The sequence below is a fragment of the Panthera uncia genome, chromosome A2 (assembly GCF_023721935.1).
Source record: "Panthera uncia isolate 11264 chromosome A2, Puncia_PCG_1.0, whole genome shotgun sequence".
NCBI classification, from domain to species: domain Eukaryota; kingdom Metazoa; phylum Chordata; class Mammalia; order Carnivora; family Felidae; genus Panthera; species Panthera uncia.
In genome coordinates, this window is record NC_064816.1 from 20,676,222 (window position 1) to 20,737,222 (window position 61,001).

General features: G+C 50.0%; 2 protein-coding genes and 1 long non-coding RNA gene across 7 annotated transcripts in view; 1 reads left to right on the forward strand and 2 right to left on the reverse strand.

The window, feature by feature from the left end:
- Nucleotides 1-611: 611 nt before the first annotated feature.
- On the reverse strand, nt 612-26,586 carry TKT (transketolase). 2 transcript variants are annotated; one of them, XM_049640706.1, is made up of 15 exons: nt 18,152-18,567; nt 17,575-17,620; nt 16,096-16,213; nt 15,123-15,236; nt 14,269-14,366; nt 10,288-10,479; nt 8,186-8,304; nt 6,532-6,725; nt 5,591-5,755; nt 4,348-4,504; nt 4,087-4,217; nt 3,113-3,196; nt 2,912-3,005; nt 1,585-1,707; nt 612-865 (listed from the first exon to the last, which is right to left on the reverse strand). In XM_049640706.1, exons 1-15 carry the CDS (start codon nt 18,231-18,233, stop codon nt 690-692), a joined length of 1,893 nt encoding a protein of 630 aa, XP_049496663.1. In that variant the 5' UTR covers nt 18,234-18,567; the 3' UTR covers nt 612-689. The 2 variants fall into 2 exon arrangements, with proteins under 2 accessions (XP_049496663.1, XP_049496662.1); XM_049640705.1 differs by lacking the exons at nt 17,575-17,620; nt 18,152-18,567 and adding an exon at nt 26,371-26,586.
- A 20,632-nt stretch (nt 26,587-47,218) lies between these two features.
- Nucleotides 47,219-61,001, forward strand: part of LOC125929478 (uncharacterized) — a 19,295-nt gene continuing 5,512 nt past the window's right edge. The window contains exon 1 of the long non-coding RNA XR_007459872.1: nt 47,219-47,486. This is a non-coding gene — a long non-coding RNA (uncharacterized LOC125929478). The remainder of the gene's footprint in view (nt 47,487-61,001) is intronic.
- DCP1A (decapping mRNA 1A) overlaps nt 48,721-61,001 on the reverse strand; it is a 56,502-nt gene continuing 44,221 nt past the window's right edge. For all 4 annotated transcript variants that reach the window (XM_049640707.1, XM_049640710.1, XM_049640708.1 and 1 more), the window contains exons 7-10: nt 56,622-57,371; nt 54,619-54,684; nt 52,996-53,214; nt 48,721-52,685 (exon numbers count right to left, since the gene is read on the reverse strand). In XM_049640707.1, coding sequence (XP_049496664.1) covers nt 52,605-52,685; nt 52,996-53,214; nt 54,619-54,684; nt 56,622-57,371 — 1,116 coding nt within the window. In that variant the 3' untranslated portion in view covers nt 48,721-52,604. The remainder of the gene's footprint in view (nt 52,686-52,995; nt 53,215-54,618; nt 54,685-56,621; nt 57,372-61,001) is intronic.

Sequence of the window (61,001 nt, forward strand, 5' to 3'; positions counted from 1 at the left end):
TGGACCTGCTGTCACATGGAATCCCAGGCTCCAGAGGCAAGGCCTGGGAACCTGCATCTTCATAAACTCTGCACACGGGATTGAGAACTTCTGGTCTGTGGTGCCGGGTCGCAGCTGGGCCTCCTCGTTTGCCTCACCACCTGCCACTCTGATGCCAACCTGAGGGGGTCACCTTCCCCAGGAGAGGGGCTGCTCTGTTTCTCTCTGCTTCTCTGAGGCTACTAGTTAAGAGGACCTGAGGAGCTGGGACAATAAACAAATGCGCCTCCCTACCCAGGGAGACCTCTGACCACAGGGCTGTGAGGAAGGTGAGGCGGCCCTGAGGGGCCCTCCAGACTAGGAGGAGGCTCCCTCACCTCCACGGGCCCGCTGGCTGAGGGTGAGGTGAGATTGCGTTGTGGCCTCTGGGCTGGAAGGCAGGCTGCAGTTTAACGTTGTCTGGCAGTGTCTGGGGGCAGGAGCAGTTCTGGCGGTTGAGGGCAGATGCTGGGCCCAGGGGAGGTGACTGACCAAGACCCAGATGCCTTCCCTCGCCCTCTACCAGCACTGGCTGCATTCACGTCAAATAAACACTTCAGGGATAATTCATTTTTTCTCAAAACATAAATTTATTATCCTCTCACTACATCTTTGAGCACCTTTGCCAGAATCTCGGGAATGTGTAGAACCCTTTGCACACTTTACCCTTACTAGGCCTTGGTGACAAGGTCCCTCACAGCTTGTGCAATGGCATCCCTGTCGATGCCAAACATCTTCAGCAGCTCAGCTGGCTTCCCACTTCTTGGTACCTCGCCAACGGCGAGGCGGGAGACAGTGATGCCAGGCTCACCCACTAAGGCGGAGGACACTGCCTCACCTATGCCACCTGGGTAAAGGAAAGGAGGTGAGTCAGGTGATGTGGGCCTCAGGGTGAGCAGTGGGCACCTCCTCCCCGGCCCTCTGCTAATCTGAGTTTATTCCTTTACCCAAGGATGACAGAGACCGCACACATACACCTTCCTCTGGGCCTGCGGCCAGAGCAGACATCACCAATCACTCACGATACTTATGTTTTGTCATAGGCCCAAATGCAGCCTCTGTATCATTTTTAACACCATCCTCTGGGCAGCGGTTATAAACGAATGAGCATCTGGACTTGACCCCAGAAACTAGGCCCATCTCTTCCCCTGGCGTGAAGCCTGTCCTGGAGGACACATGGAGTGTGCTAGTGAGGGGCTGCTGTGCACAGGACCGTACAAGACAGAGATTCTGTGTTGCTTTCCCAGTGCGATCCTGTACAACAGCCTTAACGCCCAACTATGTCAGGGACACAGGCCACCTTTTCTACTCTTAGAGGCAAGGTCAAGATCCTCACGGGCTCCCTGGGAGGCAGGGGCTCCAAGGAGCCATGCCAGCAGCTGCGTTTGCTGGGTCCCTGGCCAAGCCTGGGGCCCGTTAAGAGGCCAGGTACTAGCTGCTCCGCAGGACGGCTCTGGGTTTCCTGGGGCGGGGGATGGAGAGACGTCCAGCCCTCTGACTGTGGTCCTGTGGCCCTGGCCCTCCCCTGACCCGTCTGCTCCTGCCTCTCTAGCTCGGGCTCGTCACCTTCGTAGTAATGGTCCTCCACGGTGAGGATCCTCCCCTTGGTAGCTCGGGCGCTGCTGAGAATGAGATTCCTGTCCAGGGGCTTGATGGTGAAGGGGTCCAACACACGAATGTTGATCTTCTCTGTGAGGGGAGAAAACACAAGGGCGCGGTTTGAGCAGAATGTGCTGGATGCTGTGGGTGTGTCCTCTGATAGGTGGGGGCAGGCAGAGGTGTCTGAAGAGTCGCTGCACAGTTACAGGCCTGCATCCTCCGTCCCTCTGTTCCCTCCACCTGGCTAGTGTTTGCCAACCCTCAGTGGCTTGCCCTCTATCTCTGCTGATCTGTGATGCCCACATCCTCTGGCATCCCGCACTCCCTGGTTTAGGAGCATCTGGTCTCGGGGAACAGAAGCGCCCCTCTCTTCCCTCGTATCCTGGGTCAGGAGATCTCAGCCTTTGCACCACCAAAGAGTGCGGAGTGGCACGGCAGGGACCTGCACAGTTTTGCTTCATCCTCCCAGGTGCCTTTGAAGATACAGGGAAAGCCAGAGGACAGCTCCAGGTGTCTGAGGCGAGACAGGGCCAGGGCTCACGGGGTGCAGTGGCTGCAGGCCCAGGTGCCAGGTCAGGCGGGGACCCAGCAGAATGGCCTCAGAAGGACAAGTCTGACTGTTCCGTGCCTGCTTCAAGTCTTCCCCCTGGGTCTCCATCCCTGACAGGGCTGGGCTGCCCCTGGCTTCTCTCCAGCAACTTGGAGCTCTGTACACACTGTTCCTTCTGCCTGGGCCTCTCTGCTTATCAGTTCCTACCCACATCTGAGGTCATTTTCCTAAGGACACCCATGTCTGCCTTCTCCTTCCTGCTCAGCACAGCTACGACGAGGCGTCTGTTGCGATTCTGCAGTGTGGGTGGGGGCTAATTCCCCTACTGTATCAGTAGCTAACATCTGTGAGCCTGCAGTGATAACAATGCTAGGTCACATTTATTAAATCCTCAGGACAGCCCCACCGGGAGGGAAACAGTATCTCTATTTTATGGGTGGGAAAACTGAGGCATGGTGATGCTTAATAACCAGTGCCCCCACTAAGTGGCGATTCAGGCCTATTGGCAGGCTCTAGACCTCTGCTCTGACCACCGTGCTGAGGCACCTCAAGTCCTGCCCCGTGGCCCTGGGCCTATGGCCACTGCAGCCCCAGCGTTTAGCATCATGCTGGCCACATAGTCACAAGTGCTCAAAAGGTGGCTTTTATCACTACCATTTAATTCGAGGAGACTCATTCTCACCCCCAAGACCTAGTACACCATCAGCACCCGATCTGGGACCTGCTGGGTCCCTCCCTGCTCACCTTTCTTCAGTAGGTCGGCAGCAGCCAAGGCCTCGTGCAGGGTCACCCCGGCCCCAATCACAGTCACCTGGTCATCCTTGCTCTTCAGGACCACCTGGGGAGGACATGGATGCCAATGAGGCTCAGGGATTGGTGGCCTGGGATGAGCCCTGGCTTCGGGCATGCTTTGGGGATCTCACCAGGGCCATGTATGGCACTGACCTTGGCTTGTTTGATTTGGAAATCCTCATTGCTGTTATAGATGATGGCGTTTTCTGGGCGACTGGTCCGGATGAAGCAGATACCCTGGAACAGAGCAGAATGACAAAGGATTATAGGAGGCGGCGCGGCCAACCTCAGGGAGTGGATTCCTTCTAGAAAGGCCAGCCTTCCTCATTTGCAAATCTCCACCATGCTGTCCCCCCATGGGTGTGTGACAAGCCACCTCATGCTGGCTGCCCCTCCAGTAGGAAAAGGGACTGTCATTCCTCAACAGGGTGGACCTCTCCAGACACTCCTCCTGAGCGAGAGCAGCCCAGCAGCTTGGCCAGCCCCAGGCCCCAGACAGAAAATGGCTGTTCTTTCAGGTAGGCTGATCTCTAAGTCGGGCTTTCCCCCAGAAGGCATCTGGCAAAGGAAGGGGACCCATGGGGGCACCCCAGTCTACGGCATTGTGGCTCTTGGTCGAAACCATATTACTCAGCCCATTCTTTCGGTGTTGGAGAGCCCAGCTTGGCGGAGCAGACAGGCGTCAACGGCCCGATGGTGCAGGAGCTGCAGATTCTCAGTGGGGAGAGTACAGGGCTGGGTTAGCAATGTCTGCTATGTGGCAGGAAGGGGCATGTGTATTTTGTTTTTCCTGATCTAACCTCTACAAACTACAAACACCAGTGGCAAGCTCAGGAGACACCACTGTGGGGCAGTCAATGACCAGACCAGCTCTTGGCTGGCATGCTGACACCAACCCGCCCATACTGGTCAAGAATAGCCACGTGACCGACCAGGCCCTGTGGGTGGCTCAGTCGGTTAAGTGTCTGACTTTGGCTCAGGTCGTGATCTCGTGGTTCGGTTTGTGGGTTTAAGCCCTGCATCAGGCTCTCTGCTGTCAGCATGGAGCCCGCTTCAGATCCTCTGTCCCACTTGCTCTCAAAAATAAACATTAAAAAAAAAAAAAAAAGAATAGCCATGTGACCAACCTTTGTATTGGCTGCTAATTCCACTGCCTTTTCCGTAGACACACCATCACTTGGGTAAAAGACGGTTGCAGTGGGGATTGACCGAAACATGGCCAGATCTTCCAGAGCCATCTGAGAGGGCCCGTCTTCCCCTGGGGTGTGGGAAAGGATACAACTGAAATAAGCCCCCCACCCATGGAATGGAATCCTGTATCCCCAACCTCCTGATCTGAAAGTCTGGGGAAGTTACAGGTGCAAGCGTCCTGGCCCCGTTCAACTCACCGATGGACACACCACAGTGGGAGCCACAGAAATTGATGTTGCTCTCCGAGATGGCCGCCATGCGAATCTGGTCGAAGGCCCGTGTGAAGAAGGCCCCGAAAGCGCTGCAGAAGGGCACTGTCCGGTTGCGTGTGGCACAGCCCACGGCGACACTCACCTGGGAAGCAGGTAGGGGGGTGGTCAGTGTCGGCCCCAAAGAGGGGGGAGAGGGTGGCCGGAGAGCCCAGAACGTCTCACCCCTCTTGAGGGTCGGAGGATTCAGTCATCCTAGTAAGTAAATTCCCTTCTCCCCATGCAAGAGATCCCTGGGTACCCACGGATTCCACAGTCTGTCTCTGAACATCAAACTCCTTTGACTTGGAATAGCCACGTCAAAAATTCTCTTAAAATTACTTTCCTGGGGATTTTTTTTCTAGCAAATAAGCTAGACCTTGCAGAGGGTAGGCTAATAAACTTGGACACAGATGTTCTTTCCTGGGGTTCTGCAAAACCCCAGGCCCCATCTTCCTGGCCAACCCCCAGCCCTCTACAGACACCAGTCCTCCCCAACCCTCTTTATGCCTGAGGAAGTTCCAGACCCAAATCCCTGCTTAGAAGCACCGAATGCAGGCAGTGGTTCCAAACTGGCTGCCTCCTGATGTGAGTCCTCCTTCCCCAGCCCCTGGGCCCACACCAGCCCACACACCCTGCCAGTTTGGTCTGGACCCTCCAGCTGCCCAGACTAGAAGCCTCAGAGACAGAACTTCAGCGGGAGAAAGAATTTTGGATAGGGTAGGGCCAGACGGCCTTCAGACAGAGGAAGCTCCCAGTCGCTGGGGGCTTGTAGGCCAGGCTGGGCAGTTTGGCCAGAGGACCAGGGCTGTTGGACCCATTATGTTCCAGCCTGTGACTGTGCCTGTCCTACCACCTGGAAGGCCCTTTACCCCAAGAGACAGGCCTCGCACACCTTTCACCAGCACGCGTGGCCTCAACACCGCATTTCCTGCGTGCGATCTCAGCCTCACTCAGCTCCTGTCTGTACCCTCATCCGGGATATGTGCACCCAACGATCACGGGCACATCCCTCTCCCTTGCCACTATAGTACTCGAGGTCAATGCCAGGTCCTGGCGGTTCCTGTGGTCTCCCTGGGATGGCCTCCAGCAGGCACCTAACACTGCCAACATAGCTGCCCCAGGGGAACAGGAGGACCTCAGCCCCAAGGCTGTGGCTGGCCTGTGCCCGCCTGCCTACCCCAGCACCCACCATGTTCTGCTCAGCAATGTAGCACTCAATGAATCGGTCTGGGTGCTCCTTTTTGAAGATCTCTGAGAAGGTGGAATTCTTGGTATCCCCATCCAGGGCGATGATGCGGTCATTGACGCGGCCCAGCTTCGCCAGGGCCTGTCCATAGGCCTTGCGGGTAGCTATCTGTGGGGGATAGAGCATGAGGGCTCTGAGCACCGGGATGGCCTGAAGCCTGGCTTGGCCTCAGCGGAGGGGCTGCAGCTTTTAGGGAGGAAAAGGAGAACAATAGGGGCAGAAAAAGGAGGCCCGGCAACACCCAGTCCCATGGAAATTTAAGTTCTGTAAGGTTGCCAATGAGAACTTCTACAGGTCTTGGAAGTGCCTGCAGCCTCTTGTCCTGAGCCCAGCTGTGAGCCCTCCAAGCTGCAGATGTTCTAACAGATCCCCCCACTCCTGTGACAGAGGTCCATGAATCTACCCCACTCCACACAGGAATACACAGAGGGCCTGGGAGTCATAAAGCCTGGTAATGGTTCACACAGGGGAGGGCCCTGGAGCAGGATAGGCCTGCTGAGGCTCTGCTAGGCCACACACCAGAGGGTGGGGAGTGGGGGTGGGGGGGAAGAGTCCTGAGCTCAGACCTAGGGACTCAGGGTGAAGGGCCAGGGATGGAGAGACACTCAGGTGCTGTGGGCTTTGATCCCAGCACTGCCAGTAGGTTGCTGTGTGACTGGGCAAGTCTCTTGTCCTCTCTGAGCCTGTGCAGGTAAATAGTTCCAGAGCTGGCAGTCCCCACGGAGGAGATGGCAGGACCAACACCTCAGGGTTCCTCCTCACCAGCAAATCCCTCTTCTCTCCCTTTCTGAGCCTCCCAGAGACACATCTCAGCCCCAGGCTCTGGAAACCAGAGAACAACGACCACGCCAGCCAGGCCAGAAAAGCAAGGCCCAACTCTGTACCTTGTCGCCAACTTTGTAGCTGGGTGGGCTGGGCATGCGGATGTTGGTGATGTCCACTAAGGGGGCATCCTCTTGTGGGGGAGTCACAAGGATCTTCTTCGTGCTCTGGATCTGGCTGCAGATTTCCTGGACAATCTGATCGGCCATGTTTTTGGGGAGGGGCTTCCCGTGCCAAGCCTCCTTGTCCTCTATGCCTGTGGGTGCAACAGAGGAGGGCAGAGGGCCCAGTAAGACAGTAGTTCCCGAGGGCCAGGAAACTGCTCCACCAGTTGAGGGCAGGCCAGAAGGCCTCCCTGGAGGGGAAAATACAGGGCAGGAAGGATGCTGCCCCAGTGAGGCAGAGCCCTGTGCTGGGAGCTACGGGGGTCAGGAAAAGAGGGTCGTGGTGACCAGGAGTCCACATGCCTGGTGCCCACCAAGTAGCCGGCAGTTCTCCAGGAGCCCACAGCCAATGGGGGAGGGGAGCATGCATGGGCCGCTGTACTGCCTCCCTACCTGCAGGGAGGGATCTGTTGTAGAAACCTACTCAGTTTGTTGAATGGGTTGGTCAGGAGGAATGCTGCCCATGAGAGAGGCAAAGCTGAGGCCCAGAGCAGAGGGAGCACGGTCAAGGTCACCCAACACACTGGTGTGCAGCAGAATGGCACCCAGGCGCGTTCCTCACCATGCTGCCTTGCTGTGTGAGGACCAGCAAGGCTTAAGAGCCCCCTCCTCTGAGGTCACTGCGGCCCAGGCAGAGCCAAGGACTGACCCTCCCACATAGCATGCAGCACCCCCACAGACCACCGCCTGCCCCAGAAGCTTTGCGGTTTCCAGATCCCACTTGATGGTAACACCTGAGGCATCAGTGCCAGGCAGCAGCACTGGGGTGGGGAGGATACCCAGGGGTCTTCTCCTTGATGTCCACCCTCTACCAGAAGGCTCCAGACCCACGCACCTTCTCCCACACAGCAGTACTTGTCCTCATTTCCTGAGTCCACGTGGGCAGGTGGGCTGCCACAGTGCGTGGCACAGGGAAGCTGGCCCGAGGTCTACAGTTAGGCCCCATGTCCCTGGGCAAGTTCCCTGACCACTTCTAGCCATGTTTTCCCATGTCTACCATGGGCCAGGGCTGCCTCAGCCCAAGGGGTCTGGAGCCCCAGGAGCCTGAGTGCTGGGGAGGAGGCTTACACCTGCATCATGCTCTCAGGCCCAGCCAGGAACATCTTCCAGACCCTTCCAGGCCCTCTGCTCATACAGGACTCTGGACGCACTTTACCCGGTCTTCCCAGGTTCTCTGGGCCCTCTGTGCCAGCCCTTCCACTCAGGGCAGACGGCGAGAGCTGCCAAGGATGCCGTGCAAATGACAACCAGGAAAGGTGTGGGGGACCGTGTCACTCGTGAGTCCTCCTGCAGGCCCTCCTCTCCTCCTGCCCAACTTGGGCTTCAATCCTGGCTCAGCCACGCTGACCACTGAGTCACTTCTCAGAGCACAGCATCGCCTGCCCCCCCTTCCCCAGACAGGTGCATGCGGTATAAGGTGGCAAAGGGTCAGTACTACCCCAGATACAGGACCTCAGAGACCACCCCCACCTGTGGAAAGCCCTACTGCCTCCGCTGGCCACAGGGCCTGGTCCCAGGGGTGGGGTGAGCGAGGCAGGGTGTGCAGACAGACCTGAGATCCCCCGGCCCTTGAAGGTCTTAGCGATGATGGCCGTCGGCTGGTGCTTGGCCTGGCCAAAGGCCTTGCACAGCTCCTCCACGCTGTGTCCATCCACGATGACGGTGTGCCAGCTGGGGACAGAGGAAGGAGAGTGAGCAGTGAGGGACGGGGCCCACCCCCCGAGGGGCTGCCCTCACTCTGCTGCACAGCCATAGGCTGGGAAACACTGAAGAGTGTCAGGGGCGCCTGGGTGGCTCAGTCGATTGGGCATCCAACCCTTGATTTCAGCTCAGGTCATGACCTCGTGGTTAGGGAGTTCGAGCTCCACATCAGGCTCTGCACCAACCTCCAGGGGCCTGCTACCGATTGTCTCCTTTTCTCTCTCTGCCCCTCCTCCACTTGCTCTTTCTCAAAAATAAACATTAAAAAAAGAAAAAAAAAGACTTTGGACTTTCTTTCCCACTTTTGGTTTCATTTTCTCTTTTTCTTTCTCCTTTGTACACATTCTTTTACTTCCTCTTATTTGCCTCTGAATAGATTTTCTTTCTCTTTCCTAAGTATTGCAAAGCTTGGTCCATTTATTTTCTCTTTCATTTCTGATCTACTGGTTTCCCTGAAATCTACTCATTTCCTGAAAGCTGCATTGGGGACAATGCACTGGGTCTGGAATGTGTCTGCTGTTGGCCTTTTATTCAGGGAACACATCTCATCACTCCATAAATGCTGGATGTGGTGCTGGAAACACAAAGTGAGCCAGGCTGACAAAGATAGAAGGGAAGGAGCCTGGACAGGCTGAACTTTCTCTCTTAGGCCCTCCTTTCTGGGACTCCAGTAGCAATCAACAGCAATAAAATTAGTAGCAATAAGATAGCAGCTAACGTGTCCTGAGTGTGCACTCTGTGGGCACTCACCGAGCACCACACATATGAACCCACTGCAGCCTCACCACAATCCCTTGGGCTGGGTACTGTTGTTTCCCCCATTTTTTTTTTTAATGTAAAGATGTTTTTTTTTAGTGTTTATTATTTCTGAGAGATGGGGCAGGGGGGAGGCAGAGAGAGGTGGGGACACAGAATCTGAAACAGCTCCAGGCTCTGAGCTGTCAGCACAGAGCCCGACGCATGGCTCCAACTCACAGATCACGAGATCATGACCTGAGCTGAAGTCAGATGCTTAACCGACTGAGCCACCCAGGCACTCTGTTTCCTCCATTTTATAGACACATGAACTGAGGCACCGAGGATGGAACAAGCCTGCCTGCCCAAGTTCACAATGCAAGTTGTTGACACAACCAGGACTTGTGGACACAGGTTATGGACACAGACCCAGGGACACTGCCAGGGTTATGCTGCAAGTCCCCAGCCAACACAGCCTGGGGAGGCTCTAGAGACACCGGTGGCCCAGTGTCCTCCTCTGTCAGGTCAGTCACCAGAGAGAACAACCTGTGGCTGCTATGTAACCACAGACTGCAATCCCACCTTTGACCTCTGCCAGGTAGACTCCTCTACAAGAGCGGCCCTGAAGGCCCTTGGCCCCTGGAACCGTGCACAGCCCCAGCCCAGGGCCTCCTCAGCAGAGGATGAGTGCGGGGGCCTGGGTTCCCTAGAGCCTCAACCAAGCACAGCTTTTATTTGGGTTAGGGGAGGGACACTGAGGTGAGAGCCCCCCCTTGGCTAACACCCACCCAGATGACCTCCCTGCTTGGGAGTACGTGACCCCAAATTCCCAACCATTCATGGCCCCTTGAGGAAATCTGAAAACCCCATGTTTCCCACTTCACCAGGAGAGGGGGCCTGCTTCTGCCCTTCAGGCTGGCTAGGGCCATGCACAGGTAGTAGCCACCGGACGGATGCTCAAACCCCTCGAGAACTATCATGTCCCACAGCCTCACCAATAAAGGAACTCACTCACACTGGGCCTCAGCCCACAACTCCAGCTGGAGGCCTGGGTTGCTAGTTTAAGTCTGAAATTTTGAGTCGAACGCTGAAAAACAGACACCTTCTTTAGATGGGGCTTGGCTCGCAGCTGACTCAGCCCCTGAACCTGAAAAGCTTCCAGCTGGGATGGCTCCTTTGCCGTGAGCGTGCTCAGGCCACAGCCCTCCCTGTACTTACCCAAAGGCCTCGCAACGCTTCTGGTAGACGTCCACCTGGTGCTGCAGCGGGGTGGGGTCGCTCTGGCCCAGGCGGTTGATGTCAAGAATGGCAATCAGGTTGTCCAGCTTGTAGATGCTGGCGAAGGCCATGGCCTCCCACACAGAGCCCTCCGACAGCTCCCCGTCTCCCATCATGCAGTAGACGCGGTAGCTGCAGAAAGGAAGTGGGTCAGAGGCTAACCCCTCATCCGGGGCCCCGTGCTCCCAGCCCATCCCTCCTGGAGAGCTGTCCCCAGAGAAGGGCACAGCAGCCGCACAAGACATCCGACAGTGCCATCCGTCAGGTCCCTGCTGCCCAGCTGGGGCCACACCCAGGGCTCTGCTGAGTAAATGAACAGTTGGTGGGGTTACTCTCACTGGGGGCACGGGACTTGAGACACCTGCATGGGGTGGGTCTACTTCTCTCCACCTGCCCAGGAACTAGTAATGTTGGGGAGCCCTGGGGACTCGATCCCAGGGGCAGGATGGGGAGGCCGAGACATGGCACCAGGAGCATCCCAGGGCAATTTGTCAGGTGAGAGAAGGGTCACTAACAGGGGCACCTGAGGACCGGGATCACGGTGGGAACAGTGCATCCTAGGATGGGCTCTCCCTGAGGCTCCAAGGCTGCTTCTCACCCCAAGACTCACGCTAGGCCCAGCCCTTTCTCTGTCCTGGGGGCCTTGTCCTGAGTCCACAAGGCAACCATGATGGCTTCAAAGGCAGTGCTACCTGATAAAAAGAGCACTGAACTTGGGGGCAAGTTACCTAGTGAACAGAGCCTTCCTTAGATCCCAGGGAGGGTGGAGCCAAGGGGATGAGGCTAGAGGAAGGGACACCAGTTCAGAGACTCTGAGATGTGGGGGGACGGAGGTGGCTGAGGGGCAGCGGCCACAGGCGTTAGATCCAATGACCTCATCATCCACGGGCCTGTGTGTGGCACCTAGGGGTTCCCTGTACTGAGTAGCCCTGTCCTTGAGGTAAGCGTACTTGCTGTTCCCAAATCACACGGACAAGAAAACAGGCTCAAAAATCGAGGGTCTTGTCTAAAGATCACGCAGCTGGGGACCTTAGCCCACACTGTTCATTCCTTGCTGTCTAGGAACACACACAGAGGAAGCAGTGACAGGACATGGAGATCCTTCCCTTTCCTGGCCTGGGGTCCAGCTGTGTGGCCCCAGGGAGTGAGGCTCAGAGGGGACACAGCTGCCTGCTGCTGCAGCAGGCAAGCCCTGGAGTGGGCCGCAGTTGAACTGTTCTAGCTTCAGGGCCTCCGACTTCCAGGCCAAGGCAGGGGAGCTGGAAAAGAGGCGGGGACAGCCGGGGTGTGCTGTCAGCATGACTCAGCACTTCTGCAGGCCGCCAGGTCAGGGAGGGCTCCAGCATCCTCCCTCTGCCTGTGCCTTCCCTTCTGTGGCCTCCAGCAGGCCAGGCCGCTGGGTCCACACTCGAAGAGGGCCTGTCTGAAGCTGTGTTCTGTCCCCACGCTGGTCTCCTGTCCCCTCTGCAGGCTGCAAGGGGGCCCAGAGATGCTGCAGGGGTTGCATCTGGTACAGAAGCTCCAGAAAGTGAGGAGCCTGATGGAGACTGGTAGGGAACCTGACTTCCCCAGGAGACTGCACGGAAGCACACTGGCTGCCTTCCCAAGGCCAAGCCCACTTCTAGGGAAGTCACACTGGGGCCAAGGGTGGAGCGTAGCCTCAGGCTCAGATCAGGAGGGCGTGCTAAGGTCCTGAGGAGACACTTGGCAGCCCATGAGCAGGAAAGGGGCCCCACGGAAGCTGGGGCTAACCCTGAGGCTCTGTACTGAAGTTGCTAGATTTGGAGAGGGGGCTGCAAATGCCCACGGTCATGAACTACCCTGAAGAGAAGGAACCCTAAAGAGAGGCCTACCTTTGCTGCAGAAGTTATCTGAAGAGCACCTCAAATGTCCAACAGGACTGCCTAACAGGTTTATATCCATAAAAGAGAACACTACGCAATCATTAAAACTAGCTCTCAGGGCGCCTGGGTGGCTCAGTTGGTTAGGCATCCGACTTCGGCTCAGGTCATGATCTCATGGCTTGTGGGTTCGAGCCCCGCGTCAGGCTCTGCGCTGACAGCTCAGAGCCTGGAGCCCACTTTGGATTCTGTGTCTCCTTTCCCTCTGCCTCTTCCCCGCTTGTGTTCTGTCTCTCTGTCTCTCAAAAATAATATAAACATTAAAAAAAAAAAGCAAAAAACTAGCTCTTGACAGTTAAGGGAGAAATATTCACGATGCTTAGATTTTTCTAAAAAGCAGAATGTAAAATTGTATACATACTAAGATTACAAATTTCTAAGTTTCTTCTCTCAATAACATGGAGGAAATATGGTACATTAAATGAGATTCAAATGGGAGGTAGCTGAGACTAGGAAAATGGTTCATTTCTTTTTAATGCTGTTCCATATTTTTCACATGAGCTGTAACTGTACTCGACAACTCAAACAAAATTATTTAAAAGAGAAATGAAAGTGAGCCAACTTGACGTATGTTTCTTGGTTGAATGACAGGAGAGACGTGACCCGAGGCCAGATCTATTCGATCAGGCCGCTACCTCCCGGAGCCGGGTAATTCCCTTGACATCCCCGCCCGCTCCCGACAAGGTACAGTCTAAGGGCCTGAGCCTTAGCCAGCCCTGGCTGCTGAGAACCCAGCTAAACCCCTTCTCCCTACACTGGCTTGTTCCATTATGTTAGGGTCAGGAAATGACCCTTCACAGGGAATTATTTCAAGCATCTGTAGGGAATAATTAACTCACATCTCTGGTTCTGGGCCAAATAAAATACTCTTAAACATACATCCCATTCTTTGTGCCTTTCACCTCATGGTGAATCACTTCTGGTGGAGCTGAGCTTGGCCCCAAGAGGGTCTGAAAGCCCCCAGCCTCAGCTCACCTCCTGGAGAGTGGTCTCAGGAGCCCCTTCCCCTGCACATAGTGTCACATCCTATGAGGCTCTCTGTAGCCCTTCTCTTCACTGGATCCACAGTGACCACCATACCCTCTTGACTGCCCTGGCTGTGGTCCTTGTCCTGCCAGTGGACTGCAGGGCACTGGGGAAGGGACTCCTCCAGGAATCCTACTCACGGGCTCCCAGAATCTGCTTCCCTCGGGCTCCTCAGAGCAGCCTGGGGCCTCTTAATACACTCTGGATGCTGGTCCTGGGTGCAAATCCTGCCGCCACCACTAGGAAAGTATTTTACCTCAGTTTTCCCATCTGTGAGAGGGGTAAGTGTAGTCATGTCACCACCCAGCCCACAGGGGGCTTATCAAGGTGAAACCCTAGAAAGCACTGCACAGGGTCCCAGTCAATAAAGGAATGAAGGAACCATCTGACGCAGCCAACACTTCTCCCCTCCTACCAATAAAGACACCGGTCTGCAGGCCCAATCTGGCCACACTACATAGCCTTGTGACTGAGATCTGGCGCAAGGGGGTTCTCCTCCACACGTCCCTGGGCTGGAGGGGCAAACCTCTCTGCCCACCCTCTGCAGGTCAATCTCCCCAGTGTTTGTTTCTTCTTTGGCTGACAGGTGGGGCTCAGGGATGCCCAGAACCCTGCAGAACACATAATCTCCTTCCCCACGACGAAGGCATGTGGCTCGAGCCTGGGCATGTGGCCAGACACCGGAGGGGTGGGGCCTTCTGAGACTTCAGGGTCCAGATGCTGGTCTTGGGGAATGCCACAGGAATTCACCAGCCCAATGACTCTCGGTGCACTCCTGGCCCTGCCGTCACTAGGAAGGGACACTGGGCATGTCTCTGCTCCTATGAGCCTATTTCCTCATCTAGAAATGGGGCCGGTCATGGTCCCGCATGCATGGTTACTCAGCTTCTAATCCCCACCTCAAGAGGAGGTACCTGGGTGCAACGGTAAGGCGGGCCACTGAGGACCCCTCCCAAAACTACTGAGGGTAGCATTTGGGGAGTGCGAGTGTTACCTGGCTTTGTCGAAGTATTTGCCCGTGTAGGCCATCCCACAAGCGGCCCCAAGGCCCTGGCCCAGGGAGCCAGTGGCCACATCGGTGAAAGCTTGTTTCTGTCATAGCAGAGAGCCACAGTTACTCACAGGGGAAACAGCAGGCAATAGCATTTCCCAACTACCCTCCCAGAACCCAGTCTTGGGCCCGCCCTCCCCCACCGCTGATCCAGGTGCAGGGCAGGCAGCCTCCACCCAGGGTGTGACCTCTCACTCTCCTGTAACGGTAACTGTGCCAGCCCTGCCCACAAGGTTGCTGTGTGACCTCAGGCTCCCACATCACCCACCTTACTACACAGTGTCCGGGAGGAGTCTATGACAAGACTGATGAAACATTTGACCCTTGTGGGTGCCCGGCTCGGTGGGAGGGGCAGGGGTGAGTTTTCATGGTGACCCACAAATTCCGAACATTCGCAGGAGCCAGCACCTCAAAGAGTAAGCTGGGACCCTTCCCTGGGGTGTCACCAGCATCCTGCTGTGACACCCTCACTGACTTCCCGGTGGACCTGTCTGCACAGCCAGGGAAGCCCAGTGGGGCAAGGAGGCTGGATGTGTGGTGCCTGAGGAGAGGTCGTCTCTGCAGCTGATCCCTGGGCTGGGGCCTCAAAACGCCTTGCTTGTCTTTAAGGACCAGCTTGGGGTGAAGACTGTGCCCTGGAAACCCCCACTACATCCTTCCGTCTTCACCTCAACGCCCTCTTCCCCCTTTCCACACCATCGGTTTCTCGGTGAGCACCCTGCCCCCTTTTCCCACAGCCCTTGAAAAATAGGAAGTGGAGACAGAGGCCTGTGCTGCTCGAGGTGGGGGCTGCTTACCGGAACAGGGTGCCCGTCCAAGTCAGAGGTGATCTTCCTCAGGTTCAGCAGCTCCTCCTCAGGCAGGAAGCCGGCCTCAGCCCATACAGCATACAGGATGGGAGCCGCGTGGCCCTGCCAGGGGATCAACGGTGGAGGGGGCATCAGCTGGGGAGCTGAGACTTGGGGGCTGTTCCTGCCACACACTGAAAGCGGGGCCTGGCCGATCCCGCTGGCCCTTCCAGGGCAGTAGCAAGTGAAGGCCACATTCCCCCTTCATCCCACTCCAGCTCAAAGGTCCCACAGCCAAGGCCGAGTGGGCTCCGGGACAGGTGCAGGGGGAGCACAGCTGTGGGGCCGGTCGATGCCAAATCCCCAGCAGACAGCCGGCAGCCCTAATCCCTGGTTTCTGGCATGTGAGCAGACTTGGACAGCCTTCTAAGCTCTCATGCCTGCCCTGGGAGCCCAGAGGCCACAGGGCCAGAGTTGGGTACAGGTGGATTTCAGGGGTCTGTGGAATAGTTTGTGGCTGTGATTCTCATGAGTGAGTGGCAGGACAGGGCGGCTCATCCCAAACCCTGCTGTGGTGCGCCACTCCTCAGGGAGCACACAGTGGCCCTGGAGTGCTGGCCCAGCACAGAAAGATGTGTGCACAAAGCCACAAAGCTGTACCCCAGACATGGACTTGAGTCCTACCTGTTGACACGAAACAGGGGAGAACACCTGGCAGATCATTCTCACGGTCCCCTATCAACAGCTGTTTATTTCTTAACGTGGATTTAGTGTGCCAGCTGGGTCAGCACAGACAAAGACACCAAGAGACAGGCTGGGCTGAGCCGGTGGACGAGGAGCGTGGGTGGAGAGGGTGGGCCAGGGCCAGGCTTACACTAGGGGGTAGGTCCCCTTGGAGATCACTCGCTGCTGGCACCTTCTCACCATTCCAGGGCCCGTGAGACACCTGGCCCAGGAGAAGGCTGGCAGGCTGGGCTCCTACCTTGGAGAGTATAAAGCGGTCGTTGTGAGGGTTCCGGGGGTCCAGGGGCTTGTAGCGCATGGTATGGAAAAAGAGGACAGCCATGATCTCCGCGGCACTGCAGCATGACGTGGGGTGGCTGTGGGCCAGGAGAGAGACAGACGCATGCATCATGGCCCTGGGCCTCTGACCTACAGCACTCACCTCAGGCCCACATATGGGGTCCTGGGGGGTGCATGTGCTAAGGAGTCACAGGCCTGGCTAATCAGAGCCACGTGCTCCTATTCCTGGGAGGGCTGCACGGGGTCTCAAGGATGCTGTATTGGTGGCACGGGGTCTCACCCTCCTGGGGCCCAAGAGTCCAGATCCCCAGAGACACAGCAACTGAATATTTCTGGGGCCAGACTAGAATAAGAAAGAAGGGGCCCTGGAGACTGGGCCCAGAATAGACCCGGTGCAAGGCAGTGTCGAGGCTGGAAAGTAGAGCCTAGTTCTTACCTCACGGCTCCTAACAGCAGTTGGGAGAGCTCAGCAACCGGGAAGCAGTGACCCCTTTATGTCCGACCCGTGAGCTATATCCCGGAGGCACTGCTCAGGACGGTGCCCACTTGTGAGGGATACCCTGCCCTCCCAGGCTGCCAAGCGTGCTGGCTCTCTCAGGCCATGGGCAGGGGGGTGAGGTAGTAAGGCTCATAGAATGAATACAAATCTCCCAGCAGCCTCAGTCCATGGGGTCAGCAGTCGGAAAAGTGGGGCTTCGGGCTCTCCGAGACATCACTGGTTACCTGGAAGCTTTTCAACGGGCATTTTAAAAGCTGGTATAGCCATTAAAAGCCAAGCCTTTGTGCAGAATTTAAAAGGCAAAACATATAATCTCATCTTCCACAAAGGCTAAGATCATGAAAAAATGAAAACCCTTTCTATGACAAGGGTTGCAGGGGGCGCTGACACAAGAGACTGCCCTTCCGGCCCTGGAGTGGTGGGGTCAAGGGGTCTCCCCTTTCTTTAGCCTCTTGCTCTATGAAATACAGTTACTTGAGAGAGCAAATAACAACCTGTGTTAACAACAGAAAATGCAAAGGTTCTACCTTAGCTAAGAGTTGTTCAGGTCTCTTTGGGCCCCACACAATTAACCCAGCACTGGGGCTAGAGACTGGGGGACATGCTGTAATTCCTGGCTGGTCCTGAAGAAGCCTCCCTTGTCCACAGTTTTGTCAATATGTTAGCCTCAGAGCCCAGTGCCTCCCAGCCACCCACTCCATGCAGCTTAGCATAGCCCTCTGATGCTGCTCGGAGGTCCACGTGGAAACATGCCCAATGCCAAACCCAAGGGGGCATGCAACATCTGGAGTTCACGCGCACCTCCCTCCTCCCCTGCCAGTCTGCTCCCCCCACTGGGTTAGGGGGTGAGTCACTCCCAGCGCAGACACATTAGTAGAGAAACCCAGAACTGCCCATGCTGGTTTAGTACCACATTCCCGGCACACAATCATCTTATACTTAGCCATCTCTATGAACTCCTGGTCATGGGGAAAAGACACTAGGCCTGAAAGAGGGAGGTGAGGAGATGTAAATAGGAAACCTTGCTCTGCCGGCAGGAACCCCGCTCCCTCATTCCTGTGCTGACCTTCAGCTGGAGGATATCCCCATCAACACCAGTTAGGCTGATGTCAGGCCTCCCGAGCCTCCCAGGGTGGCCCAGTCTCTGAGGACCCCATGTTTCGGAAGTTATGACCCCATGATGAGAAGTTGGGGAAGGAGGTGGGTGGAGAGTGAGCCAACCTCTCAGAGAAGAAGGAAGGAAGGCAGGTGCAACAGCTCAACCTGCCCCGCCCACCATGTGAACCCAGGTGACATTCCCCACAGGGGCTTCATGCCCAGGCCTGGGCAGAGGAGACGCGGAGGGAGGCAGAAGGTCAGCTGTGAAGACACACCAGAAGCTGAAGAGTGTTGATTTTAACCCTTCCTTGCTAGGTCCATGGTGAGTGAGCCTACAGTGTTATTCCCTCCAAAGCCTGCATCCCAGCCTCACTGCTGGCCTGGTACCCACAGAGTAAAGAAAGAACAAGTGCTTCACCTCCCCAAGGCTCAGGTCCTTCACTTGTAAATGGGGATGCTGTGGTGGGAGGCGGGGTGGGTGCCGGGAGGCCTGGTAACATAATGCATCTGTCACCACTGGCCACACCATCTGCTGGAGGACCTGATGCCAAACCTCTCAGTGCTACTCCAACTCTTCACGTGCTGGCTGGGACCATGACGCCTTGCTGACCATGCGGCAGGCAGGAGGAAAGAAACAAGCCAAAGATTGAGATGTGGCTGTAAACTGTAGAGTGCTGAGCACACAGGAGATGGTTACTTGTAAGCTCAACCTACTACAGGGACTTCAGGGACCAAAGTGTATGGAGTCTGTGGCTTCAGAGCCTGAGTTTTCCCAGCAACCCCCGCCTGCCTGGGGGCAGACTTCTGGGGGTGGAGGCCCCACCCCTGGTGTTGTGACACACGCATGGATACAAACTGGCTAGAGACGGGTGGGGGGCGGGACTGGCTAGAGACAGGTGGGGGGCTGTAGGGTACTCTACATCCTACTCCCTGTGACGCATGGGGACTACAAGTTTGTCCAAAGTAAACAGTCCACTCTCAGTCTCGATTTGTTCAACCTATGAAGGGGGCACTGGCTGCTTAGAGTAAGGCTTGATAAGTGTCTCAATGGTCCCACTTAGCAGAAGACACATTCTTCCAGGTGTTCCCCCTCTTCCCTTTAGCATGCACTCCATATCTTCACCAGTTTCTCTGCAGGAAAAGTGCAGAGAAGGTCCCTCACCCCTCTGACTAGGCTACTCTCCATTATCAATATGGCTTCGAGTCTCCATAAAAATGACACTTCTCCACCCATATTCTCAAGCTGGGCCAAATCACAAGGAGTCACAAGGCTTCTCAGCAAAAGAACAAACCAGGGATGCCAAACAGCCTCACCAAGGGAGACCCCAACGTGTAAAAGTACAAAGGAAGTCATCTACTGTGAAGAGGAAGTAAGTACCCAATGAAGAAAGTAAAAATCACAAGTGTTGAAAACCCATAGTCAAGAAACAACTTAGAAGGTTAGAAAAATGGAGTGAGCTCAGACAGTAGAAAGATAATAAAAAATAGAAATTCATGAAACAGGAAGCAAATATACAATAAGAAAAAAAAAAAATCAAAGCCAAGAGATAGCTCTTAACAAAAGAGTACAAATTTAGAAAACTTCTTATAAGGCAAGATCCAGAAAAAGAGAAGGCCAGTGTCAGAAGCGGAAGGACAGGCATACCAGATGATACAATACTCTAAACAACCTGATGCAAATAAGTTTCAAAACAGGAAAATGTTTAAGAAAAAAATAACTTATCAAAACTGACTCAAGAAGAAATAGAAAACCCAAGTAATCTTTGAATTGTTACAAAGAAACCAATTAGCAGCTGCAGATGCACATTCACTAAGGCCCAGCAACTCCACTAGTAGGAACGTTCCCCCAGCAAAATGTGTCCTCTAGGAAACACAGGAGTTATCCCTGCATCGTTTACAATGGCCACTCCTGGAGGCCACCCATGTGTGCATCAACAAAATAGACTCATCATATTATGCTCAGGTAAGGGAATACATTGCAGCACAGGGACAATGAGCAAATGACACAGACCCAACACCCACATGTGAGCAAAGTGCACTACAGAAAGATCTGCAGACCAGAGAAGACCATCCTACTTACAGAGATATACAAATATTTTAAAACAATAAGGAAAATAATGGGCTGAAAAAGCAAAATTCAGGGTGTAGCTCTTTCTGGAGGAGGAGGGACACCCAGGAATGTTAAAGCACTGTAATGTCCTAGGTTCTTAAGCCTGGTGGTAGGCGCATACAGTGTATTATTTATAACATGTGCATTATTTATATATCTTTAAAAAAAAGTTTATTTATTTGGGGGAGGGGAGGAGCAGAGAGAGAGGAGATAGAATCCCAATGTGGGGTTCCAGGTCATGAACTTTGAGATCATGACCTGAGCTGAAATCAAGAGTCAGACACCCAACTGACTGAGCCACCCAAGTGCCCCAGCATTATTTATATTCTTGTTTAGGCATATATTTATTTAAACAAAAATACTCAGGAGGGAATCCCAGGGTGCAAGGTGGAAGTGAACCTTGAAAGCAGTCCTAACCTCTTTCTGTTCCCAGACGGTCCAAGGTGGCTCCTGCCTGGAAAGACTGCCTCCAGACTTTCCCAGCTTTATCCCATGCCACCTCCTCTGAGAAGCCCTACCTGACCACATTATCTAAAAATACCTCTTCTGGCCGGCTGAGTGGCTCAGTCTGTTAAGCGTCCAACTCTTGATTTTCGGCTCATGATCTCATGGTCAAGAGATCGAGCCCTGCGTTGGGCTCCGTGCTGAGCATGGAGCCTGCTTAAGATTCTTTCTCTCTAAATAAATAAATAAACAAATAAATAAATTAAATAAAAAGACCTCTTCTTCCCCGCATTGACACTTGCCACCACCTGACATCACATGCCTATTTTCTGTCTGTCTATCCTACTGCAACACAAGCTCCGGGCAGGCAGGGACTTTGAGCCTTTTCACTGTCGTATCCTCAGGCCTGAACAGCTACTGGCACACAATGCACAAATGAATAAATGATGTATCCTGGCCCTCAGCCTCTAAGGATGTGACCTCTCTGAGCCTCGGTAAACATGGAGATAGTAACAGAACCTCACGGAATGAGGTAGTGTATGTGTAAAGAGCTGGGCACAGTGCACAGAAAAATGGCAGTTGTTCGATATTTGCACTTAACATATCAGAGATGAAGTTAACCTCTTCCTCATTTTGAGTATGGAACCACTAAGGCTCACAGAAGGGAAGTGCCTTGCCCAAGGTCACAGAGTCTACCAACAGAAGAGCTAGGACAAAAGCAAATGCTATGAGAAAATCAGGGCGCCTGGGTGGCTCAGCTGGTTAAACATCCGATGTCAGCTCAGGTCGTAATTTTGTGGTTTGTGGGTTCGAGCCCCGTATCAGGCTCTGCGCCGACAGCTCAGAGCCTGGAGCCTGCTTCGGATTCTGTGTCTCCCTCTCTCTCTGCTCCTCCCTGACTCATGCTCTGTCTCTCTCTCAATAATAAATAAATGTTAAAAAAAAAAAATTAAATACTAAGAGAAACTGCTAAACAGATAAAATGTGGTATATCCCTGCACAATGGAATATTCAGCAACAAAAATAACTAAGTGCTGCAGCCACATGCTACAATATGCAGGACCTTCCAGACATTATGCTAAGTGAAAAAAACCAGACGCTAAAGATCTCATTATGTATGATTCCACGGATATGAAATGCCCAGAAGAATTAAATTTACAGAAACTAGATTAGTGGTCGCCTGGGAGCTGGGAGTGTGTGCAAATGAGCAAGAGGGGCATTTTAGGAATGATGAAGTGTCCTAAAACTTATGATCAATCACGGTTAATTTACTAAGTTTACTAAAAGCCACGACCTGTACACTTAAAATGTTATGATTTGCATATAATACCCAATAGAGCTGTTGCAGATTGTTTTTAAGTTTATTTATTTATTTTGAGAGAGACAGTGAACAGGGGAGGGGCAGAGAGGCGGTGGGGGTGGGGGCAGAGAGAGTACCAAGCAGGCTCCTCACTGTCAGTGCAGAGCCTGCTGTGGGGCTCGAACTCACCAACCGTGAGACCGTGACCAGAATGGAAGTCAGACACTTAACCAACTGAGCCACCCAGGTGCCCCCAGATTTGTTTTTCAAAGGAGGAAAAGGGGTGGGGAGCCCCCCGTGGAGGAAGTTCTCGAATGTCCGCATTTCTCTGTCCCGTCGTACAGGCCTCAGAGATCCATTCAGGCCACAAGTGCAACTTCTGAACAAGAAGCCCAAACCGTGCAGGCCCAGCCAGCCGGGCCCACCTGCCACTGGAGTCATTCACCTTAGACCCCCACAAACAGCCTGAGCAGACTCTGCCTCACTGGTCAGCGCAAGAGCACAGAGACCTCCGGGCAGGCCCCCACCCTCAGGGCGCTCCAGGCATCCGGGGCAAACAGCTGTGGAAGTTCCAGATGCTGTGACCCAGGCTCTAGTGACCACAGAGCTGCCTAAGGAAGTAAAGCCCAGGGACCAGGGCTGTGACAGGGGCCACAATGCGTTCAGAGCTGACGGGAAACCATGGAACATCTCAGTCAGACCTTAAGCTGGTTCTTGGTTTCAAGAAACACTGACCACCAGCACTGCTGAGTTCCAAGGTCACTCAGGCGAAGAACTGAGTCACTCTAGGCTGGTGTTTTCACACTGAGTTGGGAAATGCTGCTGCTGGGGAAATCTCAACGGGCTGTGTGTGCTCTTGCCTCAGTCAGCATCAGGATAGGGTGGAAATCAGCCCCCAAGGAAAAGGAGGCCCAGGCAGCAGCTTTCTGCCCAGAGAGACAGGGCATACATGGGGCCAGAGACTCAAAGGGGCCTAGGCCATGAAGGGGCCCTCAGAGCACTCAGCCAAAGCATCCTCGAATGCCAAAGCTGGGTATGTCCTTCCTGTCACTTCAAAGTTACAGGGACCACCAGAAAGTGGAGCTCATAACAGCAGATGGCAGGACCCCAGAGCTTGCTCAGTCTGTTCCCCCAGGCTACTCGTGAGGGATCCAGTTTGAAAACCACCTAAGGACTTCTCCTTTCAAGATGGGGAAACTTCCCTGGGATGGGAAGGGCCTTTCTTTCTTTTTTCTTTTTTTTTACATTTTTATTTATTTTTGAGAGACAGAGAGAGACGGAGCACAAGTGGCAGAGGGGCAGAGAGAGACTGAAACACAGAATCTGAAGCAGGCTCCAGGCTCTGAGCCGGACACAGGAGCCAGGCACAGAGCCGGACGTGGGGGTCGAACTCACAAACTGGGAGATCATGACCTGAGCTGAAGTCAGATGCTGCAGATGCTCAGAACAGGGCCTGGGTTAGGTTCCTGTTGTCTTCTGCTCACCAGCCAGGTCTGGCCAGACATTATATTCCCAGGTATCCCTCCCAACACTGTGGGTCAGAACCCAAGAGACTCGCTACAGGCACAAATCATGTCCCCTCTCCCCCAACCCCACACTTCAGGCCTAATTCTAAAGGTGTCCTCCAACAGCACTCAGCACTATTTGGATAATGCTACAGCCCAGAGCCCCGGTCAATGAGAGCTACAAAATCTTCATCACCAGCCTCAGCAGCCAGGCCACTTCTGACAAGGCCACCGGGTTTCACTTTTTTAAGGCCTAGATGAGCTGGCTCCCTGCCACAGTTCCCTCAGCATGTGCAGGGATAGGACCCCGGAGAAGCCTGGCCATTGTTGAAGCTGCCTCCACAAAGAGCCCTCTGTGAGGCTCTGTCCCTCAGCGCCTCTGTGAGGCTCTGTCCCTCAGCGCCTCTGACACAGAGGCCAGTGTCCTTACTCCCTGGGGCCTGGGGAGCTGACATGGGGTCAGCGATGGCAGAGGAATGGGAAAGCTCCTGAGAATCTGGAACCCTCCTGAACCCAGAACGTGTGAGCGCAGCCCCTGTGGGGGGCCATGAAAAGACCTGGCCCAAGCACTATTTCTCCCCCAGGGCGTAAGCTCCCCAGAAAAGGGGTGTCCCTAAGGGATGGTCACTTTGGCTGTGGCTGCTGCCCAGACTGGGCCAGGGCCTCACTCCCTGTGGGGAGTGGGTAGGGCCTCAAGGTGAACATCCAGAGTCCTCTGTTGCCATCTTTTGTGCACACACAGAGCTCAGCACACACCCTCGAACACCCCTCGTGACAGGGGTTGTGTAGCAGTGTTACTTCCTTCTGAAAAAGAAGTTTTCTCTAAGTCTCTCCTGCGTCTTTACACACTCACAAACAACACAGGAATCATGTCTTCTATGCTCTTTTTTTCCTTTTGGCAACTGGACACTTTTTGAGATCAGTGAGTTCCTCCAAAAGGCATTACAATGTAAACTTGAGTGTCTCTCAGGGCCACACACTGTATCTTCTTCCTGTAGGTTTTTAACCACCGTAACAGAGACCCAGGAGAGCCACTGATCCCACCCCCAACAGCTGTAATGTTATCTTATTTCTCTCAAAATGCTTTCAGACTGAGTGACATCTGCCATCACTGCACCTGGTCTTCCCTTTTCCAACTTCCCCCTGGGAGGCCCCTTCCATTATAATGTTACTTCATTTCTCCAAGTGCCTTCAGACTGACTTGACTGATACCTGCCATTACTGCACCTGGCCTTCTCCTTTCCCCAACTTCCGTTCTCCAGCCTGGCACTCCCTGCCAGCCCCATGAGTCTTCCTATCAACCCTAGCCCCTCACTGGGAGCACAGAATAGCTAGCCACCAATGAGCAGCTTGGGCAGCTCACTTAACACCCTAAACTCAGTTTCCTCATCTGTAAAGTGTGCAGGTAACAGCATCTATCTCATACGGTTATTCTCAAAACGCATGAGACAACATTAGCAATAAAGGATGCTTTGTGTCATGCCAGGGATACCCATTTGGGGGCAGGACCCTGCAATTGTCTGCAGGTCATATCTAGCCTCGCAAGATGCTCAGATATGTAACACCACTTAGTCGGGTAACTGCTGTCTCTGCAGCTAGATCCCCAAGAGCCTGGCTAGACAGGTCCTAGCACACAGTAGGGATCAATAAGGCCCTGCAGGGTGAATGACCCCACTGAAATGGTCAAGGGAAGGAGATCTAGTAGTACCCAGCAAGCAACACAAGGTGTGCGGACCTACTGTGTGTCAGGCAGGGGAGGGGCACTGCAAGGTGTCTGGCAGGGGAGAGGCACTGCAAGTAAGGCAAATCCTTGCCTAGGCAAGGGACGTCACACACAATGGGCAAGTCTGACATAAACCCGATAGAAATAACAGCTCTAAAGCATGCATGGGGCGGGGGGGGGGGCGGGGGGAGGGCAGGAGAAGCTGCCCGCCAGGGGAGGTCTAATCCCTTCTGAGAACTGGAGGTCTTGAAGGCATAAAAAGTGAGTGAGTACCCATCCTGAAAGTCAGAAGAGATTTACTTATTAATGTACCCTGTATGACACTGGCCAGAAGCCAGAATTTTGGGGTTGTTCTAAACACACAGCTTGATTGGAGAGATTCCTGGAAAATCACCCCTACCCAACCCTCAAGATCACTTCATCAATCCAGCACAGGGCAGTCTCTGCAGCCTCATGCCAGGCCCCAAGGGAGGTGCTGAAATCCCTGAAACCACCCAGTTTCAGTGGGAGCTACCACTGTTCCCATTTTACAGAGTGAGAAAGCCTGTGGAGTAACTAACTCACTGGCCCACCCTCTCAACGGACCTCACCGACTGCCTCCAGCAGCACAGCGCCCTGTCATTATGTCCCTGCTACCTTCGGAGGCGGCTCCCTGGGGTCAGCAGCAGCCTTTCAGCACCTTCTCAGCCAGAAAGCCTGGCGGGAAAGGATGTTGGGGGATGGGCCTCCCGCCCCTGCCCCTGGCGGCTGGCCATGCCCTGGGACCTTGTCCTCTATCCTCGGTTCTCTCAGCCTTCCAAATCCCCGCTCCCATTCCTCCCGCCTCCAGCCCGCAGGTCACGTCTTAGACCTCCCCTGCACGCCGCGTGCCGAGGTTCTGCATCCACACGGCCACTTCCTCCCCACTCTGCATCTCAGCAGACCCCTGCTCCAGAATCAGACCCAAAAGCAAGGGTGGCAGGAACGTGAAGAGGCGAAGGGGAGAGGTCGTGAGGCGGAGAGAGGGCCCGGCCCCACTCAACCCGCAAAATGAAGGGTTAAAACAGACGCTCTCGCGTAGGGCAGCTTGCATTTCAATTGCAGCCCTCGCCGTGTGTCACCTTGAGCAACTGACTCAAACTCGGAGCCTCGGTTTCCCCATCCGCAAGGTGGAACGTTGGCGGTGCCGCCCACAGAGGGCCGCGCGTGCAGAGCGCATGGCACAGGGCCGGGCTCTCGGCCACAGTGCAACAATAGTGGCCCTCTCGGCTCCGGATTCCCAAGCGCAGTCCGCGCGCCGCGGAGCAGCAAGGGAGCAGGCGCCCGGCGAGGGGCAGGGCGGGCCCGAGACGCAGCGGGAGCCGCGGCCCACCGGATGGAAGCCGGCCAGAGAGCGCGCGCCGCGGCGGGAGGCGCCTCCGGCCCGGGCCCTGCAAGGCGCGCGCCTCTGCTACCTGACCGCGACCCGGCCGCCTCCCTCGAGGAGGCTTAGTGCAGCGCGACACGGAGCTGGCGCGCCCACAGTTACCGCGGCCTTCGGAACGGCGCCCTCCCCCGCCACGCGTCTGGCACTCACCCCGAGCCGGCCGCCGTGGTGGCCTGGATGGAGCTTATGCGCAGACGGTTGGCCGTATCCTTCAGGGCCTGCAGCTTCTGCTGATCAGGTTTATGGTAGCCCTCCATGGCGCGGCCGGGCGGGCAAGCGGATGGGGAGGACGAGGACGCGGTCGCGGAGACGCACGGGTTGCACTACCGCTCCGGCGATGACTGGCAGGGCCTAGGCCTGGCGCCGCGAGGGGCGAGTTAAGATTCCCCGGACCCGCCCACGAGGGCGGGGCGCCGGCATCACCCCAGGCCGCTGCGCCGCGGAGCCCTCCTCGTCCCGCCCCCGCCCCGCCCCCTGGCCGCAAGAGCGGCCAGTGGCCTAGCCTTCCCGCGCCGTTCCGGGAAACCCAGGACCACGCCGTCCTGGGCGCCTAGGGACCCAGCCCCAGTCTATCCACCTGCCTAACCTCCCCCTCCCCCTGTTCGGACCCAGACATTTGCTGGGCAGCTTGGGGCTGCCAGGCTCCTGAAACAGAATTGCCCTGCCAGAATTAACTATACAGACAAGTAATAATAACTCCAGGTTCTAGGCTTAGCTCAATTTGCCTGACTCACATCTTCACTGCAGAATGTTCTGTCTCCTTCCTCCGCACAGCTCTGGTGGAATTGAGAGGGGAGGTTTCATTGGTAACCCATTTTACAGATGAGCAAATTGAGACCAGCCAAGGTCACATGGCTTGTGGGTGCAGAGGTCTTCCCTAGCAGAATGGCTCCATCTACAAGCCCCAGTCCCAAGAGAGTAAGCCCCAGGGCTTTGGGGGCCTATAAGATGGGGATTATGAAAATGAGAATTAGCAGTAGTAGTAATGATAATACCAGCTGACGTTAACTGAGAAATTACAAGTGGCAGGCCTTTCACAAATTATTAGGGCCTAAGGGCTGCAAGATCAAAGGGAGGTATCACCAGGGTATATCATGGTCAGAGGCCTGGCAGGGTCTGAATAAAGAGGACATGACTTTTGGGGTGCCTGGGTGGCTGAGTCAGTTAAGCATCTGACTTTGGCTCAGGTCATTGTCTCGAGGTTCATGAGTTGGAGCCCCGGGTCAGGCTCTGTGCTGACAGCTTAGAGCCTAGAACCTGCTTTGGATTCTCTGTCTCTGTCTCTGTCTTTCTCTGCCCCTCCCCCCACTTGCACTATGTTTCAAAATATATCAATAAACATTAACAATTTTTTTAAAAAGAGGACATGGCTTTGAAACCATTTGAGAGCTCTGTGTCTTCCAACTCTATTTCCTTTAGAGCAGTGGTTTCCTATTCCAAACCTCAATTTCCCCATCTGCCCGGTGGGACTAATCCTTGCCACTCTGCACCCACCCTGGTCTCTGATGATGGCAGGAGACTCAACCAGGCTCTGGAGACCCAGTAGTGATGGAGCCCCCCTCCCCACCATGGGGCTCTAGGGTCCCCTGGGGGCAGCTTCTCATCTTGGGTCCAGGTGAATGTGATCTGTTTCATCCTGGCTTCAATCGTATTTCAGGGGCTCCTGGCTTTCTTTCCCCAGGGTCCACTTCGGGACCAGAATCCTGAGTTGACTGGAGGTGTTTGTCCAAGTGGGTACTCCTGTCCCCAGGTCCTGAGTCATTATTCAGCCACATGCACCTCATAAATCACATGGCAATCGGGAGGGAGACCTTGGGTCCTGCTGGTCATGGCTTTATGCCTGGTGTCAAGCTGCCATTTTGCTCCTCTACTCCCTTCCCATCACCCCCATCCTCTTTCAGCCTCCTGGTTATGCTCCCTGGGGCTGCTAGAGAGAACTTCTGCTGCCTCCCAGCTAAGCTCCCTTTGCTCTCCCTCCACCCGTAGAACACATTTCCTTGTGGTGTGCATGCTCTGCTACTCCCACCTCTCTCCCTTGTCCTCTGATGGTGCCCCACACCCACACCATTCCAGCCACACTACCCTTTTTGCTTTCCTTAAAAAACACTAAGCCCACTCCACCTAGAGGTTTTTGCATGTGTTATTCCCCAAGTCAGTAATGCCATTCCTGAACCCTTCGCGTGGCCTGGATCCAGAGCAGCCCTCCTTCCCATCTGTGGTGTCCCCTGCCACCCCCTGGAGAGCTTTATCCCAGGGACTACGACTGTGTCTCATATACAGTAGGTGCTCAGTAAATGCCTTGGGAATGAAAGTATAACGTTGCATGATTTGTCCAAGGTCACACAGCCAGCAACTGCTAGAGCTGCACCCAGGGACAGAGTGTCCCTGGGAGACATCAGGGCAGGGAATCTGGCTTTTTAGGAGTTGGGACACAAAGGGACACTGCTGGAGGATAGGAGGTGGCACAGCTGTCCTGCTGCCAGCATCAGGTGTCAGCAAAAGGCCACAGCGACCTGAAAGCAGAGTCATGCACAGGAGGCTGAGCCATCCCCAGGACCCACACAGCACTTGGGGAGAAGGGCACACTTAGGGCAACCTGGGCAATGCAAGTCCCCATGTAATTTTTCACAGCTGGCTCCCCAGGGACCTCCAGGATCACTGGAAGGGGCTTGAGAGGGAAACTGGGGTGCTGAGGGGTAACATACAGCCTAGCACTGTTATTGGGGGTAGCTTTTGGTCACCACGACAGTGCTGATGGATTGTAATGGCTGCCTGGAGCTGAATGTTGACCACAGGATTCTGAGCTACATTTCAGAAGGAAATGCCAGGACCCATCAGCAATGCTGAGCAGAGGCGACTGGTATGGGAGACTGGGAGTGGGAGGCATGCTTTTCCCACTTCTGCTGGGTACTGCGGGGAGCCGGGCCTGGCGAGCGGGAGCAGAGATGGCTGGAACCATGGGACTGCCACATGGTCACACACACACACATTCACACACACACGTACACTCACTCATGCCATTTCCCTCTCTTGCCTGCCCTGGAGAGTGCAGGCGGCATCACCACAGCACCTTCGTAGCCCCCTGTAAAGCCTGTGTGCTTTAACTAAGGCACAGGGCAGAGCCAAGGCCCAGCTTCTTCTGCTGCTTGGCCCATGGCATCCAGCCAGCCCTTCCAGCACAAAGGCTCCCACAATGCTCATGCCCTTAGACAGCAAGCTCCGTACCTGGGAGATGATCCTGAGGGAAACCCCGGCTGCAAACAGGTCTGGGCAGCAGAGGACAGGGACTGGCAGAGGCCTGAGTGGTCATTTTACCAGATCAGCATGAAGACCAAACCTCAGAAATGGGTTTACTCATTTACTCAGAGTTTATTGACTTGGGGACCACAATCAGGAGGGCCTGTGGGGGAAATGCAGCTCCTTAATGGCCCCTACGACCAGACTTGGCAGTCCTTTCAGTGGCTACATCATTAGAATTGCCTGAAGCAGTTACTCAGCATGCGGCTCCCTGGGCACCACATCTAACCTTCTGAATCAAGAGTCTCTGAGGTGGGGCCTGCGCTTCTAAGAAGATTCTCAGGCAATTCTGTTTGGGGGTTCTAAGAGCTCTGCAGAGAAAAACATTGAGAAGACTATTAGGACTTGGGTTCTGGAGCTGAACAGACCTGGGGTCAATGCTTTGCTGGGTGCCCTCTAGGGCTGAATATGCTACAGCCGGTTAGGCATTGAAATTTCAGCATCTGGTGGGAAGATGTCGTGATATGTTGGTAACAGGGTGAAAGCAAGATGTATAACAGCAGGTTGAGTGTGATTCTACTTCTGTCAAAGATAAAAAAAAAAAACACAAAACGGGGTGCCTGGGTAGCTCAGTAGGTTGAACATCTGACTTCGGCTCAGGTCATGCTGTCTCAGAGCCCGTTTTGGATCCTCTGTTCCCCCTCTGCCCCTCCCCTGCTTGCACTCTTTCTCTCAAAAAAAAAAAAAAAAAAAGCTAAAAGCATGTGTGTGCATGCTGCCCCTGTATGTGCGTGTTTGTAAGTTTGTGTGGACGAGGAGAGCCGGCAGAGATAGGCAGGTGGACTCTCAGATTTCTCTTTTGTTGGAATTTAGTGCCAGTGAACACGGATGACTTTTCTAGTCCAAAAAAAGCAAAACAAAATTCTGTCTTGAAAAAATGTTGTTGAGGTCAGGAGATGCCTTTTTATGAAGACACTTTTTCTCCTGATTTTCCATGATTATGTAAAGCTGCCCCTGTGTTTCATAAGCCAGGCTGCGGCCCTGGCTGTTTTGGGGTTGGGAGCACACCCCCAGGCGGTGGGTGCTCGTCCTCCCGTCCTTGCTTTGCTATCCACGTGAAGCTTGGGGCAGAGCTGCCCTGATGTGCTCCTGCACATCCACTGAGTAGGCACTGATGAGGCGTGAACAGTCCCAAGCAGCTGCATTCCTGAGTGACAGTGCTGGGCATCGCTTTGGCAGCTCTAGGCCCATGTGTATGCTCCTGCGGCACGCCTGGGCTGGGCACTGGCATTGGGCTTGCATCGGAGCCAGCATCCGAGTCCGGGGCCTCCAGACACTTTCCTGGACTCCTATCCAGGGCTGCGGCCTGCAGGGAACTGGAATAATTCCTATGTGAGTGTGTGTCTAGCCTCATGGCCACCGAGGTCGAGTAGAGGGCCCACCGCGGGCATTCTCTATAGGCTTGTACATTGATTACGTTTTCATAAACCCATCTTTCCTCTCAATGCCCCAAATTTCATTCTGGAGGCATGTTTGGGAAAATGCCTTTTTTGATAATGTTGCCCCCAGGAAGGTGAGATCACATAAGCTTCAACTCATGAAAACTCTGTTTTTTGTTTTTTGTTTTTTTTTAGTTGACTTTTGTTTTTGCTTTTGTTTTTATTTTTAAAAACAGGTTTTTGGGTGCCTGGGTGACTCAGTCGGTTAAGAGTCTGACTTCCACTCAGGTCATGATCTTGCGGTTCATGAGTTCAAGCCCCACGTCAGGCTCTGTGCTGACAGCTCAAAGCCTGGAGCCTGCTTCAGATTCTGTGTCTTCCTCTCTCTCTGCCCCTCCCCTGCTCATGCTCTGTCTGTCTGTCTCTCTCTCAAAAATAAATAAACACTAAACATTTTTTTTAAATAAATAAAAATAAAAGTAAAACATGCTTTGGGCAAAAACCTAGAAGGTATAGGGGCATATGGTTGGCTCAGTTGGTACAGTATGTGACTCTCAGTCTTAAAGTTGTGAGTTCAAGCCCCATCTTGGGCATGGAGTCTACTTAAAATAAATACATAAAATAAATTGATTAATTAGTTTAAAAAAACACCTAGAAGGTACAGAAAAATTTTAAAGTAAAATAAAATCATGCATAATTCCATCCAAAGAAGGTTAAAAGTCGTTTGTTCATTTGACGAATATTGATTCATTAGGATTGTTATAAAGAAAATAAAGCAGGGTCAAAGGTCAAGGTCTTGGAGAAGGGCTGGAGAGGGGGAGCAGGACACATCTGGACCCCAGGTATCAGGTGCGGCTGAAAACTAGAGTCATTGCTCAATATGTGCTTGCTATTACCGGTTCTTTTTAAAAATTATTATTTTTAACACATTGTCAGGATCATATACAATTTGCCATTTTTCTCCTACATTCTCTCATCAGCATTCTAAAATTTTTCCGAGACTTCATTTTTACTAGCTGTGTATCGTCCTGTCATAGAGTGATGTCCTCATTTACTAGCCGCCCCTTAGTGATGGATATTTGGAGTGTGTCCATTTTTCACCATTCTATATTACCCTGCAGTGAACATTTTGGTGCCTATAACCTTTGTCCTCCTGGCAGGTTATCTCCAGAACCCAGAGTTCTAAATAGGAAACTACTGGGTCAGAGGGTGGCAACCCTTCTAGAGCTCTTGATACATATTTGGCAAAGAACTCTCTAGAAAGTGGTTCTGTGACTCAGTCACCTTTGTCTCTCACTGGAGATGTCCCAGCATGCACTCAGGGTAGAAAGTGGAAGAGGGAATCTGAAACCTGCATGGCCTTGGGTGGATCCCTGCCCTTCTGAACGGGACCTCAATTTCTTCATATCTAGGAAATGGGTTCATGTTTGCAACACAGAGGCTGAGTTTCCCCTTTGTGCCAGGCCCAGAGTGCTGGCTCAGAGCCTTCCTGGGCTACTCTCTGCCTGCAGGAAGCCAGTTCAAGTGAGTTTAGCAGGGCTGCAAGGCTGCTGTCTTTTTCACAGGCTTGGGAGCTATTCTTGGCGGTGTTATGCTGGCAGTAAGAGGGGGTGGACCCCAGTGGCCAGCACACCAAGGGAAGATCAATGAGAAGAGAGAATCCTCTTTGATTGAATAGAATTTTGTACATGGCTTTCTCCTGGACATCTGCAGACCCTGGGGCCCTAGGCACATGGGGAGGAGGTGCGGATGGGAAAGGGAACCTGGAGACAGGAGATGACGCACCAGCTCCTTGACTTCCTGGGACCCAGACACACGTGGCTCCTTCCTTTCTCATGTAATGCTTCTTTTTAAAAACTATGGCTTCACTGAGATATAATTAACACATCACAAAATTCATCCTTTTAAAGTGTACAATTCTGTGATTTTTGGAATTGTGCAATCATAGAATTCTAGAATTGTACAATCGTTACCATGATCCAATTTTAGGACATTTTCATCACCCCAAAAAGAAACTCACACCTATTACTGGTTGCTCCTTATTTACCCCTCCCTGCCAGGCCAGGGCTACCTCAAAGCTACTTTCTGTATCCATGAATTTGCCTATTCTAGACGTGTCAGATAAATGGAATCCTACAATACATGTTTTGGGGGACGGACTCCTTTCACTTCATATGTTCAGGGCTCATCCATGTTGTATGTAGCATGAATCAGTGCATTATTCCTTTTTTTTTAATTGAGGAATCATTTTCCATTGTATGGACAGACCACATTTTGTTCATGCATTTATGGGTTGATGGACATTTGGGTTGCTTCCATTTTTTTGCTGTTATGAATAATGCTGCTTTAAATGGTGATGTAAAACTGTGTGGATAGATATTTTCTTTTTTTAAGTTTACTTATTTATTATTTGGAGAGAGAGAAAGAGAGAGGGGAGGGGCAGAGAGAGAGGGAGGGAGACAGAGAATCCCAAGCAGGCTCCACGCTGCCAGGGCAGAGCCCAATGCTGGACTTGAACTCACAAACCTGTGAGATCATGACTTGAGCTGAAACCAAGAGTCAGATGCTTAACCTACTGAGCCACCCAGGCACCCTTGGACATAGGTTTTCAATTCTCTTGGGCATACACCTAGGCGTGGATTATACAGCAATTCTGTGCTTACTTGTGTTACACAAGTAAACTTGAAGAACTAATTGGCTTTATTTGACAAATCACAAATTGGGCAGCATCCCACCTAGCAAGCAGAAAGGAACAGAAAAGGCTTTTACAGGCAGAAGGGGGAAGAGACAGGAAGTCATAAACAAAACAAAGGCTTATTTTAGGCAAGGTCATCCTTCTTGGTGGAAGAGAGTGAAGGGGTCTTTTACACACATCACCTCACTAATGCTTGTCAGGAGTTTCCAGACTGATCTGGTTTAAAATTCCACTCCTGATGGGGCGCCTGGGTGGTTCAGTCGGTTAGGCATCCGACTTCAGCTCAGGTCATGACCTCGCGGTCCGTGAGTTCAAGATCCGTGTCGGGCTCTGTGCTGACAGCTCAGAGCCTGGAGCCTGTTTCAGATTCTGTGTCTCCCTCTCTCTCTGACCCTCCCCTGTTCATGATCTGTCTCTCTCTGTCTCAAAAATAAATAAACATTAAAAAGTAAATAAATAAATAAAATTCCACTCCTGAGAGATGCTGAATCTGCAATTAAGTTAGGTTTGCTTATGTGGGCGTTAGCACATATGACTCCTTTTTGGGTCTATTGTGTCTTTTTTATCTTTTTTTTTTTTTTTTAATAAGTGTTTATTAAGTTTTGAGAGAGAGAGCATGAGTGGGGGAGGGACAGAGAGGGGCGGTGCAGAGAATCCAAAGTTGGCTCTGTGCTGACAGCAACGAGCCCAATGTGGGGCTTGAACTCACAAACTCCCATGAGATCATGACCTGAGCTGAAGTTGGATGCTCAACTCACTGAGCCATCCAGGCACCCCTATTGTGTCTTTTTAAATTTTATTTTATTATTATTTTTTTTAATGCTTATTTATTTTTGACAGAGAGAGAGAGAGCATGTGTGGGGGGAGAGGCAGAGAGAGAGGGAGACATAGAATCCGAAGCAGGTTCCAGGCACTGAGCTGTCAGCACAGAGCCTGACGTGGGGCTCAAACTCACAGACTGCGAGATCATGACCTGAGCTGAAGTCGGATGCTCAACCAACTGAGACACCCAGGTGCCCCATATTGTGTCTTTTTTTAAACAACTGTTTGAAGAACCACCAAAGGTTTTCCAAAACAGTTACATAATTTTTACAATTTTACCAGCAGTGGATGAAGGTTCCAATTTCCTCATATCCTTGTCAACGTTTGTTATCATAGGTCTTTTTTATTTTATTAAAAAAAATTGTTTTTAATGTTTACTTATTTTTGAGAGAGTTCTAGCAGGGGAGGGGGAGAGAGAGGGGGAGACACAGAATCTGAAGCAGGCTGCAGGCTGCAGGCTCCAGGCTCTGAGCTGTCAACACAGAGCCTGAAACAGGGCTCAAACCTATGAACTGAGAGATCATGACCTGAGCGGGAAGTTGGATACCCAACCGACTGAGCCACCCAGGTGCCCCACCCCAGGTCTTTTTTATTTTAACCATCTTGTAGATGCAAAATGGTATCTCATGGTAGTCATTCATTGCTTTAAAAAAACCCACATTATATAAGTAACACATGTTCCTTGTAGAAAATTAGGAAATTTAACAAAAATACTGTGATGGTCCATTTTTAGGTGTCATTTTGGCTAGGTTATAGTCTCCCAGTTGTTCAAACAATAACTAGATATTGCTAGAAAAGTATTTTTAGGTGTGATTGAAGTCTGTGATCAATTGACTTTCAGTAAAGGAGACTGTTCTAGATGTAATCTGGGTCGATCTGATTCATTCAGTTGAAAGGCTAAAGAAAAAAAGTGGGGCACCTGGCTGGCTTAGTTGGTAGAGCATGAGACTCTTGATTTCGGGTTTGTGAGTTCAAGCACCATGCTGGGTGTAGAGATTACTCAAAAACAAAATCTTAAGGGGAACCTGGTACTCAATTGGTTGAGCGTCCAACTCTTGATTTCAGCTCAGGTCATGACCTAACGGTTTCGTGAGTTCGAGCTCCCCATCGGGCTCTGCACTGACAGAGCAGAGCCTGCTTAGGATTCTCTCTCCCTCTCTCTCTGCCCCTCCCCCATGTGCCCTGTCTTTGTCTCTCTCAAAATAATAAACCTTAAAAAAAGAAAAAAAGAGAAAATCTTATTTAAAAAAAGTTACTGTCCTTGAAGCAGCAGTGCCTAAAAGCCCAGCTGCCCTTCCTTAGGCCTGCCCTGCATGTCCACGATTTGCCTGGCCAGTGCCCACGATGGATAAGTCAATCCCTTTCAACAAAGCTCTTAATATAGACCTCCTTTGAGTTCTGTTTCTCTGAACCTCGACTGATACACACACAGAAGGATCCCTTAATCCCCCAAAATCACACCATCCAGAGATCATCACGGTCAACATTTTGTGTATTTCCTTCCAGTCTCCCCCCCCCCACCCCCTTTTTCTACCCAGGTTGCAGGGCGTCTGGCAGTCTCAGTCAGTAGAACATTTGACCATTGATTTTGGGGTCATGACGTCAGGCCCCATGTTGGGCACAGAAATTACTGAATAAAAACAATTTCTTTTTTAATTAAATAAGAGGGTGTCTGGGTGGCTCAGTCAGTTAAGCATCCGACTCTTGATCTCAGCTCAGGTCTTGATCTCAGTATTATGAGTTCAAGCCCCGCATTAGGATCTGCACTAGGCGTGGAGCCTGCTTGGAAAAAATAAAAATAAAAAAATTAAAATTAAAATGAAGAGGCGCTTGGGTGGCTCAGTTGGTTGAGCATCCAACTTCGGCTCGGGTCGTGATCTCATGGTTCATGAGTTTGAGCCCTGCGTCAGGCTCAGTCCTGACAGCTCAGAGCCTGGAACCTGCTTCAGATTCTGTGTCTCCCTCTTTCTCTGCCTCTCCCCCACTCATGCTGTCTCTCAAAAATAATAAACATTAAAACATTTTTTAAAAATTAAAATTTAAATTTAAAAAGGTCTCAAACCCTTTACACGTGTTGCTTTTGCTTTTGTCACTGTGCATCTTAAGTCTTTCCCCACAGAGTCTGCATGCTTTTCTCCCCCAGGATTGTCGCCAGCTCAGAGGAAGTCAGCTGTTGTCCCCTTTGGGTGGATGCTTGCATTGCTCCTGGGTTCACACTATAACAGGAATACTTGTGCTCTCGCTCTAGCCAGCACTGTGCTTCTGGAAGAAGGTTTTTTTTTCTGGCTGCTCCTGCAGACCAGGGCTAACCCGGGGGGTTGACCCTTGGAGTCGCCCCGGAAGGCCTGGGGCTGTAGAGACCTGGCACTGATGGAAGGCGAGCACCAGTGTGGAGCCCAGCCAAGCGCCACCAGGACCGCGTTCCTTGTGCACAAAGGAAAGGTGCCTCGTCATTGTAGTGTGAACAGTGCAGCCTGGGCGCCTCCCTGGGTGGGGAGCAGGGAGCTGCCTCAACAGTCTCCGTCAGCTCCTTCCCATGGGCGCCGTGCCAGGCCCGGCTAGGGCAGCACTGTTGACACTCAGGGCACGTTTAGGGCAGCTGGGCCCTGCCTTGCGTGGTCTGCAGGACTGAGTGGGGAGAACCTCAGTTTCGTCCTTCTCTCCGCTAGCTCCTGAGTAAGCCAGGCTGGTGGAGGTGGCTAGACTGTTCCCGTGGATATCGAAGATGAATGTGTTTGTTTAAGTGTGGAGAGATTAAGTGGATTTTGTCCTGGGTAGGGGGGGTTGTTGAGGAATAGCTGAAGTGAATGGTTACTTAGGGCAGGACTATAGCTCTCCGGAGAAAGGCACGGAGAGGGATTGTTTCCTGTTTTGAGCCACAGCTCCTCCTGGGAAACATGAAGCCGTTAGCGGGGCCTCCCTCAGAGGGCGGAGTGGGAGGATTAGTGAGGAGATAAAGTCCCAAGCCCTCCAAACACAGGGCCTTCTACTATCTCTCCCCACAATTAGCAACGGCACCCAGGCACCCAGTCTGCTGTCCTGTTCTGGTGACTTAGATGAGGCCTCCGGAAAGCATCTGCTCTGTGCCCCTGTGCAAAACAGAAGCACAGCTGCAGCCAGTCACCCAGTCAGGACAGAGAAGAGCTGCTGCCATCACTGGCCTGTGATTCATTCACCATTCATTCCATGTCTGACTCCATGTCTACTCATTCATTCCACGTACCGAGGCCTGTGTGCCGGTGCTGTGCTAGATGCTCGGGGAAGGAAGGTGATCCTGTCTCTGTCCTTGGCTCTGAGGATGTCACAGGTTAGCAGGGGCCATGTGTGCATCTGTCTTGTGATCTGGACAAAGAATTGCCTGCTGAGGCTGCAGATCAAGGAAGGCTCCAAGGAAGAGGTGACCATGGACAGCATGTTTTGAAAGAATAGTATTCCCTGCAAAAAAAAAAAAAAAAAAAAAAAATTCTTACCTGGCCAAGCTGGTATGGGTGAGGGCAATTGAGACAATTGTTAACAAACAAAGTTCAACTAAGTAAATTTGGAGATCTAATTGACTTTATTCAAGGAGTCAGGAATCAGACAGCATCCTATCTAGCAAGTAGAAAGGAGCTCAGAAGAGCTGTACAAAGTGGAAGGCTTTTGCAGGCAGAAGGGGGCAGGGACAAGGAAGTCCCAAACAAAAGAAAGGATTATTTCAGGAAAGGTACTTTCCTTTGCGGGAACCGGAAGGCCAGGGGTCTATCATGAAGGTGACCTCACCAGTGCTGGTCAGGAAATTCCAGGCTGCTTTAAAATTCCACTCCCAGAAAAGGCTGAGTTGAGCAATCAGGTTAGGTACTAAGTTTTGGTTTGCTGACGTGAAGTTTAGTACAAATTACTCCATTTGGGGCCATTTTTTTTTTTTTTAATAACTCCCCCATTTTGATCAGAATCTCAGCCTGAGGGAGATGCGATCTACACTTACGGCATCAGAGCCAGCTACTCTTAGCTACTGCTCTGCCAATTCTTACAGCTTTTCCTGACCCTCTGGGAGACATTCGCAGGTCAGGCAGGGTTTGTTTGTTTTTGCTGAATCTTTGTAGTATTCATAGGCCACAATTCAGGCTCACAATTTTTTAGTCGGTTATTTTGTTTAGTCCTTTCTTGACATTCCAGTTTTAGGGAGGTCATTGCCTTGGTGGTTAGCAGCTGTAAACGTGCATTTAAAGCTTTGGCAAGAATACAATGCGCCAGGGAGATAACTATGACTATTATAAATAGATAAGTCCCAACGTCTAGAGTGTACTTAGGAGCCGAGACTCAAAGCAATCGAAGTAACGTAAGTCAACCCCCCTTGAAGGGTCACTTTTTTTGTTTTTAATGCTTATTTCTTTATTTTGTGAGGGTGGGAGAGAGAGAGAGAGCATGCGCGTGTACACACACACACACACACACACACACACACAGGAGCACACGCACGTGGGGGAGGGGGCAGGGAGAGGGGGAGGCAGAGAATCCCAAGCAGGCTCCGTGCTGCCAGAGCCCAATGTGGGGCTGAGATCATGACCTGAGCTGAAATCAAGGGTAGGATGCTTGACCAACGGAGCCACCCAGGCTCCTTCCAGGAGTCACCTTTTTAAACTGAGCGGTTTGCTAAGTGATCCTATGTAATTGAGTTTCAACTTCCCCAAAAGTGTTAATCCACGTGCCACAGGTGGTGTCAGCCCCAGCGTGGACACCTCCTTGCTCAACTAAAAGATAATCAAGGGCTATCATGTAATCAAGAACAACTTTGGCCAGACAGTCTAAGCATTTCTGTTGGCCAGCAGATTCTGCAGTATTTTCAAGAATGAAGGAGAGGTTCCTGGGGCTCCTGGGTGGCTCAGTCGGTTGGGTGCCTGACTTTGGCTCAGGTCATGATCTCATGGGAATAAATAAACAAACAAACAAAAAAGGAGATGTTCCTGATTTACATTTGAGATGTTCCTCATTTACATTTACTCCTAAGTAGGGAAGCAGGGCCCCTGCCAAAGGAAGCGAAAGCTGAATCATGAATGCCTCCTGGTAATTCCATTTGATTTTCTGGGTCAGGACTGGAAAGGTAACTGCCATGGAGACGTGTGTAATTTTAAGGGTTAGTAGGCAACACAGGCAGTTTTGGTTACCCTTCCTTGTGTCTTTTTTTTTTTTTTTAATATTTATTTATTTTTGAGAGAGAGAGAGAGAGAGAGAGACAGAGCAAGAGCGGGGGAGGGGTAGAGAGAGCCAGAGATCCAGAATTCAAAGCAGACTCCAGGCTCTGAGCTGTCAGCACAGACCCTGACATGAGGCTCAAACCCACCAGCCATGAAATCATGATCTGAGCAGAAGTCCGATGCTCAAACTACTGAGCCACCCAGGAGCTCCCCTTGTGTCCTTATTTTGCGTAGAGCTTGGACACAATGCTCCCCAAGTTTAGGGCTGTTAACCAGACATAGGGAAACAGACCAGGGGGTCTCTAGCATCATGGACAGATCAGAGTTTTTGATGACAAATCCAGCAGTCTGAAAGGTTACCTGCCCTTACCAACAACCTGGAAAGATACAGGTCTGTATAGGACCAGGTGTCTGGTGGGGCCTCCTTCAGCTGTAAGAAGTGTACCCAGGTGAGGGGCACCTGGCTGGCTCAGTTGGTGGTGTGCAACTCTTGATCTCGAGGTTGTGAGTTCCAGCCCCATGTTGTGTGTAGAGATTACTTAAAAAAAAAAAAAAAAAAAAACCTTAAAAAAAAAATGGAAGTGTACCAAGATTCAAGTCCCTGAAGTTTGGCAGCCATCTGGGTGGTGAGGAGGACCTGATGTAATTCCTTCTAAGGAGATCTAAGGGCAGTCTTTGTTTTTAGTGATTCCAAATTGGAAGGATGGGAGAAAATTGGAAATATTAGGTTGCTGAGTTGGAGCCAGATAGAGGAAACTAGAAGAATTCAGGACTCCGTCCAGTTACAGGCATGTCCTAACAACTGTAATCATGCTCTTCGGTTCTCGTGTTATTAACTCTTGTTCTCCTTGGATCCAGGTTGTCTATCCCTTCTGGAAATTCTTACCAGTTCAGTTTTATGATCTTCAAGTTACCAGGAACCTGTACCTTAGAGCATGCTTCATGAGTCTCCCAGAAGATGGGGCACTTTTACAGGCACAAGCATCAGAGTAAAATACCAGCTCTTTGCAAATGACAAAGACTTAGAAATGTCCATTGTTAAAGATCTGATGAGAATTCATTATCATGGAGTTGAAAAGGAAATTTGGTCATTTCTGTGAAACACAATATTTTTAAATAACTGAAATTATGATGATAACATTAATGCCAGTACATATCAGACTTTAGGAATTGCATACAATTTTTGGAACACTGACAACATACACCTACACAAATATGACATTTGACCAGTTAGGAAACCTGGGTAGAAAAAAAGTATTATATTTAGCGCTGATAACTCTAGAAACTTGCCTGTTTCAGGGGTGCCTGGGTGGCTCACTGGGTTGAGCGTCCGACTTTGGCTCAGGTCATGATCTCACTGTTTGTAAGTAAGTTTGAGGCCCGTGTCAGGCTCTGAGCTAATAGCTCAGAGCCTGGAGCCTGCTTAGGATTTTGTGTCTTCTTCTCTCTCTACCCCTCCCCTGCTTTTGCTCTGTCTCTCTCAAAAATAAATACACATTAAAGAATAATTTTAAAAAAATAGACATGCTTGTTTTAATTAAACCAACGAACTTAAACTAGCTTTAATACCAAATAGTTTCCCAGATCATGTGAACCAGAAATTCATTTGGATTAAGTTTCTTATATTTCTCAGAGTTTAACTTATTTCAGCACTTAATTTTCTTTAAGCCAATTAAACTAGAGCTCGTTTACAAATTAATTTTGTCAATACCACCTGGAGGTGTAAAATTCCACACATCTCCCACACATTTATGTGGGACACACATGAACGTGCATGGAGAAGACTACGTGGGACATTTACATCTCAAAGGCACAAGGACTAGGCTTTTGAGATAAATAGGGGAGGTTTGGGATTGGTAAAAAGGATTGGTGGTGGACTCTGAACTGTTTCTGGGGCCACACCTCTGGTCTTGTAACCCTGACTAGATTGGAAACACAAGAGCTGCTGTTTTTATCTCCTCAACGAATTGTGTTACTGTCTAAATGGTATCAAAGGCCTGACACACCCACCCACCTGTGTTGGGATGTCTTTATTCCCCCCGGGGGTACATTTAGCTTAGGGGAAAAGATCTAACTAAAAAAGTTCTTATCGGACTCTGAATATCAGCCCCCAACCTGGATAACCTCTGACCACAGAGCTACTTACACATTTCTTCACATATCTTGTCAGTGTTTAGCTGGGACAAACTGTCACAGGGAGAAACTTAGCATGTCTGACTCCATGTTGCTTCCATTTCCCTTGCTGCTGTGACACAGAGCTTGGAAACTTCTGCTTAGCCCTGCACATAGGCATGTTAGTCATCAAAGAAATTTTGTTTATAGCTGAGATTTGCAAAAAAGTGTTTTCCCCGAAATCAGCCTCATTCAAGGAGATAAGGGAGTACAGAAATGACTATGCAATGTTTAATATCTACAGGAGTGACATGATCGGATTCCTACACACAAAGATCAAATGAACAGGTGCAAAGAAATTACAGGACTTTCCTTGGATGTCTACAGATGCCAGTCACCTTTGACTCCAGCACCTTCCTTCTCCCTCCTTTTGCTAACTTAAAAAGAAGCTCAAAATTCATGCCCAGAGGAAATGGTTCTTTGGGACAGTAGTCTGCCATCTCCTGGTTTTGCTGGCTTTCCCTACCCCAACTGGCTTGTTGTTCATTGAGCGTAACCAGGTTGGACTCAGTTACAAAATGTCAAGTATTTCTGGCAGTATTAAACAACCCCATGGACCTGAGAGGCATCCTTAAAGAGGGTGCAGAAGATATCATCTTCATAAGATCTAGAGTCACCCCCAAAGATCAATAACCAGTGGCCTAGATTTGGAAATGAAGGGACAACATGACCATGGCCCTTAGATTGGCCTTTGACTGAGGAGTGAAAGATGCCTGAGAGGCTCACCTGTAGTGGTTGGTGGTATTATTTCAAAAGATAAATAAACGTTTAATAGTCTCTGGAGTGGAAAGACCATTTGGATGGAGGATTACTAGACTGAGCACTGAGAGGAGGATAGAGGGAAGCAGTAGGAGTTATGTCACCTTGAACCAGCAGCTCCAAACTGTGGGCTAGGGGCTGTGCATGGATGGAGAACTGTGCGTGACGTGAACAGTTCCTATGCGGATCTTTGGACAGAACTAAGGGTTGAGGGTCTTCCATCAGAAACCTGGGAGTTTGGTCTGAAAGGCTAGGGGCTTGGCTCCAGGTGGAACTGTCTGCCAGCTCAAGCTGACCAGCCCTGTATTGGAAAGCCAGTTAGATCAGGTCCTCAATGCAAAGAGGGCAGAGCTCAGGACCAAGAAGAACTTACCCATGGCCCTCGGAAATGGCAAGAAAGAGGATCAAAATGGGGTTCCCATGGGTACCACACCTGTGTTTCTGATCCCCAAATGCTGGTGGAAGTTCACGCCAGAATCCACTGGTGCCACCAACTCTGCTAAAAAACAAAATTCGATGGAGTGCATTTGAGATCTAATGGATTATGACTGGGGCAGCATCTCCTGTAGCATGGAGAAGGAGCAAGGAGGAGCTTACAAAGTAGAAGGCTTTTGTAGGCAGAAGTGGGCAGGGACAAGGAAGTCACAAACAAAACAAAGGATTATTTCAGGCAAGGTTACCTTCCTCTGGGGGAAGGGCCAAAGTCTATCATAATTACTTTACTAGTGTTGATTAGGAAATTCTAGACTGATTGGTTTGAAATTCCACTCCAGGCAAAACCCATCAGTCCTGAAACCAATATTACGCTGTATGCTAACTAACTAGAATTTATTTATTTATTTATTTATTTATTTATTTATTAATATAATTTATTGTCAAATTGGCTTCCATACAACACCCAGTGCTCATCCCAACAAGTGCCCTCTTCAATGCCCATCACCCATTTCCCTCTCTATCCCACCTTCCACCAACCCTCAGTTTGTTCTCAGTATTTAAGAATCTCTTATGGTTTGCTTCCCTCTCTGTAACTATTTTTCTTTTCCCCTACCCTTCCCCCATGGCCTTCTGTTAACTTTCTCAAGATCCACATATGAGTGAAAACATATCTGTCTTCCTCTGACTGACTTACTTTACTTAGCGTAATACCCTCCAGTTCCATCCACATTGCTGAAAATGACCTGATTTTATTCTTTCTCATTGCCACGTAGTATTCCATTGAATATATAAACCACATCTTCTTTATCCATTCATCAGTTGATGAATGGACATTCAGTCTCTTTCCATAATTTGGCTATTACTAACTAGAATTTAAACAAAAATTTGAAACAACAACAACAACAACAACAACAACAACAACAAAATATAATTCCACTCCCAGGGAGTGGTTGAATCTGCAAGTAGGTTAGGAATTAATTTGCTGACTTGGGGCTTAGCACAAGTAGCTCCATTTTGTGCCTTTTTTTTTTTTTTTAAACAGTAAACCCATGGGGCACCTGGGTGGCTCAGTCGGTTAAGCGGGGCCGACTTCGGCTCAGGTCATGATCTCGCGGTCCGTGAGTTCGAGCCCCGCATCGGGCTCTGTGCTGACAGCTCAGAGCCTGGAGCCTGTTTCAGATTCTGTGTCTCCCTCTCTCTGACCCTCCCCCGTTCATGCTCTGTCTCTCTCTGTCTCAAAAATAAATAAACGTTAAAAAAAATTAAAAAACAAAACAAAACAGTAAACCCATTTCAAATTCTAAAACACTGAATTGGAAAGCAGCAATGGCTGTGGAGGGGCAAAGCAGGCTGGGTCTACACCTGCCTCCTGCCCTGGGCCTCAGTTACCCTGCTTAGGCAGTGTCTCGACAGGATGCCTCTGGGCCTGCCCTGTCCCCTTCAGGCCTAGGGCTGAGGAAGACCTATGATAGCCACATGTGTGGAGGTGACTGGGAGTAATCACAACAGGTGAGGCAGTCCTTTAACGGATAAGTGGCCCCTGTCAGGGGGAGCAACACCACTGCCATTTCAAAATGCTCTTTGCAATTGTCTAGGAACCTCCATGGCTTTCTCCACAAACCACAAACCCAGAGGGAGGTGGCATGCCCAGCTGGGTTCAACTCTGGCCTCTGCTGCCCTCTATCTGGGTGAACTTGGGCTGATTCTCTTTGGCAAATGACTCAATCACCAGTTCCCTCATCAGACAAATGAAGTAACGACCTGTGTCTCCCAGGTGGTCCTGAGGGTGAAATTCACTCGATTCCACCAATTGTAACACGCATCCCTACCGTGGGCCGTGGTGTGGGTGCAGAGGGGCTCCAGCAGTCCGGTTCGCAGGGAGTCACGGTGTAACGGGAGCGGCACACGCATGCGTGGGTGTGGGTGCCTCTGCTCGAGCATGCACACCTGGTGTCAAGCACGGTGTCTGGGGCTGAAGGGCCGACGCCCCCACCCGAGAGGGGCAGATGAGGACTAACAAGTAGTGTCTGGTGTGTCGCCTCCTCCCGCCTTTCCCACGGCCTTCCTCTGCCCTCTCCCTGAGACACAGCCTGGGGAGGTGGTGGTTGGTCGAGAGAGCAGCAGCCATGGCACCGGCCCATCATTTCAGGACCCCAGGGCCCTCCAGGAGTCCTAATTAATGACCTCGCTCTCTCCAAGGTCTGAAGAACCGAAAGGGCTCCTCAGTTTCCTTTCTGGGAGAGGCACAGCGAGTCTGGGCACGGAGAGCAGAGAGCCAGGCTGCGGTGACGGAGGGGTGGAGGAGGCTGGCTCCCAGGTGTGCGGGGCCCTGGCCAGGCCCTTTGTGTTTGTGGGAGAGGGGCCATCATTTTTTTTTTTTAATTTTTTAAAAATGTTGATCGTTTGATTTGATTTTTTAAATATTTATTTATTTTTGGGAGAACACAAGCAGGGGAGGGGCAGAGAGAGGGAGACAGAAAATCTGAAGTGGGCTCCATGCTGACAGGCTGACAGCAGTGAGTCCGATGTGGGACTTGAACCCATGAACCGTGAGATCGTGACCTGAACCGAATTCGGATACTCAACCGACTGAGCCATCCAGGTGCCCCAATGCTCATTTACTTTTGAGAGAGAGAGAGAGAGAGAGAGAGAGAGCAAGCGAGACTGCATGAGTGCTGGAGGGGCAGAGAGAGGAGGCGACACAGAATCTGAGGCAGGCTTCAGGCTCTGAGCTGTCAGCACAGAACCTGATGTGGGGCTCAAACTCATGAACTGCAAGATCATGACCTGAGCCAAAGTTGGAGGCTTAACCCATTGAGCTACCGAGGTGCCCAGAGAGCAGCCATCTTTTGAGTGGGCTGGGGACAAGTGTCAGAGTGAAGCAGGGCTTCTCTACAAATTTGGGGAATGTGTGTCGTTGTGCTCAAACATTTACATACTTAATATGGAGCATTTCATTATAATACTTAAAAATTTCTCCTTTAAATTAAAAAAAATTTCAAATGTTTATTTTTGAGAGTGAGAGCGTGCATGTGTGTAAGCAGGGTAGGGGAAGACAGAGAGGGAGAGGGAGAGAAAATCTGCCCAGTCAACACAGAGCCTGAGGTATGGCTTGAACCTGCAAACCATGAGATCATGATCTGGGCCAAGATCAAGAGCTGGACACTTAACCGACTGAGCCACCCAGGCACCCCTAAAATTTCTCCTTTATATCACAATTAGGATATTATTTTATTAAAAAAATATTTATTTATTTTTGAGAGAGAGAGAGTGCATAAGCAGGGGATGGGCGGAGAGAGGGACAGGCAATCCAAAGCAGGCTCTACACTGACAGCAGAGTCCAACGTGGGGCTCGAAATCATGAAAGTGTGAGATCGGGACCTGAGCCAAAGTCAGATGCTCAACTGACGGAGCCACCCAGGTGCCCCAGGATATTATTTTAAAATTGTGTGTGCAGGCATAGGTATATTCTATGTGAATTCCAGGTCAGGATAATAAAGGAGGAATCACAAAATATTTGTTTAAAAAGGGGGCGAGGTGCCTGCTGGGGTAGAGCCCCTGGACGTTCATGTTCAACGGGGGCGACAGCCCACACACCATTACTAGACTCCCCTTCCCCACCCAGAGAGCCTGGTGGAGGGTGGGGGTCCGACCTCAGTCGGGAAAGCTTCTCAGTGCCAGTGGGACAAAGAGGGTGTCCAGCTCTGTTCGGGCAGAGACCCCTGCCCGTGAGAGGCCTGGCAAGGACAATCTCTGGGAGCGGGGACATGTCAGGGAAAGAACAAAGTGGGGCTTGGGTAGCAATGTGTGCAGGGGTTCAGGTTTGCACCTGTTTCAGAAACCAGGGCACCGCTGCCAAATCTTCGAGAGACTTCACAGAAAATGGGGGGCGGGGGTTTGGCTGAGGGAGCCACCCAGGCCTTGCCAGGGCTGAGGCAGCACCAGACTCGTTTTTCTGGAGTGACAGGGACCTGGTAAGAAAACAGTTCCTGTGGACTGTGGCTGTCTTCTGGGCTCCACATTCTGGGGCCCTTTTCAGACTGATGGACTGACATCAGTCTAAGCACAACCAGTGCCTCTGGCCAAAACCCCCCCCCCCAAAAACCAAACACACAAACACGTCATTAGAGACAACTAAGAAACCTAAAACCCATCTGCTACAGCTCTTATTCAGAACCCACTGACCTTAGTTTTTCAAGAAATTCCAATGAGCCTAGTTACCTGGTTTCCTAGGCGCTGACAGATACAAACCAGCAGGTGAGCAGACCACTCTAGCTTTTAACAAACACTGGTAGAGGTGGTAACGAGACCTAAGAAACTACAAAAAGCAATCCAGGATGATTGATCATGGAGACAGCAGAGTCAAGAAAGGAATTCTAGACCAGCTCTCCGGCCTGCTTGGCTTCAGGTCTGTGACCTCATTCTGGCTTAATAAGCGACCTTTGGCACATAACCCCAGCCGCTCTCAGGTTCGACTTCCTCTCCCTAAAATGGTTCACCGTGAAGATCCAAGAAAATAAGGAACAGCAATCCGTAAGTATTGAAGGAGCATGCGGCTGTACATGACTGGGCTGTGTGTGTGTGTGTGTGTGTGTGTGTGTGCGCGCGTGTGTATAAACAGCCATAAAGCACAGGCTAGCTTATCCTCTGCCTTAAGAAAGTAGGCACGAATAACAAACATTTTATGGAGAATTTTGCTTGGAAACTAAATTGTTGACAATTTAAACTAAATTTCGTTTGGATTTTACTAAAATGTTAACAGTTGTTAGGGAGATGGGTGATTAACCAGTTTTTTCCTCTTTAAACTTTTCTCTATTTCCTATAATGATTATATTCTAGTTTCCTCCCTCTTTCTTCCCTTACCATCCTGGATGCCGGGCACATTATAGCTCGATACTCATGAATGGAGTGAATGTGGGAACTGACCCCAGATTGTAGAGTCTCCCACAGAACAGTGTTTTTGTCTGTGATTAGAAGCGTAACCTAGACACACCTGGGTGGCTCAATTGAGTGGTCGACTCCTGATTTCAGCTCAGGTCCTGATCCCAGGGTCATGGGATAGAGCCCTGAGTTGGGCTCCATGCAGAGCGTGTAGCCTGCTTAAGATCCTCTCTCAGTGCGCCTGGGTGGCTCAGTAGGTTAAGTGTTTTAACTCTTGATTTAGGCTCACATCATAATCTCACAGTTCATGAGATCGAGCCCCATGTTGGGCTCTGTACTGATGGCATGGACCTTCCTTGGGATTCTCTCTCTCCCTCTCTCCCTCTCCCTCTGCCCCTCTCCCTGGATTGTGCTTGTTCTCTCTAAAAAAAAAAAAAAAAAAAAGCATACCCTCTATCATGATAAGCACTAGTTGTTGTCATTGAATTCTCCTGAAACCAATATTGCACAGTATGTTAACTAACTAGAGTTTAAATAAAATTTTGAAAAAAGAAAAAGCATACTCTGTATCTGGGGAAACCACAGCAGAGTAAATGAAGTTCTTTAGCTGTCTACTCACAGAAGTTACACACTTAATGTTTAGCTACCAGGGAAGGAGGCCCTCATCCACAGACGCCAGGACTCAGGGTCTTCAGGCCCAGGAGCCCGTGTGGCCTGTGGCCCAGCTGGCCGGGCCCAGGATGGAAACACACAGCCAAAGGCTTTCTCTGGCAGCTTTGCTCTCTCACCTTAACCCATCTCACCAGTGCGAGGCTCTGGCAAACAGTAGCAACTCATTTAGAAGTTCCATTTCTATAAATTAAATAAAAACACAATTAAAATGTAGTAGGTGCTAAAACTTGGTTTTGAACTTTTATTAAAAAAATATATTTGCAAACATATAAAATTTAGGATGAAAAATGCTCATTTGAAAACATGTAATAACTTAATATTTGCAAACATACACAGATGGTATAAAATCCATACCATTAAAAATGTTAATGATGCAGTATTGCGCTCATGGAACAAAATCTTGCTGTAATTCCAGAGCTTCTCACCCCCGCGTCTCAGGGAGTGGAGAATCTGGTACACGGAAAGTCATGAGAGCCACATGGCCAAAGCAGTAATACAGAATAAAAAACCAGTTAGAACACATATTTTAAAAACACATTTCTTAAGGATCACACAGGTAAAAGGGAAACACGCTTCTGCATTTTCCCCAAAGTGAACGATATTGCATCTTAGCATTTTAAATGATGTCAAATACAAAACCGAGTGAAACATTGCACACATCTCTCCTGCTGAATTTGCTGGAAAACAGGCTCCTTGAGGCCCCGGCCCACTCAGGGAAATGTTCTCAGGCACAGCTTTTAAAAAGCCCGTGCAAGGTGCTTTACTTGGTTTAGATCTTAACATTTTATACACCTGAAAACACAGGGCACTCTTGGTTCCAGAAGGTACTCTGAACACAACCGAAGAAAACCAAAGCTAGGTAAGAAAGAAACGTGTGCTCAGCAGCAAATATGCAGCAAGAATGCGGGACACCCGTCCCCGTGAATCCTTGTCCTCACTCACGTGGACCAGACGCCCCGTGCCTGTGCCCCCTCTCATTCCTGTTTCTACCTTTTGCCCAGTTACTGTGTGATGGCTGATTTTGTTTTTTAAGCAGTTAGGCACCTTCAATTTCATGTTGCATTATTAGTAATACAATGGCAGTTATGGCCTCTTCTACCCAAATGAGAAAACTTCAAGCTACATTCTTGGGGGGGTGGGGGGGAAGAATAAAGCTGCATGGTTTAAACATATTTACCTAGTACAGGATTTGATAGGGTTTATAGTTCTTACAAGGAAACACAGGCAGGAAAAGAACAGATGCTTGACATGCAAAATTGGGCCGGACACATTCTAAACAAGGTGTGTGCAGCCTTCAGCAGAGAAGGACCCAAGTCAACTTGGGCTCTTTGCAAGACACCACTCTGTGAAGCCTGCTGAAAAGCCTTGGAAGGTGAGCTGTGGACACTCCCACGTAGACAGTATGAGAGGCGTCTCCTGACACTGACAGTCACTTGGAAACTTAGGATTCAAAGTCCCACCTTAGGAACTCTGGAGAGACGCACGACGAGGAGGGGTTTCTGCCTTAAAGGAACAAGGCTGTCTGGGAGGTGCAGGAGTCCATTCAGGACACCATGTGACTACAACACAAGAGCAGGGCCACCCACTGGCCTGGGGTGGGGGGGGGGTGGCGCACAGATGGACATGGTGGCATAAATGCAGAACTAGCAAGAAGCATCTGTGTTTTGATGTCCATTCTGATTGAACTAAGGTTTGAAGTGAAGGTTCCAGTGAAGTCACCGTAGCAACGTAAACATGCAACCTAAGCCAGCATGAGGTTCTGGATAGTAAGTGTGACCGAGGAGTAAGGCAACTGAGCTGTGACTTCCCGGCCAGGGTCATACAACTGCAACTGTTCAGGCTTGGCCTGACTTTTCTGGGGACTCATTCTGGCCTAAACTTCCTGGTAATCGTGACAGTGAACTTCTGGCTTCTGAATTTTAAGTTAATCATACATGAATCTTAGAGTTGAAACAGGCTTACCCTTTTCAGGTCTCCATGACTTGGGCACTTAAAAGTTTATCTTCCCACTAAAGAAACCTTATCATAGATTCTCTTTTCTGTCTAACATATTCCTTGCTTGGAATTAAAGGGTGAACATTAACAGATCTGACTGCAGACCCTCTTTAAGATAGTCGCTCTTAACTCCCACATAATATTATACATACTCAAGGCATTTCAAGTCAAATGCCTATCACAACAAGAATCCCTTGATTCTTCCACGTGCCAAAGCCCACTGAAGCTACACTGGGGGTGTAGTCAAACCTCTTCTCTGAGAAAACCTGTTTCTGGAGTCACATGGGCTCCCCCAACACCATCTCCTGCTGTAACACTCTGTATCTTACTTCGATGTTCTCCTTCCTGGGTGACGTACGAGCAATCCATTTTTGGTTGCTGAATTTACACACTACTTTTGAAAACAAACTATTCCCAATGGAGTATGAGAATGTATGAGCTTCCCTGACTTTTGAACAATTCACAAATAACCAGGTAGACAGGAAGAGAAGACACTAAGTTGACAAGCAGAAAAGTTGCCCAGGAAGCATGTTTAGACCAACAAAAGCCAATTAAAGTATTCTTTATGCTAAAAAAGAACTAAGACCAAACTAAAACAAGTATGTCATTCACAAGTAGTTTTCTAAAATCTCAGCTAGGAAAAAAAAAAAAATCTATGGATTTATGATTGAGTTACCATTAAAGCTTAAATGATTGTTCCGAGGAACCATCACATCCATCAGCATTATTCATAGCTAATCCTTATGCTAGCTGGTTGAGCCAATTGGGTTTTTACCCCATCATTAAATAGTGCTCAGAAAAGTAAGCAGTGCATCTTAATTGGTTAAATACTACAAAATGATCTGTATCATAGAAACGAAGACACTTTCATTCAAAGAGTATCTTAAAATTACTATTGCTGAAATAAATCAAAATCTACATTAAAATATTACTAATCACCATTACATGCCATAAAAGAATAAATATAAATCATGGCAGGTCAATAGCAGCATAACAAAGCATCTTTACACATCTTCACACTCTGGGCTGCACAAGTACTCACAGCCTAGGAATACATTGGTAAAGTTCTGAATTTCACACTTTGTTTTTACCTCCATATTCTACAATAAAGTAAGGGCAGTGTGAATAAAAGCTCCCTTTTCTGCATAGCTTTAAAACTACTCTCAGTAGACTCGAGGAATGGAACCAGAATGGCTTTGTCAGATTGGTCCACTGGTCCTTTTGTCAAAGTGTTAAGGAAAACAATCAACAATGATTTCTGCATTTAGACAGAAAAGGAAAATAAGGCTACACTTCACACAAAACTTAACACTGTCCAAACCACTCAAGAGTTTAACGTAAAGTGAAGGTTTCTGATCGCGTTCGGTCTTTACCAGCCCCAGCCTTTGCTTCCAAGGTGTGACATGCTACTCCCATATTGTCACAGGGCCTGGCGGGGCCCTCTTCTCATGGTATCACTGCCCTGGGAGCCGCTGCATGGCAGCACGGGGGACACTTAGAAACAAAGCACAACTGAGAAATTTCAGAACTTTTTGAGGCCCAGACGGGGCATTCATATAAAATATACTTCACTTGGAACAAATCAGTCTTAATTCGCCAACTTAAACTCTGATCCTTAAAACTCAAAGCTACTTTGCACAGAGCAGACTTCTGCTCTTTTCAGAACTTGACTATGAGCCTAAGACTCGAGTTTCTAGGGTGGGGAGGAGCAGGGGAAGGGGCGCGGCTGGGCTGAATTCTGCTGCAAGGCTGGTGACCCCTCCTAAGACCTTGAAAGTGAAAGCAAGCTGAAAATCAGACTCCTAATTTCACATCCTTTCTTAGAGCTGATGAAAACACCCACACAACTTTAACACAATGGTCTTTTTTTGTTTTTGTTTTTGTTTTTTTTTGTCAAAACAAAGGTCTGCTGGTGATGCTTCACAGTGAAACCTCCATTATCACTGAGAACGTCACTTGGAAAACATTCTTAAGGAATGAGTCTCTTTCTCATAGGCTCAATTTCAGGATTCTCACAACTTAAAGTTCTGTTTAGAAGTTTCCATGACGAGGCCTATTTGTTTCTGAGGTCGACACTCTGCCTTCGGATTTCTCCTGCTCCAGTCATAAGTTGTGGTTGTCTTTGTTCTTGGTCAGAACCTGCAAGTAGACTTCGTGAAGTGTACTGAGGAAGCTGGAATCATTCTGGAAGAGATGGTAATGTTTCATTTACCTCAGTAGAACTTACTTCCTTGACAAAAGTTTAGGAAAAAACCTGTATAATGCTTTGTAGAACTAATCACCCAAAGAATCTCACCACCCAGAGACAAGTGCAAACCATACTTCGGAATTCACTCAGTCACTTTTCCACTAGGAGTGTATGTTCAGAAAGAGAGAAACGTTACTCCTGGCTAGGCTTGAATTTACTTTATGAACTGATTTTCTAAGAAGAACTTACATATTTTTTTTTAATTAAAGAATGAAAGTTTAAAGACTCCATTGATGTCCTACATACCTTTATTAGATGTATTAATGTATCCTGGAGCTGAGACTTGCTGAGAATAATGGAAGGCTTTCTCTGATTTTCTGATGTTCCAACAGTCAGGGGAGAGGGGGCGCCTGTTTTCCTCTCAAGGTCTGCGGACCTTGTAACTGTCTGCTGGAAAACACTTGGGGACAGCAGGACTGAGGACACTGCCATGGTTGTTGCAGTGACCAGCGTGGGGCCTGCGACCTGCAGGGGAGCAATGGTCATGAACAAAGCTTGTTAAAGGACGAAGGGCCTGTTTATTGGGATGCCAAGTCTGATCATCATAGAAAGGAAATAGGACCACAGCCAGATATGAACAGTAAGAACAATCCTATGGTAATTAAAAATGTAAAGTTTTATATGGGGAGCACAGGAATGATTGGAAGAGGGCAAGAGGGAACTTTCTGGGGTGATGGAAATGTTACATGTCTTGACTGGGTGGTTACCCAAGGAATACATGTGTGTTAAAACTCATAAAACACCTGCACTTTATCTGTATTTTACTTCAAAAAAAAATGGGGGGGAATAAAAAAATCCAGTTATATGAAGCATTAGTTTCTTCTGTAGTGTTTAATACATTTATTATACCACTACAGGTATCAAAGATACAACCTGTTGGGGCACTTGGGTGGCTCAGTTGGTTAAGCATCCAACTTCAGCTCAGGTCATGATCTCACAGTTCGTGGATTTGAGCCCCGCGTCGGGCTCTGTGCTGACAGCTCAGAGCCTGGATCCTGTTTCAGATTCTGTATCTCCCTCTCTCTCTGCCCCTCCCCTGCTCACAGTCTGTCTTGCTCTCTCTCTCTACACTAAGCCAGTAATAATCAGCATTTTTAATAATTCCCACATTTGATACAATCAGCAGACATCTACATTCCTTTCTTCTGTCACCCCTCCCATTCATAAACTGCCACAGTTTGGTGCCACGCCAGGCTGAGCGCCCCTGCTGATCCCCACGCAGCAGGATGAGATATAGGGAAGACCAGTTCATACCACCAGTCAGGAGCTGGCTGCAGTTGAAGTTCTAAGACTTGAGGAGGGTGCAAAGGCTCAAAGGCAAATGGGAATATAGAAGTTTAGGAACTGAAAAAAATAAGTGTGCACTCTGAGGTTGGTAGGTAATGGAGGGTGGGGAAAACATTTAAAAAGTGAAGCAGGAGAGAACAAGCAGAGGACAGAGTGCACAGGCCCGGGAGGCGCTGTCGTTATGGCTGCCGGAAGCAATGAGCGCCCAGAGCACAACAGCGACTCGTAACCAGGGCATCACAGCTCTTCCGGGGCAAAGAGCACCTCCTCCTCACGGAAACCAGGCTGACGTGCACTCAGCTGACACACACAGAGCGCCCAGCCCAGCCGGTGGCTGATCCTGCCCCGCGTACGGTCAGGGAAGACATCAGTACACAGTACAGAGATGGTGACTGGAGGCCCAGGGTGACTGGGTGACTGGAAGCCCACAGGGGCCGTGGCAATGAACTCGGCTGGGGTGGCAAGGGAGCCTGGCCTAGGAGGGGCATCTAAGAGGGCTCTAGGCTTGAAAGGTACAACGTTCTATGGCACACACAGAAGAACTTAAATATAATGTGTTCTTCAGAGAAAGGGGGTCCTTACCGGGATGGCACTGGGTAACACCTTAGGCTGGACAAAGACTTCAGGATCCTGGTTTTGCTGCATAGACTGCAATGTTTAAAAAGAAAAGATGAACAGACCTAACAAGTTTCCATGAAGATTTCCCAGCGACCGGGGATAAACCCACATTAGCAATAAGGAATAGTTCAGACATTAACTAGCTCCTAGATTCCTGAGGGAAGAGGCTGACGGCAACATTTAACAACGTAACCAATGTGTCATCTGTGAGGCCAGGGCTCTGGGACAGCCTCCGAACCACTCGGGTTCCCTAAGAGAGGGGCTGTGTGCAGAGCTGTCAAGAGGTCTCTAAGGAAAGCAGAAACCTGTATCTAAGAGCTGGGGACAGCCCAAGCACATTTTTGCTGTTGAGTCTGTAGAGACGCCATGTTCTGGCAGCATGCGACCTTGCTAAGGCCGTGTGGACTCTGCACAGGGCGGCACTAAACAGTCCTCATGCAGAGTCACCTTCCTTCCATGTGCTTGCTACATTTTGTCCTCCTTCACTGGGAGACAAAGAACTTCTTGCTGTAGAGCAAATGCATTAGAATTCAGTGAAGCCCCCAGGCCTTAAATGAAATGGAAATGGAAATATACACGTATGTAAGTGTCCCCTGTGAGGAGGCTCACTGGAGAGCTGGGAGCTGTCCCCAAGGCCAAAACATGGAGGGGGCAGAACAGTGGTGGCACGGGTGTGTCAGGGGGTGACACCCATCTGCTATAACATTCTCTCTGCTTATACTACAGAGAACCTCAACAGAAATGGCCCAAAATGAAAACTGAACAATATAACCAAGATACTGAACTCCCTTTCTTTCTGTGCAAGATTTTAAAGGACTGGAACAGAACAGTCCACTAAGAAATCACACACGATTATTATGATGGGCTCATCTGTATAATACTATTCGGTATGATGTTAAGACTGTGGATTCTTATCAAAGGGCACAGGACTGAGGTTTTGGGAGGCAAGCAACACTGCTCTCAAGCAGAAGACTCTGCCCCTCTCGAGAAGCTGTGTGATCTCATACGCATCACCGCAGTTGGAGCTGACTCTCATCTGCACACTCACCAGCCTCATCCCTCTCTGAGTGGCAAGCCTCTTCTTCACACCCCACCCCCAATCGACCACCAGGCCCCACTGCCCACACCTGTTAACAAACCTGCTGGTCCACACTCTCGAAGTCAGGCCGCACCAGTTCAAGCCTGGGTAACTGTCTGGCCTCCTTCGGGTGGCCCTACTTCCAGCTTCTCCTTTCCCAGCTCACCACCTCCCCTTAAAGCCCTAGAAAGGCCCCCCTGGGGCTGTGAGAACAAGCCTCGGACTGCTTCACGGAGTTTACAAAGTCCTGCTCCTCAGCCAGTACCTACGCCCCCAAGGTCCTCCCAGAGGAGGCCCGGCCACACTACAGGTCTTTAAGTTCAGCAAATGCCTCTCATCTCCAGGCCTCTGCGCACACTATTTTCCTTACCTCAAACACTTTCTCTACGTCTAGGAAAGAGCTGACTAACTCCTACTGAGTCTTCAGATCTCAGCTGAATATGAGCTTCGTTGGGAAGTTTTACTTGATCCCGTATCTCCAAATCTGGGATGTGATTATGGCCCGAGGTGGGCACTCAGTGAGTACCAAGGGAGTTGGGGATGGGACAACGCTGGGGATAATCTGGATCTATGGTCCTGAGTCAAATGCAGACTCCTGGAATTGTCACGCAGAAACAAACAAAACCCCCTACAACGCATACCCTGACAGGAAAATACCGATATTGTTTTTTAGCTTGTATCAGTTGAGATATCTGGGGAAGTGGAACTGAGTCACAACACCGTGTACCAACGGTCTAGCTGTTCATTACTGGGCTTTCCACCTCCTGTCTTCCGGCCCTGGATGTACGGAACAGTCGTCTCTTTGAAGCGACTGTCTCACGGGCGTCAACGTCAAGGCCTCTGCAGCCCCATCCTACCCAGTTAGAGCCCCCCACCCTCCTGCCGGTACCTGAAGGGGAGCAAGCACCATGTTGCTGAGGGATGCTGAGGCTCGCGCGGCTGCAGTCTTAGGGGGAGGCTCTATGAAGCTCTCAGGTGTGGCCAGCTGGCCGGCTGCTGAACAAAAGCCGGATGTCATGGCACTTTTCCCAAGTGACTGCGTCTGTATTTGGTCATGCTGTGGGGTCAACCTGAGTTTCTGGAGAAGATCAACACTTGGGAGCGAGGTACCAGCTGTGTTTGTCACACTCAGTGGGGCCCTGAAGGGGCTCTGGGTGGCAGTCAGATTGGCGTGGCTCAGCTCAGGGACTGGCTGGCTCAGGAGTGGAGACCTCTGTCTTGGCGTGGTCTTCACTGCCTGTATCATGGTGGCGTTTCGGGGTAAGCTGGGGGGAACCTGTGCCGTAGGAGCTTCTGCTGGTAGAGTCGGACTGAGCACAGGGCGCAATGGGACGGCATAGACGGGGGCCTGTTTTTCACTGGACTGTGTGATGGAGGCGGGAGTGATCAGCACCGGGGTGGGGACTTCAGGTTGGACTGAGTGGTGGGCGGCAGGATGGACACCCAGGTTGTCCGACTGAGGGGCTCCTCCTGACTGCTCAAAGGGAAATGGTAAGAATGAGCTGGGCTCTTTCTGGGAGGCATCTCCTGGCAGCTTCTCCACTTCTTCTGAATCCAGACCCACACTTGGCTGTTCTTTTGGCAAAGAGGTTCCAAATAATTCTTCCACTGTCAGATGTTTGTGTCCAGATGGAGCAGACTGAAAAACAAATCAAACTGCCCAATGAAAGAAATCTCTTGCAAACCAGTGTAACCAGACTTCTTTCCCATTAACCAAAACATTTTGCAGAAGCAACGATAGATGGAGTCTGAAAATAAGGAAATGGAACAAACTGAAGATGTGCTAGGGACTAAGGCCAAAATGCATCTTGTCTCCCCAAGCTGGTGGGCAGAAATCTGCATTCGTACTAAGATCCAAGTTTTAGGGACTCCCAGGATAGTGTTAGAATTCACCTTGTTTTCTTGGCAAAGTGATATAACGTAAAGGAGAAATATTACAAAGTTAATAGTGCTTGGTTGCCCTGTATCAGTAACACAAGCAAGGAAATAATACTCAAGAGGACAGAGGGACCAAACGCTGAGTAAGTAATCCTATCTTTATTTTCATAGTTCTTGATAAAAAGCTAGGCACTGCACCTTGAGGACTAGGTCTTAAGTACCAGAAAATAAACTGAACTGTTTTTTAAAATAGCAGGCCGTTCCTCCTTTCTACTACAAGATCACAGATTCCTTCAGAAGAAGCAGACATGTGAACATCTGAGAATGTTCACTTTGCATCTGCTGTAGTGGTCTGGCTTACTGATACCACTGCAATGATGTGGAGGGGGAATATTTACGCTTTCCACTCCTGAGCTTTCCTACACCTTCCCTTCATGTGCTATGGTCATATTCGTTTGCCCTTTATTTTCAGAGTGCCTGCAGGGTGCCAGGACCTGCGCTGACCTGTGCCCCCAGGACACAGTAGGGAGTAACAAACAAAGTCTGACCCTGACAGGGCTTGTGTTCCAGTGGGGAACTAACCTAAGTACTTTGAAAACACATACAGCCTCGACATATGATTTTATTCCATAAGCGTGTACACTACTTAGCTGCTCAGATATATATTCACGTGGAAAAAGATGGTTCACTGAAACACACGGTTTTTGGTTCCTCAGAAGGCCGATAAAGGCCCGACACCACACGGCCCCTGAAGCAGAAGGATGAGTGCACTATGGTGTGACCACATTTCTATAGGAAAAAAGCACTGGTTTTCCCAAGCAAGTGTTCGCTGCATCCGTGTGACAAGTAGTTACAGGTTTCCCTGCTCTCTGAAGGGGGAGGTAAAAAAAAAAAAAAATGCAAAAGATTGTATACAGTTTAATTTCCTTATGTTTTTACTTCTGAAAAAGTTGCAGAGTTTAGGATCTGAAATCAAAGACACCCAGATTTAATTCCCAGCTTAGCTGGGAAAATTATAGTCTATTTAGTTACCTCATCTGAAAAATGGGGGCAATAATGGCAATTACTTCTCGCAGAGCTGATGTGAAAGTTAGTTTCTCAATATGATACCTGGTGCCCAACAAGCATTCGATAAATGGAACTTGGCTATTATCATTATATGAACACCAGACAGTCTTACTAGCAATCATAATAAACCTGTTTTTGTATATGTTTTAAGAAACATCAAATACTATGTTAGAATATTAAAAATTCATCAAATCCTTCTGGAATATCATACCCAGTGATGCAAAATAACACTACCACCTGATGGGCTATCAAGGCTGTAGTATTATAAATCTGTCATGCCCTGATGCAATGACTCATTAGAGACACAGTTGTTGGGGCTCCTGGGTGGCTCAGTCAGTTAAGCGTCTGACTTCGGCTCAGGTCATGATCTCACAGTTCATGAGTTCAAGCCCTGCAATCAGGCTCTGTGCTAACAGCTCAGAGCCTGGAGCCTGTTTAGGATTCTGTGTCTCCTTCTCTCTCTGCCCCTCCCTGCTTGTGCTCTGTCTCTGTCTCTCTCTCTCTCTCAAAAATAAACGTTAAATATAAAAAAAAAAGACATAGTTGTTTATTTAAAACTCACTGGTATCATTTCAAATCCATTCAAGGTAATTCAAAAACAGACAGCAAATGCCCATTTGGGACACACTTCTCGTCCTCTCTGTCCAGGCCATATAACTAGTAGTAGGGGTGCATAGGTTCCATTTCCCCAGATGGGCACTAGGATTTATTCACTTTTAGATCTCTGGCATCATAAATGTCCACTGATGAGCACAGACATAATTCCACTCCTCCCCACCGATTTCTGACAGTGATGGCAAAATATACATAACCAAAGTTACCATTTTAGCCATATTTAAGTGTAAAACTCAGCAGCATTCAGTACATTCACAATGCTGTATAACTACCACCATTATCTACTTCCTCACTCACAGTCCCTGATAATCTCTATTCTACTTTCTGTTCCTATGAATTTGCCTACTCTACGTACCTCGTAGAGGTACGTAGCCTTTTGTGACTGGCTGACTTCGCTCTTGGCACAGTGTCCCCAAAATTCATCTATGCTGTACCATGTGTCAGAATTTCCTTCCTTTTAAAAACACTGACAAATACTCTATTTGTATGCATATACCACATCTTGTCTACCCATTCATCTGAGCATTGACACTTGGGCTGTTTTCACCTTTTGGCTATTGTGAATAATGCTGCTACAAACACTGGTGTAAAGTATGTTTAATCCTTGTTTTCAATTCTTTTGGGTATACACCCAGGAATAGAATTGAGGACCTTCCAAACTGTTTTCCAAAGCTGTTGCACCATTTTATATTTCTACCAATGATGCAAAATGGTTCTAACTTCTCCACGTTCTTGCCAACACATCGGCCACTTGTAGATTTGAAAAAATGACTATGTAAGTCATTTGCCCATTTTTGAGTTGGGTTAATTCTCTTTTTATACACATTACGTTTAGAACAAAATGGTCAAGACTGCTTGGCAAAAAGTACTGGAAAACTACACTAATTTTTATTCATTAATACAAATTATGTCAATCTTAACCACCACATCCTGTTTTATATGTATGTATATACACCCAAAACAACGTGTGGATGTACATACTTTGAGAAATACAGACCACATTGGGGCTATTCTACTTTGCAAAAACTTGAGTCTTTCCCAGGTAAGAATACAAATATTTTACATTATAAGAAAAGGAGCAATCAAACAACACGACATAGAGATAACTCAACATGAAATACACCTTTGGCTTCAAAAATGGCATGATTCAGGTAGCAATTTTTACCTGTCTAGTGGAACATAAATGGACTTTTGAACAATTAAAATTACCTGCATGTACATATTGAATGTTTTTACACTTATGCTTAAAAAAAAAAGTATTTCTAATAGTTTAAAATTGACTTCACATTAAAAAATGAAACTGGGGCACCTGGGTGGCTCAGTTGGAGGAGTGTCCAACTTAGGCTCAGATCATGATCTTGCTGCTCATGAGTTCGAAACCTGTGTCGGGCTCTGTGCTGACAGCTCAGAGCCTGGGGCCTGCTCTCTCTCTGCTCTTCTCCCACTTGCACTCTCTCTTAAAAATAAATAAACATTAAAAAAAGAATTTTAGGGGCGCCTGGGTGGCGCAGTCGGTTGAGCGTCCGACTTCAGCCAGGTCACGATCTCGCGGTCCGTGAGTTCGAGCCCCGCGTCAGGCTCTGGGCTGATGGCTCGGAGCCTGGAGCCTGTTTCCGATTCTGTGTCTCCCTCTCTCTCTGCCCCTCCCCCGTTCATGCTCTGTCTCTCTCTGTCCCAAAAATAAATAAAAAATGTTGAAAAAAAAATT

Coding starts and splice junctions, on each gene's coding strand:
- TKT (XM_049640706.1), bottom strand. CDS start 18,233: ATGTTACCAGGCCTCCCGGCACCCACCCCGCCTCCCACCACAGCATCC. Junction 14,367..15,122: donor TGGACGGGCACCCTGTTCCG/GTAAGCAGCCCC, acceptor CTGCTATGACAG/AAACAAGCTTTCACCGATGT. Junction 10,480..14,268: donor AAATACTTCGACAAAGCCAG/GTAACACTCGCA, acceptor TCCTTTCTGCAG/CTACCGCGTCTACTGCATGA.